General features: G+C 38.4%; 2 protein-coding genes across 3 annotated transcripts; both read right to left on the bottom strand.

The window, feature by feature from the left end:
* Positions 1-2,168: 2,168 nt before the first annotated feature.
* LOC137731620 (villin-4) lies at positions 2,169-15,403 on the bottom strand. Of its 2 annotated transcripts, XM_068470779.2 has the most exons (25): positions 15,262-15,403; positions 14,657-14,706; positions 13,299-13,436; positions 12,987-13,086; positions 12,619-12,687; positions 12,295-12,531; positions 11,991-12,168; positions 11,775-11,907; positions 11,321-11,483; positions 11,076-11,223; positions 10,840-10,940; positions 10,036-10,191; positions 9,639-9,707; positions 9,470-9,538; positions 9,197-9,334; positions 8,912-9,040; positions 8,416-8,563; positions 8,261-8,271; positions 5,090-5,230; positions 4,598-4,723; positions 4,449-4,514; positions 3,281-3,608; positions 2,981-3,183; positions 2,702-2,890; positions 2,169-2,603 (listed from the first exon to the last, which is right to left on the bottom strand). In XM_068470779.2, exons 3-24 carry the CDS (start codon positions 13,352-13,354, stop codon positions 2,777-2,779), a joined length of 2,883 nt encoding a protein of 960 aa, XP_068326880.1. In that variant the 5' UTR covers positions 13,355-13,436; positions 14,657-14,706; positions 15,262-15,403; the 3' UTR covers positions 2,169-2,603; positions 2,702-2,776. The 2 variants fall into 2 exon arrangements, with proteins under 2 accessions (XP_068326880.1, XP_088543411.1); XM_088687285.1 differs by lacking the exon at positions 15,262-15,403 and having other exon boundaries at positions 14,657-14,963.
* A 25,346-nt stretch (positions 15,404-40,749) lies between these two features.
* SHT (spermidine hydroxycinnamoyl transferase) lies at positions 40,750-42,395 on the bottom strand. Its single transcript, XM_068469682.2, has one exon. It carries the CDS (start codon positions 42,305-42,307, stop codon positions 40,940-40,942), a length of 1,368 nt encoding a protein of 455 aa, XP_068325783.1. The 5' UTR covers positions 42,308-42,395; the 3' UTR covers positions 40,750-40,939.
* Between the last annotated feature and the right edge of the window lie 17,651 nt (positions 42,396-60,046).

Genomic DNA, 60,046 nt, shown 5'->3' with positions numbered 1-60,046 from the left:
TCGGGTTGAACCTGACCCAAACCTAGTAAACCCAACCCATTTACAGGTCTAAACATAAGTACTAATGATAATTTTTTTGAGTGGATGGAATCCTTAAGTTCTAATGATAAAGATGGCCTTTCTGATCTTAGTAAAGTAATTCTGAACTGTTGGCAAATATGGATGGAAAGAAATAATTTGGTGTTCAGAAGTGTGCCCCCGGTCCTGACGCGTTGTGTTTTTATCGTCAGTAGTGTTGGTTTGGCTTTTTTCAAGGCTAATGGGAAGTGTGACTCCAATGAGGCTTTACCTATCTCTTCCCTTATTAAATGGCATCATCCTGATTGGTATGATGTGATTAAACTCAATTTTGATGGTTTAGTTTCAAATAATCGTGCTACTGCTGCCTTTGTGCTCCGTAACAATAATTCACAGGTGATTAGGGCAGGGGTTCTTAACCTTGATGGCGCTACTTTTTTGGTAGCAGAAGCGATGAGTTTGCGAGAATGTCTCCAGTATGCTAGGCGCAAGGGTTTCACCAAAGTGATTGTGGAGGGGGACTCTAAACTCATCATTGAAGTTGTGCAGGGTCACTGGGGGATTCCTTGTAGAGACAACTCTATAATCAATGATATTCATATCCTAGCTTTGTCTTTTAGTCATGTTGATTGGAAGTACATTTTCAAGAAGGCAAACTTTGTTGTCGATGCTTTAGCTCACCTCGGTCTCTCCTTCTCGAATCCTCATTATTGGGGTTTTTGTTTACTTGATGTTGCTCTTCCTGCCTTTAATTTTGATTGTATTGGAAACGGTTGTACTAGAGGTTTCGTGCTTTAATGAATTTCTTTGCATAAAAAAAATAAAAATAAAAAGACATTATTATTTAACATATAGGGTGAAGCAAAATATTGTACAAAATGTCAAATTGGCACATAAGCCATCAAATATCATTTTGATATTTAAAATTTGACACCTCCTTTGGTAAGTTGAGATTTTACCATGGGAAGTAGCTCAACTCTTAACAAGTCTTTGTAAGGTGGGACCTTTTTACTTTTATATCTTCAAATGCCTGCTCATGGGTGCAGGATTTTTTGTGACGTGGAGTACGTGTGAAAGGAGAAATCGTGCAAAAACTTATAAAAGGTAGGGCAACTCTACATATTGCTAATTGATTTTATAGTAGAAACTCAAATTTTTTTCATAGTATCAGAGCAGGTTGTCCCACGTGTGAAACTCAATAGCCCTCCATGTCACCTAATTCGTGTTGTCTATGTGTTTGGCTTGAAAATTCACCACATATGAGGGAGCGTGTGATGATGTGAAGGTAAAAGAATTTCACATCGGTGAAAAAAGAAACATTGCAAAGACTTATAAGATGTTGCTCTACTCTTATATTGCCAACTTTCTTCAATTGTAGCTATCTAAATGATTGAAATGTTAATTTGGCTAGCAACTTCAAACAATACTAGAGATTAAGTTAAAATACTTTAATATTAATTTTTCCTAAACTTAATAATCCAAGCCATTTTTCTTCTCTTGAAGCCCATCAACAATGCAATTTTATAATTTTTATTGTTTAGCAAGAATTTAACTCTCTTTTCCCCTGGCTAAATTTAGCTAATTAACATTCACAAAGTTAAGATAGCTAGTCATTTAGGTAAGCCTATTGAAGCTTGGTTTTTTTACATTTTTGTTGAAGTAACCAAAAGGCCTCATTTAGCTAAACTATTGGAGATGCTCTTAAACTGTTACATGATGTTACAATTTGTTCATAATTAATGCGCATATTTCTTAACCTGCGAGGTTTAAGGGGAGAAAGCTCCTCCTTGCTTCTCTCGAGAAACTGTCACTTTCCCCGTCGTCACTCACCACCGGCGACAACATGGCCGGCATGATCTCCCGAAGTCCACCCTCTCTCCCTTTGTTTTGTTTTTCCTGGTCACCATCTCCTCATATCGTCCACCCTCTCTCGGAGCCCTGATCTCAACCCACCAACGTGATTCTCCATCCCCAGCTTTCATCTCCCTTGCTTAGCATCTCAAAAATAAAATAAACAATGGGTTGAGTTTTGGAACCAAATCATTTTAAGGTCTCCCTCTTCAAGTTCATTATTTAAATGGATATGGAAGTCGAGAAAAAGAAAGATAAATGATAATTCATAAATGGGGAGGAGGGGAGGGAAGGAGAAGGGCAAAAATCACACTTTTATTGTCAAACTCAAAACAGGAGCGAATTGGTTTTTACACTCCGCTGTACACACTTTTCCCATCCTCTCATATCAAAACAACCTAAGTACGCATATGCAAGCCCCCTAATTTTCTCTACCAAAATCAATTCCGAACCCCGGTCAAACGAAAAAAAGATTTTCGATTTTTGAATAATAAATTGAAAACTGACTGACCAAATGCAAAGCTCACAACAAACCCGTCACCACAAAGAATACCAAGAACTAACTAACCAAAATGCAAACCTAGACATTCACACCAACTCAAAATGCCGACGAGGGGAAACACAGAAGAAAAAAAATCGTTTGTTTCTGTCCAATCATGAAAACTAGCTTCTTTGGAGCAGCTAAAAATGCACTGATGCTGTCCCTTTCCCTCCTGAGAAATTGTGTTCCCCCACTGTAGGAAGAAAGAAAGCAAAACGTTAATCAGAATGCTTCCTTGGTTAGAATTAAACGAAAATCAAACTGTAGTTTTTGTAAGGAAAGATTATGTACAGTTGGTGGGCAAGCATTCCGACTCATGCAACATAAACTGCAGCAAGCTGAAGAAAATGAAGAGTACGAAGATATTCAAAACAATTGAAGGGCCATTTTAAGCTTGTTCTGTTTCCACTTGGGAAACTTATGGAAAGCATCCTTTGCCATCCCGAAATGCTCCCTGAACTCCTCTGCTGACAAGTAAATCTGCTTGTGCCAAACACACATATATAAGGTTGGAATCGAATATGTATGCTTATGATGCTATAATCATTATATGGAATTCCAGTATGTTACCTCTCGCTTCGTCACATCAATATCTGTAACAGGATCTTGTGATGTTGTTTTAAGGCGTTCATATGGGTAAACTGGGAGGTTCTCATCTTCTGCTTCACCCTCCTTCACATCTTCCTCTATGGTGAGGGATTCTAGTTCACTGCTCACAGAATTCTCCTTGTTATTCGTTTCCTGTTGTTTTGGTTTGGGGGGCTCTGGGCTCACTGCAGCCATGGAAAAGAATGCTTCAAATTAAGTACCTCTTAAGGAACTGAGTGCTTCAATTTTTAGTGTGAAGGAGGGAGCTTAACCAATACTTACCTTTCGGTGATCTTGGTATATTAGATTCTCTTGCTGGTCCTGTTTTCTCGAAGCTAGCAGTGAGTGCTGCTATAGCTGATGATTTTGAAGCCAATTTTGATGAATCTGGAGTCACAGATTTGGGGTACAGCTTTCTGACCATTGGAGGTGGAGTTGAAAGGTTTCGTGCATTAGCATTCTCAAAAGTAGCAGCCAGTGCATTAAAAGCTGGAGATCTACCCCTCACACGAACTCGATCGGGGCTGAAAGACATGCTTCTGGAACGCTGTGATTTATCTGGTACACTAGACCTTCCACCATAAGATACTGGTGCTCTCCGTTTTGGTTTCTAGTTAAGCATCAGATAATTAATCAGGCAATAAATAATATACGTATTAATCTGAAAACAAGATGCGACAAGTTGCATGTGTACAGTCAAAATGTAGTAGTGCCACACTTGCATTAACCACAAAGATCTCAACAATGTGCGAGTATTGATGGTTGACTAATATTATGAACACTAATCTTTCTTTCCTATTTACTTCCTGTGCACTTGGATTACACCTGTTAAATACAACTTTTTACCTATAAAAAAGTAAATTGTGACTAAACTTGCATACAGAAATTTATAACACACAAACACCGTGGCTAGCAACTCCGGCATACACATTTGAGCGTCCTAACCCACCCTAAATAGAACCACCAAATGGGATGGCTCTTACGCAAATACGAGGAGATATGTGGTACTTAGTCAACTTAATTTGGCCTTTCAGGTTGCTCTGGAAAGGTGCTACAGCTATGTTTTGAAGGGATTTTATCAGATCAGATGTCAAGCGCACAAAACTTTACAGACACGGAGAACTTAATGTCCCAAGTTTTACACATTCTTTGAATTTGTGAGACAATCATGGGAGATCGTCAATATTTACTTAGAACTGAAGCCAAACAAAACACCAAAAACCAATACATATTGATATAATATTCTCCATGTAATATCTCACTACAAGATATGGGAGATCGTCCACTGAATTTGGGGTTGTAGTCAATATCTCATAGACTTAATGAAACTTTAAAAAAATTTCGATCAGGTATGCCATAGAAAATTCAAAATAAGTATAGAAGTGAACAAACTCATAAGATTACTCACGATCAACTTCTAATGCAATCAATACTACAAAAGACGGCTTACATCTAGAGTTGGAGTACCCCCATTTTTCAGTATAGTAAGCTTCCTTTGGAAAGAGTTCCCATGCATCTGTACCAAGAACATAAGGACAATCAGATTCTCGAAAAGATCTCCAATTGTGGTGACAACTTGATAATGATTATAGGACTCACAGCAGATATTGCAGAGTCCCAAATGAAGAAGCGTGTGAAGAAAGGTGGCTCACTTCCTTCCATGACAATAAATACTGAAGCTTCACGAGATAATTTTTCCATTAAAAAATCATGCTCAAGAAATTTCTGTCAAAAGTCAAAATTGCCAAGAAATAGTAACATTAGAAAGTCTTAAAGATAGTTCACATAATGACAATTGTTAGCCAATATGAGAAACATAACACTCAGATTAAGTTTCTACTGAAAGTCAATAAAATTTCAAAGTGAGTGACATGTATCTTAAAGGACGGTTGACACAGTTGTACTAATATTACAATCTCAAGTCAGATTACAAAATTATTCAGGTAAATAATCGTGTGGAGCAATATTAGAAGTTTCAGTATATAGATTTAAGAGTTTCTATTTCACGGTGGACAGTGCACATCAGACTGAAGGGAAAAAAGACATTTTGATTTGATATATAAATACTAGCATGTGAACAAAAAGTCGTACCTCCCCAATAGTTAAAGCCTGCATCCTATCCTTGGATTTGACCTGTTGGCCGACCCAAATGAAGATGTCTGAGTGACAATCCAAGATGAATATATCTTCAGTCATCAAATCATCCTGGGTGAAGTTGTATATCTCTACTACCTGCAACAATGACTTCAGTTTAAAGCTGTGTGCAAAGATAAATCCAAAGTAAGGTTCCATAACTTTGATCAGTTGATGCAAGAAATCTCAGTATTTCATGCAAGTTGAATATTTTAATCACCTCATTCTTGAGGTTCATAATCTGTTTAAGCTATGATTTACGGACATAGACAGAACTATCAACTATCATGTGTAGATAAAACCAGGTGTCAGACATGTCAACTCCCAGAAACCTAAACAAAGGGATGAACTGAATATTTTTTTTTTTTGGTTTTTGACTAATGTGTGCAATACACTAAATTCGATAGTATGCGAGCACGAAAGATCGAAAATTAACCATGTTGATTTATCATGCTAGAAATGCAAAACACAACCCTTTATAACTTTATTTTGTTTCGATTACAACCCTTTTTAACTTTTCTCAAGTAACTGAAGCAAAACTTTTTGAAAGTATTAGTATCCCAATGAATGTCTGAAACAGGGGCACAAGAATGTCATGTTCTTAGGTTTCTGAAAAGGCTGCTTTTTAAGAAGCAGTATCAAATCATAAGGTTACGACATAATACAAAAAAATACGTCCATGAAACAATAGCATAAAAAATCGTTCAAAAAATTCCTGTACTTCATAATACATATAACTGAAAAGATCATGCATCTTGCATAGTCTAACATTCATGTTGTGGATTGATGATTCACCTTTATACTATATATTTTACCCTAATCCTAGTATTAATTTATTGATTATTTTGGTGAGATTTTGATACTTTGAATTATATTTCTAATGTAGCACATTCGACTTCCTCTTGAGCATAAAGTAATCAAACGGACGAATTTTGTAGTGATTTCAATCGGAGATGTTCATGAGTCTTTCAAGTTGATTGTATCAAAGTTTCAAATTTTTCTACTCAGCATTTTGACCGTGGCAATGAAATAAAGGCCCAGTGCGCTGTTTTCCCAGATTGACGTTTTTGGATGTTTTGGGTATTTTGGAGGTCAAGATGGCATATTTTGAGGAAAATTCCTTCCAAGAATTTGTTGGGGGACGACTTAAGCTTTCAAAAGAGACCTTTTGGGGACCAATCGGAGTTGATTTGGTCGGTCAAAAGTCTGATTTTCTAAGAAGTCCGAATTTCAGTTCAAATAGGAAACCTTTTATTTGCTAGTTTATTATTTTATTATGTTTCCTAGTTTTATTCTAAGACCTTTTCTAGGTAGAGTTTTATTTTGCATTAGTATAAAGGTATTATATTAACACCCACAAATTGTTGAATAAACCCCACATACTTAATACACCCCATATTTGCTTTTTCAATTAAAAATTATCTTAATGCACCCCCCATATTTCCCCATAACACCCTCACACCTCACATTCTTAATATACACATTACATATTCTGCATGCCATATTTCCCCATAATACCCTCACACCCCACATTAGTATAAAGGTATTATATTAACACCCCATATTTTCTATACACCCCACATTTCTCAAATCTTATGAAGCTTTTAATTTGGACAAAAAATGCCAACTAAAATTTCGACAAAAGATGCTGCTTGGGATTTAAAGCATATGTGTGCTGTTTTCAATTCCACCATTAAAACCCTTGTCATTTGTTTCTAATATTTGATGGTAATTTTAGGAATTTAATTCTTCATGTAATCCCTAAAAGATGAATACGAACATAGAAGCTTGAATAACGCATCAAAAGCAAGATTAAATAATTATCGATGTCGTCAAAATCACTAAAACAATAAAAAATATGAAGTCTTACCTCATGTGAAGCTTCCGAAACATCGATTTCATGTTTCATTTTTCAAAAATAATTTTTCTCAATCAATATGTTTGTAGTTTCATTGGTTAGGGTTTTGTTCAACAATGGAGGATTAGAGGGGCTTTGATAGTTGAAAAAGATAAATAATACGTTAAAAGTGGTTTGGGGTGTATATAGAAATATTATTTTTTTTAACCGAATAAGGTCAAAATTGTCATTGCATAGTAGGGTAAATAATATTTAATATTAAATTTTAATGTGGGGTGCATTCAACATTTTGTGGGGTGCTAATATAAAAAGCCTAGTATAAATAAGGCTATTTAGCCATGACAGGGAAACACACACACTAATTGGGAGAAGTTGGCTAGGGTTTGATGATTTGTATTTTTCTTTCAAGGTGTTTTCTATCCTTTTTCTATTTCAATAAAATTCCTTTTGTTTTATGGTTGTTCGTAACTAATTTCCGTTTTCTAGGGCTAGGCCATGAGCCTTAGCATGAATAAGTAATCTTTATTTAATTGTTTATGACATTATGCATGCATAATTTGAATTATTAATCACTGTGTTTAAACTGTCTCTATGTCTTAATGCTTAGCTACCATTAGGATGTTTAGATAAGTAATCGGATGCTATTAGGTTGGAATATCACTGGCGAATTGAGTATTGCTTCTTGTGGTTAATAATTGCAATTTCAACTAAGGCGAATATCACCCTCTTAGGGGTTGCATGGTTTTTCAAAGGGTTTTCACAAAACTCAATGAGTCTTGCATGTTCATATTTGATCTGAATATCACAGATGGATTGCATGTTCGATACACGCTCTTGCTTAATATCACGAGGAGAATATGCATTAGGAAACCCTAACCTTCAAAGTTTCATTTGTAATTCATAAGTAATTGGTAAAGTTACATAGGAATGTTAGGGTGATGGTGAAACCCTAGGCTTTTACAAATTGATTTTCAAAACCGTTTACTATTGTTTTCTTTACTTTGTTGATTTATTTAACTGTTTTTAATTTTAAATTCGTTTTTAATATTTTAATCACAAAATCAACATTTTCCAAACTTTGTTTTGAATAATTAATTAAGAGTTGGTTTTAAATACAAATTATTCATTCAATCCTTGTGGAAAACGACTTTGCTTGAGTTCCTATACCATACTACGATAACTTTTTACTCTTGCACAAGTGTTTTTATCCCTACTTTTGCAGGTGGTAAAAATCTTATCATGGATTAGAAACGATAAACCGAATTATGTACCTTCAAATTTCCTGAAGTTCGATGTGCAGCGTGGTCATAGTCAGAACAACAGAAAGGGGAGAAAAAGGTCAAAAACTTCAAGGTTTAAACAAAACTGAAAATAGAAAAATACCAGATATGAAAATTTTATCATCTAGCTCAGATAAGTTTCATACCATTCGAGAAGGTGCAAGAAAATAGGTGAGGGTCACTTTCGGAAGATCGTATAATCTTTTGGCTGGGATACTCGGTCTTTCCTCCTAACAACTCCCAAAACTGTTCAGACTCGGAATTTTCCTTTTGCGTTTTCGACTGAAGATCCGGCTGTAGACAATTGAGACAATGTAAGAATGAGATTAATAAGTAGATGATCCCACTTAAAAAACATACATTATAAGGACCCCTTCACACACAAAACAGATGTTCAATAAAAGAATCGAAAGCACCCTCGTGAAATAAAATGTTAGAAGTTGAATCAGCCAAATCGACATTAGTGTAGTTCACCTGTGAGTAGGATGACAATATTTATACAAATGGTATACATGCAACGATGCATGTCACAAGAGGGGCCAGCCTTTCTACTGTTAGAGATATATACAAATAAATATCTCACCTAGAAAGGTCTATCTTCTATAGCACTTTCTATAGCTAAAAGAAAACATAGAGGATAACCTTTATTAAATCGAGCTGCCTCTCAACAAGTTCCTGATCATCTGAGTTTGTGAGGCTTCCAGACCAGGTAAAGACAGTTGAGCCACTATGTAATATATAACAGTATGAGGAATTCAAAGATGATGCAACCTGATGGAAGGGATTAAGAGGAAAAGGAAAGAAGGGATGATTGTTAACATAACTTCCAAATACATGACAGAAATATACAGGTCTACCTTCTATAGGTATCCTTCTGCTAACAGAACCAGGAGAGAAAAGAAAGAAAGAAAGAAAGAAGAGACTTACTGCGTCAACTTGTATTGCTTGCATATTATCAGGTCCAGATCCCTGAACACGAAATAATGCAACACCATCTTCTTGATATGTCTCATCTGGAACTTCTTTCTCCACAACATAACTTTTGTATCCATCACTGAGACCACCCTGATAGAATTCACATAGTCCATGTTGTGGTAATTTGAAAACATGCAATTATGATCTAATGATGATTACAATAACTTTCTTTCTTTTCTTTTACTTCAAAATAATTTCCCCCATGGTGGCATAGAATTCACAAACCTTCAAAACAATTATGCTTTGGAAGATTGAATAGAACTGAATTGGTTCATTTCCTTCATAGATACGAGCCTACAAATTAGGGACAAAATATCATCAGTAAGCAACAAAGAAATAAGGACATTCAATTACATCAGTGTATCAATGGCATCTTTAGTTGAAGGAAAACTACCTGGGCAGCAAGAAACTTCATTGACTCAACCATCTTGCTTGCTAGTGAAATAGCTGATGCTCTTTCTTCCTGTTTTGAGTATAAGATCTTATTTAGTACTCATATTTAGTAAGCCTTCGGCTAAACTCTACGAACAAATATACATCTCCCTAATCTCGGAAATATGTCACATTGCAAGTCCATGCCAGACCATCAATCACATTGCCAGAAAATACTAAAGTTTTGGAAGCAATCTGATTTAGGTTGAAAATGCCTGATCTCTGTACTAATTAAATTAAACAGAAGACATCTTTCAAGGTCCCTGGACTTTTTAAGGGAATTGTTGTAAAGCCTTTCAATAGTTTATGATATTCTGAGCACGGTGTCAAGATTAACAAGATGCTTGGTAAATTATTACCTCAACGCTTTGCTTTCCAAACCATGTTCCTATAAGATGTTCCTCTTTATCCTCTCCTGGATATGCATAATGGAAAATATAGCAATCTCCACTGTAAAATTTTGATTGATCAGAAGATTGAAGGCTAATCTTTTCCTGGCCATTCACACGCCAAACCTGCCAAAACATGATATTCCATTAGCAAGATTGCTGATTGCATAACAAAAAAGTGGACATGAGGTTTATTTTCACATATCTAGCTCAGTTCCTTCTGCGTGGGGTTAAGGTTTTACGATTCATCAAATATGCACTTCTCAAAACCTAAAAAGCATTTCTAAATAATGAATAAATATAGCAACAGTAATATGGAACTACAGGAAAAGCAAAACATAGAATTTCCAAATGAATGTTCATGTTTCCCTGAGACCTCATTTGTGATCAGTCAGAGATGGTTCTTGTAGAATGTTAAAACCCCTTAGTTTTATGGTTAGAATTCAAAACTAAATATTAGGTTAACCAAGTTAGTGGTATTTCCATACAATTTATGAATTGGTTCTGAAGCCTTCTTTTATAGCTTCCTCGTATACATAGACAACTTTTATATCTTCCTTTTTAACAATTTTGAAAAGAAAGACAAAAAGAGTGCAGTCAACCAGCTTTGTGGAGTTTGTGTTAACAAAAGAGGTTCTTGGTTCAAAGGAAACTTTTCCATAAAGAGTTGAACTAACAAACAAGTACTACCACTGCTACATAAGAATGGTTACCAAAGGAGCCAGAAAACTATGAGAAACATCAAAAAGTGCAATAGATACAGATATACAGCACCTGCAAGTTTCCTGTGCAATCAATGTATGGTTGAGGTTCTTCTTTTACAGGATCAGCTTTCAACAGACCCTTCACATTAACCCCTTGACGCTTTAAGAGTGCTGCAGAAAGAATGAGAAACAGCAGAAGTGAGATTTTTCTTGGTTATGATCATAAGAACAATATATGTTGCAAGCAAGAACAAGAAAAAGAAAAAGAAGAAGAAAAATCAGAAGCAAAACAGTTCAATGACTGACCTGCAACCTTGCCCCTACCATCTTCTGACACAGCTACATCAGCTGTTTGGGGCCATGAATCGAATTTAGACCTAAACATTACTGTCTCAAAGCCCTCAATTACACGAATTATGTGGGATTTCGATCGATCAGGACCATGAACTAACTCCTACATGGTGAAATTGACAGAAAACAAGGGTTACTGAGGACATACATCAAGATGCAATGTTGATGATAGATGGAAAAAGAAAAGGCAATGATAGTACTTCTGCAGCTCCACTGGCACTCCTTCTTTCATCAAGAGATGTATTTCTCCCCATCCAAACAAACACTTCCAACCCACAATCTAGAAGATAGCACTTATTTGTGTCTAGCAAATCCCTCGTTAAAGCATCACCCTCAACTGGTTCTGCCTGTCCCTTCTCAACACTTAAAAAGGAAAATATCTTTCTGTCAGAACTACAATATCGTTGGATCTCATAATTCATAATCACAAATGAAACTTCACTATACTAAACGAAGTTATCATTATTGCAGACAATGCTGCAAGTATCTGATTTCTGTTTTTGTCCAAAAGAAGCGAAAATGAATAGATTTTTCAAATGGTCAAAGAGTTGGAAAGAAAAGAAATGGATGACTACATGCACAAGTACACTTATGAATATGTATGACTATGAAGTAACATACCAAAGAAAGGGGTCAAATTAGATGGAAAATTACCAAAGAAGCTTCGTAGGATAAGAATCAAAACTTTTGTCCTCATCGGTGGCTGTTTTCCTTGGAAGTGGAGCAAAACCACCAAATAAACCCCAAAATTCTCCACTTTCAGCATCAGCCATCAACTTTCCATCCTCTACATAAGTAGATTGACTCAGTGAGACCGAATATGATGGTTAAATATCAACATTGAACTTTCCACTATATAATTTGACTTACCAATGGAAGCTATCTCACATTTCCCATCATGATATGTGTCTTTAATGTACTGGACAACTTCTAACGCCTTAGCTCTTTCTTGAATAGATGAGTTCGAACCATTAAATTGAAAAATTTTAGACTTTGTATCCAAAATAAAAATGTCATCATGGCTGAGTGAAGATCGAGCAAAAGCAACCTGTAATATGTATGCGTTAAATACGTACACAACTTGCACATATACATGTATGTATGTGACCATGCATGTGTTATGCAGATCAAGTCTTATTCATCATCAGCAGAGAACATATGCATATAGACTTGCCTCTTTGACATGGACAACATGTTTTCCTTTGCACACAAACAATCGTATCTTGTGTTCTTCAGCCACAGCATGTTTGAACCCAGATGCAACTCCACCCTCTTGAGGTATGATACATGGTTTGAAAAAAGATAGGAACTTGGCAGTTTCATGACCCTGTACTTCACGATACTGGACAGCACGTCCCCCAAGGGTTGCATCTAATTCAACTGTTTTGATGGCTGCAGCTCCAGCTTCATCCTGTTTTAACATATCCCCATGTCAGAAAGATATGCTGAGAATTCAAAATCAGATAATAACTTCGATAGCGTAAATTGTAGAGTTTACCTGAGAAGTATCCTTGCCAAGCCAATAATGGATTTCATGCCGCAAAGCACCACTTTTTGAGGCTGTTGTCTGAATAGGAAGTTAATCAACTCATAAGTTAGTCAAAGTCTGAAAACACACAAAACAGAAGCTTAACGCAAAATATAACAGACTGAATATCCAGAATACTAAAATCATTTGATTAACTCATATTTCACAAAAAAAACTTGTCATGTGGCTCACATCACAACAAAGACAAGGTATGGTTTTAAATGTTTAGGGAAACCAGCAATCACAAAGAAAGCTTCTGGAGGTTGCAGTATACAACTAAGAGTGATTAAAATATATTGGTACATGAGAAATGAGTTTGATTACATCTATTTACTTACTTTCAGGATCACATAAGAGTCCCCCATAAAAAACTTTCCATGAGAGGATTTTGGGACAGGAGCAGGACGAAAGTTTTCAATGCGCCATATTTCAAGTCCACTATACATTTTCAAGGAGATAACATAAAAAACATACAAATCCAAACTTAAAAGAGCAGAAATAGATCAGCAGCAACACTATGGTAACAGTTGCTGCCTTTATGTTTGGTTTCCTTCATAAATTGCAAACACTGCATTGATCAGAAACCTACATCAGAAAGACATATGTCAAAAATTGTAAAGAAGCTGAATATTTCATGAGATAAAGGATACGCCTTTTGTCCAGCTCCCTGGAAAGCTGGATCCAAATCTCTCATGGAAACAGCCATTATGTTCTTGCAGCTGTATCTATTAACTTATCCACAACTTGGCAAGAAGGTTGGCGTCAAAGCCGCCTCAAACAATTTAGCACTACAAAAGAGCATACAAATGAAATGATTGATTACCTAAAAATTCAGATACAATTCGGTACCCCTTGCGAATTATTCTAGTAGATAGGGACAATCCACATTTCAGAAATAATTGTCAGTTATTTGTTTGGTGAAGCACTGAACAAAGTTTATCCATACAAAGACAAAATGAACACATACTGATTACTACAACATGAAAGTTACCATAGAGTCAACAAAGATTGTCATCATATACATGTGGATGCAACATTATGGCTTGGTTTATTCAAACAGTTAGGAATGCACTGAAATTTTAGCAGGATTAGTACAGAATGCTCGCTACATAGGTACAGTCCTTAACGTCAAAGACTATAAAGCTTCACACAATGCAGCTCCAACCAAAATGCATAACATCCTACTGGAAGATTTTAGTCTAGTTATTCACAATTTTTTCTGTCCAATCCTACTAAAACTACTTCTGCAGGCCAAATGCACTAAATAAATACTTAATATAGCGAAAGGAGAAAGGTACATAGAAAATAAACGATATTTAACTGAACAAAGAGGACAATGGAAAATTCAAAAATGAAGCAAAACTGGTTATTGAAAACCCAGAAAGCATTTCGAATAACACAGACAAAAAGTGCAAGTGAACCATTAATGAAAATAGACAGAGGCAGAGAAGCAATTCCCATTTCCCACACAGGTCACATTTTAACACACACACACTCATGTGCGGCCTCACATGCACCCGCACGCATTCACATTCACAAGAGTCATGGCAGCGAAAACGAAAGGAGTGAAATAACTTCACTGATACTCAGAAACGAAAAAATTAAAATTCTAAGACCATGACGGAGATATACTACGAGTTCCAGGTTTCAAATTTCGGGACCACTAAATTAGAATATTTAGCTCTAAAAATCATGGAAAATATTATTTAAACAAGTGCAAAAATTAAAAATCTCAGCTGAAATTAAGCAACAAAACACGGTGATTTCTCTTGGATCAGTGACATTCAATCACAACACACCAATCCGATCAAACCCAGATCATCAGAACATAGAAAAATACTCAAAACCCATTTTTTTTTCTAGTAATTTTACGATTAACAAAACATGTTAAATGGGTTTATCGCATTTAATTCAGGAAAAAAAAAAAAAAAAACCCCAATGAGCAAAACATTGAAAAACTACAAAATGGTAAAAAACCCATAATCGAAAGCTTGGATTTTGAGCATACCTGGAGGTTTTTGGCGAGAAAATCCCAACTGGAGGAGACCCAGATCCAATCTAAAGACGATAAATTACAGAAAAAAAATCAAGTCATATGCATTTTCTGGAAAATTGATAAAGTGAGAAAGGGTGATGGAAAATAAAAAAAAACAAAAGCTGAGAGGAAAGAGAGTAGAGTGTGGGGGCCGCAGGAGACGAAGAAGAAAATGGAAAACTGTAGAGAGAGAAAGGAAAAGGTGATGAGAGAGAGAGGGAGGGAGGTTGGAGGGAATGATGAGCTGCCAGGCGTGCTTATCACTAACGGCGCAAAGCACAGATGAACTGTAAATTCCCCTATTGAATTATATATTTTAATTTTTTTAGAAACATTTATAGTAATTAATTATTGTGACTTCTGCCTAATTTATGCTTACTTTGCAATTTTCCCATTTTTTTTCAGGTGAAAATTTGTTGGGTTTTCAGTATTTTATTTAATCACTTGATCGAATCCGTTTAGCATTTGATGAAATGGGTCTGATGACAAGGCTAATGAAAGGGCAGTAGGACATATAATACGAATTTATGAATAGAAGGCTCATACGAAAACGATCAACCAAAAGAAACGCTAATTACCTATCAAATTTGGATCAATCAGTCATACATGTGGAGATTGTTGTTGTTGTTGTTGTAGCTTCTGCAGCAGCTTGGTATTATCTGCTGTGTTTTTATTGGCATTTTCTACGACTGTATCTTAAGTTGTATCAAATCCTTTCTGGGTTCGAATCACTTTTTCATTTGTTTTTTTTTCTGTATTTTTGTGTAATTTTAGTAAAATTATAAATTAATTTAAGAAAATGGAAGTAAAAGGGAAAAAATTGAAAGGAAAAAATTGAAAGGAAAAAAAGGACGGAAAGGATGGTCCGAGAAAGACTTGATGGCTGGTGGTGTGGGGAGCTGACTTCCGCTCTGGGAGGGTTGATTTGGAAAAAGAGAGAAAAACTGGGAAAGGGAAAAGGTCGAGCACCGCCCATCATTCCTACTTTTGCCCATAAACCCTAAGGCGGGGCTTCATGTTAGGGACTCCCCCCTCTCTCTCTCTCTCCCTCCCTCTCTCTCCCCACTCCCTTTCTTCTTACTCTCTTTTAGTAGCTCGGACTGTACTGATTATTCTTGAATAAACATTGATTATTTAATACTATGTTTAATACTTTACAGATAAATAGTACTGTTATTATTTTTTATAAAACTCAATTTCCATATTAGTTTTAAGAAAAAAAATTTGTTAATAAAATGAATAAAAAATGATAGAATAATCCTTAGAACAATCCACAAGGGAGGTCGTTTTGGTCTAAGGAATGGGATCCCCGCCTTGCTTGTTCATGAGCTGGGACCAAGATTGCATGCTCGCCGAAAAGAAATTGCGAATTAAAATACTCAAAAGTAGAAAACCCAGAAACCCAAAAGAAATCGAGATCTGATATCGCAGTTTTAGTATTGGGTTTTGGCTGTGCGGGCTTCCTCTCTTGTGGAGTCCTGCGTTTCGTCTACCCAGCTGGCTTTTCTTCCTTCTTGGGCTCCTCCGTCGTCGGAGCCTCTAGTAGCGGTTGGGAAGGAGGGAGAGACAGAAAGCGCAGCAATTCCTTGGTTGAGGAGTTCGCACAGGAGCAGAGAGTGGCGTGAATACGAAGGTATTACAGAGGATAATTAAGTGGGTATATGGTGCACTAAATTTGGAGTATCCGATTATTCAATCCGATAGCTATTTCACACGTAAAGCCCCAAACACATTTATTAAAACATAAATATCGATAAAAAAAATTAATATACAAATATATATTCATGAAAAATATTAATAAATATATCCATATCAATATTGTTATCATTATCAATTGCTTGAAATGATGAAAATTTGTATAAAAACGTGGAAATTCAAAATAAAACTTTACGAAATGCCATATCAAACAATAACACATTTATTAATCAGGAATTAATAATTAAATACTACAAAACTTGTCCATCTTTTACCCACATAAGACCCAATGAGTCCTTATCCCACTAATCTTTTTTCCTTTGTTGAATTTTTTTCTCATCTACAATTCAAATGATCTTCAAATAATACATAATATAATTCAAACGAGAAAAATCTTAAAAAAAAATCAATCCAACACATTTGATTAGGTGTTTATTTAAATTTATATTAATATAATAGGAGACAATGACTAATATATGAAATAAGTAAATAAAAATAGGGATAACTTGATATAGATCCAATTTTGTGAGCCATTAGTAGAATTAGTCCACTTCATTGAAATAGGTCCAATAATTGAGATTCCATGCATGTTTATTTGTGATTTGTACCATATTTGCCCTTTAGGCTTACGAATTGTAGTAAATACACAAAATTTCTTAATTATAAGATAATTTGTGGTTTAACTAATCCCTTAATTGTAGGATTAGTTATAGCCATATAATCACCTCAACCCCCAGTCCGTTTCATCCCTCCTTTTTTCCTTCTTCCAAACAATTCCCTTTATCAATCCTCCTCTTTTTTGTCTCTTCTTTTCATGGGTGATATTTTTGTGTTCTTCCCTCCAAATTCGTTCCTTTAATAGAGGTATATTATATCATATTTATATTTTTATATTCCGCCATGTAGGTTCCCAACATTTTTCTTCCAATACAATAGGTAGTTTATTTTTGTTTTGCAGGTAGATTATATCTGCTTTGTAGGTATAAAGCATTTTCTTCCTATACAATAGGTAGGTAGTTACTAGATTATATCGGTTTTGTTTTCTTCATAAATAGTAGGTAGTTACTAGATAATATTTTAGTTTGAGTATTTAAATATTCAAAATTTAAAAACTAAATAAATGATAAAAAAAATTAAAGAATTTAAATATTTTTATCTAAAGGGGCAAAATTGATATCAAAATATGTAATTGGATAACTGCACTTGTTCCCAAAACTACCTAAGTTTTTGGACCTAGATCCAAAAGCCCCATAAAAATATTAAAAGGTTTAAAATTTTAGGTCGGTAATATAGATACGTTCGGAATTTTGAGGGTGGTGAACAATGATACTTGCGGACAAACTTGGAGATGGAGAGATCAAGTTCCAATTATGGAAGGCTTTAATTTGGGGTGGATATGTCAACTTATTCAAATTTAGTCAAAATTAGAAAAATATTTGTAAAATAAAATTTTATAAGTTTGAAATCTGCAATGGATTCCACCTAAATTTTCGTAGTGAATCGATAAATATCGTCAATATTCATGAATTTTCCAATATCTCTCCGATAAAAGGGGAGAAGTTTGCATTATACCCTTTCTTTCTATATCAATCCTTGATTTTTCGGATATTTCGATTGGAAATATCGAAAATTTCGTCTATATTTTAAACAATGCAATAAATTTTAGATTATTTTAGGCTTAAGATAATTTTACCAACTAGTACTACAATATAATGATATTGTTCTTCACTTGTAAATGAGAGTTCTCAAGTTTGACTCACTTGGATGATGACGACGTATTATAATATTTTGAGTTCGGTACCTAATTAGTGGCTAACTCATTGCGTGGCTTAGCCCAATCCTCTCTTTCCTAAGATTAGAATATCCCTTTCTCTCTTGGAGTAGATTGTTGTATAAAGATAAAAAGTTTGAGGTGATTTTTAAATTGGACCATGAGATTCCATTTTCTCACATTATTATATGAAATTGCATCAATTTATGTTTAAATTTGTTTGAAACGTGATTGATACAATTCAATACCTTATAGTGTAATATAGGAAGGGTTTTTATCATTAATGGTCCTTGGAATTGACCAAAACCATCAATGTCACATCTCGGTCCGGGTCCCCACCACATCTCTGGCTCAACTCCACCGTAGCACAATATTGTCCGTTTTGGGCCCTGACCATGCCCTCATGCCTTTATTTCTGGGAACTTGCACAAGAACTTCCCAGTGGGTCCTGGCTAACTCCGGTGGAGTCGAGTTCGGGATGTGGTGGGAGCCTGGGCCAAGATGTGACAAGCAAGATTCAAGATGGTCCAAGAAATTGAAAATCGATCAATTTAGTATTTGAAAATAGGTGTCACAAATCAAAGTGGACCTTCCATCATTGTGAAAAAAAAAAAAAAAATCCTCTATTATTTGATGATGTGGTAAATAAATGGGCGCCACAAGATTTAAAGGTTTGATCACAAGTAGTCCCTAAAATTGACTCACACCGTCAAGATAGTCCTTGAAATTGAAAATCGATCAAGGTAGTCCCGAAACATAGGTTTTGCAAATCAATGTGGTCATTCCGTCACAATTACATAAAGAATTTTGTATATGTAGATGTGAGGTTAATAATTTAACAATTAATTTTAAAAGTTATCAAAATACCTTTATGTACAGTGAGATTATCTCAAGGCAGAACTTGTCGTTCTCCGCGTCACCAAGATTACTCGGGAGTGCCCAACAAGCTCTCCAAAATGAAGGTTATGAGGCTGTCTACTGATAACTTGTATATTTCATACATTTATACCATCCATTCCTAGTCCCTTTGTCATATTTTTGAGTTAAACTAGTTGCATTTTACCCTCTTTTGTGTTAGTGTGCAGCTAATTGTATTTTGGAGCTCAGTTGAGGACAAATAAGGCAAAATGGTGCTAAAAGTGGAGAATTGAATAAGGATGCTGATGTAGACAAAGAATTAAAAGTGGAAACTGAATATGGTGATGAATATGACTCTTTATAAGACCCATAAGAGCAAAAAAAAAAAAAACGTGGGAATTAAATGCCCAATTACTGGGATGTATTGGCAATATGTAACAGCCTCTTTAATCTTACAAAACTGAGAGTTTCAGCCACTTTTACATAAGCTTCCCCTTGGGGTCACCCATAGCTCTCTCTCTTCTCTTTCTTTGGTCTTTCTTCCAGAAACAAAACCCTATTTCCCTTCACCATCCGTTGCCATTGAAAAAACCACGCAGTCACGCTGTTCTTGAAGGATTTCAGCATCAAAATTGCTTCAAGGCGGTTTCTTCTATGAACTTTAGTTTCACTCATGTTGTTCTTGATATTTATATATTCTGTATTCATGTTGTGTAATTAAGTTCATAGCTGGGGATTTGAATGTAGCCTTGCAAACCTATTCTATGTTATTAAGTTGAAGTATTCAAATTACCAATATGTTTTCTTGTTTCATTCACTGATTTTATAGTATAATTTGTTTGTTAATCTTAATGTTTGACCACCATTAGGATTGTTTATGAATTATTTGATCAAGGTTATAGTACACATCATGCTTAATCTTGGTAGACATGTGAATGAATGAAGAAACTGCTATGCATACATCCTGCCATGTGATTTCTTTGGTTCTTTGAAGTTTTCTTATTCTTAATGGATTCTTATTTGGTAATCTAAGTTGAACATCACAACTAGGTTGCATATTAGGAGTACTTGATCACAATCACACATCAAATGGATGATCATAAATGAGTAAAATGAACCCTAGTTGCAGATTGGAGAGTTGAATGTGTTTTGACTTAATTTTCATGGAATTGGCTTGTAATGGTGAAATCGGTATCCCTAGTTCCGTTCCCATCGTTTCTGAATCAATCTATCATTCATATTTATCTTGTATTGCATTTTAAGTTAGTTTAGATTCCAAAACAAAAATCTAAATTCAGTTTTCATTTTCATTTTGACAGCTCGTTCCGAAATAATTTACCGATAGCGTGGGAATGACATTTTTGCCCTTACTCGTTAGTGGTTGTGTGTATGTGAATGGGCTACGTTTTGGATCAATTAGATTTCTTCCCACATATTTGGACCCAATGAGAGTTTGGGTTGGCTTTGGTGGTAGGTTAAAACATACACACACACATCCACACATGCACATGTGCACCATTTTCTTCATTTCCTGGTTCTCTCTCTCATCCTTCTCGACACTTCTTCCATTTTCACCATATTTGTGCGGACAACATCACACTTCACGATTTTGGCACGGATCGAGGTTCCAAATACCCTCTTTGTGTTACTTGTGACCTAACCAACACGCTTATACCCTTGGTTTGGCTTGGAACCCTCGAAAACCCTATGAATCCGTGGACTCCGTCGATGGTATTGTTCACATGCTCGTGATTGTGGAGGTTTTATCGAGTTTTAAGATCACAGGGAGTCTTAAAACTTTCTCACGAAGCTCGGAGAGTAAGTTTGAAGGATTTTGGACGTCAAGATAGCAAGTTCTAAAGTTGGCCAAATTTTGTGAGATTTCTCCGGCGTGATTCCGGCATTTTTGGTGCTTCAAAGTGGTATAAACTCCTTTCCCATGTCCTAAGCTTCATTTTAACATAAATTTTGTGAAGTTTGGTTGAGATTTGAGTGAGAAAAGTGAGTTTGAAGTTTTTCCAAAATCCAGCAGCGCAGCGGCGGCTGGTGTCGGATTCCGATGACTTGAGGTAGGAGACAACAAAATATTCCTAATGGAGACTAACGGCGTCAGGTTAAAGTTAACGGAATATTTTGGTAATTGACAGAATATTCCCTAACGGCGTTAGGGATTCTGTCCGTGCGCCATGCACGTACCTGCGCGTGGGAGACGCGTGTAGCTGTGCCTTGGCTAGTGCATAGGGGCGCGTGAGGCTTCAGAAATTTTTTCTAAAAATATAGGGGTGTTCGTGGGACTGAGTAAAGCATGTTGGTATATTCAAACACCCCAATTGAGCAATGTATGAGAAGTTATTACTTAAGGTTGGTTATGTGCGTTAAATTGACAGTTTTATAGTTGATTCACATATAGATGAGGACTGCCCTGAGGACGAGCGCAGCCACGCGAGGCTCGGGGCTTACGACCCTTCTACGTATCAGTGAATGGGCTTTTGTTTTCAGTATATATATATTATGATTGGTATTTTCCCAGAAATTACGTTTTAATGGTTTTATAATCGAAATGGTTTATAATTGAAATGCCATGTCAAATATCGTCGATATTATTATTATTGTGATTGTATTGGTTATGCTTTGGTACTGCGGACGCTCAGGTAAGTTAGGTGAGTATCTTTGTTAGTGATAGATGTGGTGTTGACGAGATTGAGTTATAACTTATATTCCTGCACTTCGGTGTTTGTGCTCCGCCAGAGTAGGGCCTAACCTTCACGTGATCGTTCACCTCCCGCACCGTACGCTCACCTTGGATCCAAGGCAAGTGCCAGCCATTCGTATAAACCACTATAGGTGGTTCCGACTTGTAGGTGACTTGCGATACATCGCACAGCCTTCACGTAATCTTAGCATTGAGCGTATTTATATACACCAACATGTCGTACAAACCACTATAGGTGGTTCCGACTCATGTGCATGATAGTATTGAGGAGCTATAGTTTCAGCCGTACAGGTCACTTTAGGTGACCCCGGCTGACGTATTGATATTACCGGCATATTACGATTTGTTTTATCTCACCTGCTTGATGCTTATACCGTTTAATTAGATATTCTGACATGGTATATTTTCTAGCATGGCATATTTGAGCTTTATCGTTTTTAGCATGATTTGATATACGAGTACGTATAGTATTTTTTGGGAAATTATACTGGTTTTACAGTAAGGGGTTATTACTTGATATTGAAATGGTTTGAAAAGCAAACTTTGTTTTTGCCCACTCATGTTTTCTGTTTTGCGCCCCTCCAGGTTTTAGGTAATGGTGACGTTGGTGGCGAACGAGGCATCGGGGCAGTTCTGACAGAGCACCCTCCATGTAGGATTTTTTAGTTATCGCTTGTGTAATACTTGTTTATTCTGGACTGCACCTAGGATATTTGAACTTCTACTTTACATTTTTTTTTTCTTTCCGTTTTCGTCACTATCACTCACTGGTCTTTTTATTGTAAATTATCTTGTTTGACTTTATTTCCTCGTATTTTCAATCTAGTACTTCCGCACTGCGCACTTGGCTACGTCACCCTCACGTGACGACCAACACGCCCCGATATTTGGTTCGGGGTGTGTCATTCATTGTTAGTGAGGGTTTAGATAAGGCTAGTAATTTGTAGAATTTTAATCAGTCTCTGTGGTTTGACACCCTTACTTGTGCCATTACACTATCCTTATATTTGCACTTGAAAGGAACACAACATCTACCGCCTAAATGTTGACTGTAATGTCGTATATGTCATCCCTAATCCCTTGGCGACACCAAAGATGGTCTCGATCCTAGTCCAATTCAGTGAAAGATGTCGAAGGGTATAAAGATGGGTGTCTTGAACTTTTTTTTTTTTTTTTTTAATTTATTATTATTTTTTTTTACAGAAGAGACGATGAAGGCTACCATAAATGGTGGTACAGGAGTGTGGGTTGGGATCAGAGGTGACTGCAGCACTGGGTTTCTAGGTTGACAACTTTTTAAATTAATTATTAAATTAGTAAACCTCTTTCTAAATTATTTTTAATTTAAATAGACTTGTGGGATCCATTTATGTGCCACATTAATACGTAACAAAATTTTTGATAGATTGTGACAGAATGACCATATTAATTTGTGACCCATTTTCAAAGACTACATTGATCGATTTATAATTTCAGCGATCATCTTAATAGTATGGGTTAAATTCAGAGACCATTGTGACAAAAATCCAAATAAAAAATTTAAAATTCGTAGCCTTTTATAAAAGTCACTCTAAACCTAAAAGATTTGAAATGTAGTTAGCCATTTTGTTTGTGCTTACTTTCTCATTTTTATCATGGATGGTCATATATGGCAAACACCAACATCTTTTATCATTTTGCTCCTATTTCAACTTTGTAGTGATGCCTCCTCTTGTACAATGGAATATTCTCTAAATCGTTTTGAAGAAAATATTGGGTTCTGTGTATGAAAACCTAAATACTAGTAGTTAAAGTATGTATAAATGTATAGAGGGGGCTGTTATTGACCAAACTTTTATGACATACCAAACTCATGTTTAATGCAATGAAGAAACTTCCATCCTTACTAAGCAAGAAATCTTAACGATAATCGAAAAATAATAAAGTAAAGACAAATAAACATAATATTATTTTTTATTAGTAAATAAACATAATAGTCTGACATGTTTTAAGGGAAGGGTTATTTTATCAACACCTCACATATTGTTGAATGCATCCACAAACTTAATACACCCCCACATTTGCTTTTTTAATTAAATTTTATCTTAATATACCCCACTTACTTTTCCATAATACTCTCACCCCACACCTCAACATACACGCCACATTTTCTACGTACACCCCACACTCTTCATATCTTAAAAAAGAAAAAAAATTAGCCCTCCCCCTTCTCCAGCAAGAACCAGCCACAATTATTATTCTTCTTCTTCCACGCCATGCCAAATGTTGATTAAAGAGTAACATTGCTTTGATTAAAAACTTGAGGTCACAACATTTAAAGGAAAGGCCAGTGCTTCAGTTCCTCCATTTCTTTTTGTTCGGACTTCAACCCAGGATAAGCAGGACAATGTTGCGAAACCTAAAGGATGTGTACGCAAAAGAAAGGGACAACCTTTCTGAGCTCTCCTAAAAAATATGTGGAAACCATGTATCCTTAAAACAAGACTTGCAAATGAGGACCTTTGTATTGCTTCTCTGAGCCGAATAGCCAACTAATAAGACTAATTAAGGGGTTACTTGATTAGGTATGGAAGATTGATTTGATTGAAGGAATCAGGTTCAGAAAGATGGAAACTGCCCAAGTAGGAATATGAAAATGGGGACAAAAGTTGGGATTAATTGATTGAATATCAATTATCAATGTGAAGTGTATTTGGTTTTGGATTAAGATTCTCTTATGAATAATTTTTTCAGTCAACGTCTTTGTAGTTTATTGATTAGAGTTTTGTTCTACGTACAATGGAGAGTGAATGGTTTTGAGAGTTAAGGTCGAAATAGTCATTGCATATTAAGGCATACAAGTCATTTAACATTAAATTTTAATGTGAACATTATGTGGGATGCTAATAAAAAATATACAGTTTTAAAAGATTAATGTTTAGAATAAAATTAATGTCCAGTTGTAAGTGAGAGATCTAAATAAACGGTAATTTTTTTTCCCGAAAACATATATATGATGTTATCTATTTTAAGGATGGGGTGGGAGAGTGGGCTAAACTTCACGATGGACTAATCATAATAATTTGGAGAGAATACATATGTGGTGAGTATTGAATCTAAGACCTCTCACTTACAAGTGAAAATAAATATCACTAAACCGTAAATCAATAAATGAATTACTTATTAAGGAAACCATCTATTACAATCACCACGAAAAATGATAAGATTAAATGTGACAAGTTTATTTTATTGATAGTTTATTTATTTATGTATTCATGTTTTTTTAGAGAGGCCCCCTATTTGTAGTCGTGGATAAAATTTGAACGCTCGATTGGCTTGCACAGAGGATCCTCACCCTTAACTCAGGAGAGGATCTGATCCCTCCCCCACTCAACCTTAGCCGCAATCCTTCATCCAGCAACACCTACATCTCCCTCCCCGCCGCCGCCGAGTCATCATCAATCTGCCCAGCCGTCTTTCCTTTGGATGTGGTGGAGGAGGACGAAACCTGCGAACCAAGCTTGTCCAGACCCACCCAACCTCATCCCCTACTTCGAACCCGTCGTCACCAAATCCAAACAAAAAAAGGGAAATTAAAAATGGAGTTCCCAGAAAACTTGAGATTTTGTCATATTTTCCCATGTCCAGTCCTACCTATTGCCCAAATGAAAATTCCATCGCTGTACCAAAAATAAGTTGCAAACAAATTCCTCCAATTCAAGAAATTCTTCATAACATCAAACACATAATACACATACCATCTACTTAGATCCTCCTAATCAATCAAGCAATTAGATTCTCAAAAATATTCTCATCAAGAAAATATTAGTATCCGGAGGCAGTGGGGTTTCAGACAAATTGGGTCAAAACCCGCGGAATCGCCGGGTCGAACTCAACGGTGAATTAATATCCAACAAAACACTTTTTTGGGGTTCATATTTTGCAGCGGCAACGAGTGGTTCGAGTTGTGGAGCCACCCTGAGTTATTGTCAATGGAATCGGAGTGAAAGTGAAGATGAAGACCCCGAATTTGATTTGAGTGAGTGGTGAGGTGGCGACGACTTGGTCTCACCTCTTCTGGCTGGCTGTAGGTTGAGGTGAAGAGAGGGCGGTAAGCTTGGATTTGCTGTGACGGTGGTTGCCATGGCAGAAAGAAAGAGGGCAAGGTGGGGCTCCAGTAGGAGTCGAAGAGAGAGGCAGAGGATTTTTCAAAATTTAAATACATTATTAAATAATTAAACATTTTATTTAATTCATTTTTGACGCATGACCATAGGGTAGATGATCTTGTCAGCAAATATATGGGACGTGTAATTTGTCACATTATTATTTAACAGTCAAATTGATAGTTTGATTAACGGATGTATGTAATCATAACTAAATATAAGTTTGTGTATGAGATTAAAATGTTTTAAAGATGTATGAAGTTGTAGTCACACCTAAACCTGAGAGGGTAAATTGTAATTTACCCCAAAAAAATTAGGATTTAAGCTCCTGTGGTGAAATCTGTTAGGATTTAGGCTACAAATTGAAAATTCGGTAAACTCTCCGTTAATTATTAGCATGTGAGCCACACATATGAGGTTAAAACTGAACCTTCGTTAATTGTTAGCACGTGAGGCTTACATGCGAGACTACTTTATATTTTTAGCCTCATATGTGAGTCTCATGTGCTAGCAATTAACGGATAATTGATGAAATTTTCAATTTTAAGTTTAAATACTAACAGACTTCATCACATGAGCTTAAATCGTAATTTTCTTTATCACATGGGGTAGCTTCTGACTACCCTATCGCCATGAAAACTATTAATCCACTTAAACCTTAAAAATAGCAAAAAGACAGTCAATCATGTGGTGTTACCAAGTCAACCATGAGAACAAGGGTTTCTTTAGCCAACAAGCTTGGGGTATGAATTTGCTTTAAAAAAATGCCAAGGATCTTAAACTGATTAGTTCTTTTCTTGAATACAGTAGTATAGTTGAATTAAAGAGTAAAATAGTTGGGCTAAATTAATAACAGGCCGACAATAAAAGTTTGGTTTCGAAATCGATATTCAAATTCCAACGAAATGAGAATTTTTTTATTTTTTATTTGTTTATATCCGATTTTCATGTCTGGACACTCTCACTTTAATTTTAAAGTTTCTTTGGACACCCCATTGAAATTTATAGTATTTCAAATTTGACTCTAAATTAAAGTTCACTTATTAAATGAATAATAAATCAACAAAAAGGGGCAATGCAGCATCCCAGAGGGAAACCTAACAAGCCTCCCGTCCAAATTCTTTGTTCTTTGTGGAAATTTTCAGGTCGACGGGCCGAGGGCCCACTCCAACAACACCGATACTGTCCCCACTTAACCACCTGCACAATCCTCAGGTGTGGGGTTTTATCACAAAAGGCCTCGGTGTTAATTAGAGAGGGGTATTTCTATTTAAAGCACTCTTCTCTTCTCCCTCTGTCCGATGTGGGACTGGGGGTTCCAACACTCCCCCGCACGTGAGACCCCACTTATGGGTCACACGTGAATTTCCACACATCGGCAACCACGTGGAGCCATGTCGGGACTCACCCAATCACGCGGGGCCAATAGGGACCCACCCAAACACGTGGCATCTTTGGCCTACGTGGACAATCACGCGGGGCCAATGGGGACCCACCCAATCACGTGGCAGTACGGGCTCGTCCCCTGGCTCTGATACCATGTGGAAATTTTCAGGTCGACGGGCCGAGGGCCCACTCCAACAACACCGATACTGTCCCCACTTAACCACCTGCACAATCCTCAGGTGTGGGGTTTTATCACAAAAGGCCTCAGTGTTAATTAGAGAGGGGTATTTCTATTTAAAGCACTCTTCTCTTCTCCCTTTGTCCGATGTGGGACTGGGGGTTCCAACAGTAGCCAAAACTCCTCAAGCTAAGCTTGGGACAAAACCCTAAGTCAGCTCAAATCCTAACCATCCATTGGCTTTGAATCAGGATCATAGGTTATTGTTTGTGGTCTTAGTTTTCAAGTAATATGTCATATTTTAACAAAAAAGATAATCATCTTAGGGCATCAACTGAATGAACGAGTGTGATTTTTGTATTTTCTGGGTTGGTGGAGAAATTAGGCCAAAAAACCACCACAGGGTGGTTCAGTGGTTGGGGACAAATTCTAGGTCCGTATTCAATACGGCACGTCTTGGGTCAATTTCTGGCATTGGTGAATCACATGATGATGGTTAGGGGGAGGCTGGAATGCATTTGTGAGTTTTTCCGGCCTCCAGAAAAATGGATCGCTGGAGCGAAGCCACTAGCTGGTCCCTATTTAAAAAAAAAAAAAAAACGTTAAAAAAAAGAGAAATTAGGCCAAAAATAAAAGTTTACTAATACAAAGTCAAATATAACTAAGGACCATCACCTCCACTAGGCGTTAGTTTGGTTAATTTTGATTAAAATTAAACGACCCATTATTCTTTTGAAGCATATATATATATATATATATATATATATATATATATATCTGTAAGTCCTCCCATTTAGTTTACTTGCCAAACCATCAATTTTTTTAAACCCATTTTCTCTGTCTTTCTTCTTTTTCTTCTTCATTGGCACGTAGAAATTATGAAGCCATTGTTGTGGGTGCTCCCTGCTTCGTTGTTGGTTTCAAACTTGCATTATTCTTGTTTTGTTGATGGGGCACCACAAGTTCCATGTTACTTCATATTTGGAGACTCATTATCCGACAGTGGAAACAACAATGGCCTTTTAACGTTGGCTAAAGCGAATTATAAACCCTACGACATTGATTTTCCTAGAGGTCCAACCGGAAGGTTTTCAACGGACGTAATTTGGTTGATGTTATTGGTCAGTCGTTTGATCTTTTTGCACAAAATTTAGTGACATTTCTTCACGTTAAAAACTCAATAATTACCGCTCAGTATTACGGTCTGGTCGTATTTTTCTTCACTTATAAGTGGGAGGTCTTAGGTCGATTGTCGACAAAGGCGAATTTGAACCACATTATTGTTAGTCCATTATGAGGCTAAACTCACCATTTCCTTTTAGTGTAGATAATATCATTTGTCCAATATCTAATCTAATTAACCATAAGGATCAGATACATTTATTCTTAATTTCATACTTAAGTTTTCTATTTGGCTTATGAGATTCATGTGTTTTATTTTGTTAACAATTTTGGTTATTTTTGGATAATTTATAAATGGAGATTGGTACATTTAATTGGTGCATTTTTTTGTATTTGATATACATAAAAGGGAAAATGCGAGGGGAAAATGGAAGAGATATGATACACTTTTGGTACATAGATAGGTAACTTATAAGATTATTTGGTACATCTTTTGGCATAGCAAGCGGTGGATATGACGTTTTTTTTTTTTTTTTTTTTTTTCGATCTATTATCTCGAGTTCAAATTGATAGGACCCATTCCGTAGGAATGGAGAAGGAAAGGAAAATGCAACTAAAGTAAGAAATAAAATAACAATTCTTTTTATTCATGCCTTTCCTAAATGGTGAAAGGAGGCTTTTATACAACCCTAGATGAGGGGTGCCTTGATTGGAACACATCTCCACCCTCACTACCGTTCAATGAAATGAACCACTACTAGGATAAGACAAAATACCATAAAGATATCAACCCAATAACTAGGATCCTAACATTCCCTCCCCCTTAAAATAAGGCATGTCCTCATGCCATCAAGTGTAGAGGCTTGTGCTGCTTGTGCTCCTAAGCTTTGGGGTTCCAAAAGGAAAAAATTAGCATGATAAATGCTTTCAAAACCAGTGCAGTGGGACTCGCCAAATAGACCACAAGTCCAGCAAGCATGTAATATAGCCAATTTTTGCCAAATAATAAACCCAAAGAACCAAAAGACCTGGAAGAATTGGAGAAGATGGCAGGCCATTGGTGGAATACATAAAAGTTGACACTATGATGCCATATCAGAAAGTGCCTTGTTGCAGCCATAATCCATGATAGTTTTGATACATAATCAGTGAAAAGTGATAGTGGATTTGTGCCGCACGTCTCAACTGTCATATTGTGCTCCAATTGCTGAGATTCATGTAACAAAGTAAACATGAGAGAATTCAGAGGTCCAAAACCAAAGAATGCTGGACAAGAAACTGAGTGTGACTCGTTGGATGCAACTGCTAGTTCCATTGGAATCTTCAAAACTATGAAATTGGAGGCATCAAGAAAAGTGATTGATATCCCCAAAGTTGTATGGTAAATGTCGGCTGGGAAAAGTATGTGGTCTCTGAGTGCACGCCTTAATTGGTCAGCTTCCACAAACTGTGGATAACCCCGTGAGTTGATATAGAAGAGGTGAGGAACTAACAGCTCTATCGGGACAATCTTTCCCAGTAAAACACCTATCCACACAATTAATGAGACGAACACGTTACGATTCCACACTCGATTATCATCGAAAGAAACTTTTGGGGTGAACCAATAGCTCATGCAAGTGATATAAGTAGCAACAAAGGAAAGAATATTGCTAACAATAATAGTTTCCAACTTATACATAAAGTCACACACGCGAGCACCACATGTGTGTAGTCATTCCAATACTGCAGAATCGCATCAGTGATCCAGTTCACATGCTTAGTGAACATTAATAATCCAGAATAGCGTTGTGTAAATATCCCATAGGCTATGGTGGCTGATGTAAGATGGATACAAAGCAGAAACTGTTACCGTTGTGGCTAATCTGACCATTGGTGTAAGGTTTGCAAAGCCCCGATGCAAGTACTGAAATAATACCACACCAAGAGGCAGGCTAGGGAGGCCAATTTTGCTTAAGAGTCAAGTTTCATCCAAGTCGAGAATCATGGTGATACGATGTTGGAGATTTCTAATTTTCAAGAGGATGTTGCACCTGTTGAAGATTATATTTTTAGACATGGGGCCCTATGTTGGCCGAAATTTGCTAGTATTTTGGTCTAAGTTTGCAAACAATTTTATGATTGCGGATTTCTAGGTTTGGTGTTTCTATTTCAGTTTATTATTAAATTGGATACTGTTATGGATTTTTAGTATTATTTAATTGAATTTAAATTTTCTTTATAAATGTGACCGATTCAATTAAATTTGACTAAGGTATGTCTTGTGTGGAAGTTAGTTGTATGGTTGATAGTGTTACGACACATACCATCTTGCGTGATCGTAAGTACTTCACTAACTTCATACCTAAAACCTTGTCTCTGATAACTCTCTCAGGCCCATCTAACCTAATCGAGGGGCAGTGAAAAACTTGTCTAATATTGTCCAATGGTACACTGTTTACCTTAAAGGCGTTGTATTCTCCACATTCTGGAAAAACGTTGTTGAGCTTCAAGGATATTTGATCAAGTGGATTTCATGTAGAAACATTTGTTGGAAAAGGAAAAGAATACATGTTGGAGTATACCCTAAAAGCAATTGATGTGGCAACACATAGTTAGTTATTTATGGCAACACATAGTTAGTTATTTGTGGCAACCCAATGTCGAGTCATTGACGACAAGGGCAAGTGAGAACATCTGTCAATAGAACAACGTACTAGCATATTAGGAAAGTTTGTTATTGATTACGATGAGTAAGAGGAATACCATAAGTTGTAGGGATGAGACTACAAAGAAGTTCCAATCCTAAGATATGTGCCCTACAAATCTTAAGTCCTAAATTATGTTCTTAGGCATAAAATGATAGAATGGACTATCTAACATCCGCGAAGGCCAATTTATGTTGTATTCAGTAGTAAGTCTAAGACTAAGCATGTAGTGGCATGGAATAGATATAAATGTGCTCATCTATGAATTAAGTTCATTGAACATTGACTAACATAGAGTGTATGAATGTAAAGATTACCTACTTGTCAATCACACCACATTTTTGAGTATGGATCCAAGTAGTTCTTACCTGAGGCATTATTGGTCATCTTTCGCCTCACCTCGAAGCTCTCAAATGATAGTGGAGCTTTACACTATGAGGTTCAAGATGATGTGTGTTAATATGGAGATATGTGAATGCACGACAAGGAATCTGTCACCTTTTAGGTAATTATTAAGGTAGATATTCCTATAACCTTTTGATTTTCTATCTTCAAAAGTCTTTGGCCAAAGAAACATACAGGAGATACATCAGGGTGATAGTGGGACCAAGATTTTTCAGTGCTAGAGTAAGGTAGTTCAGAATATGCATACCTCAAAAGTCCAGTCTTGGACTCAACAACCTCCGTTACGGAGCTAAATAAACAAAACAACTATGCCACTATCATCCTGTTTTTGGATTAGTGGGTGAAGTTTGATGACTTTGTTGAGATTGACCATGCTTGTTCTACAAGTTACTGAAACCAATCCAGCAATAAATCGATAGGTTTCCTATAATCTTGGTGTCCTTACAATCTAAGGATTGACGTGCACTGCAAGTAATTACACTTCTAAGAGGTTGCAATATCTATCGCTAGATATCTTCTAGGACTCCCAGTTTATTAAGGATTCTACTATCCTAAAATGTCCTCTCCTTGATTGGTATAAATACACCATTCTAAGATTCATCTTTGGTAATGTAATTCTTGCGTACTTATTCTCTTACCAACTGCTTAAGTCTTATTTTGCTTACTAACTTGAATGTTATAGAGCCTTTGACCATCACACCGCCTTCCCCCTCCCGGTCTTTGGCTTGGTTACAGTTGTTTGTTCTTTTACAGGTACTTGGATTTATGCATCTCCACAATCAACGACGGTGCTTGAATGTGGTTCCAATAGTGATTGTATTTATATATACAATTTGACAATGGTTCCCTGCTCTAAAGTATATGATTGGAATATAGTAGACAGATGAACCGAATTGCATTATAATCATAACTAAGGTTCTAAATATGTGTTGTATGAATTCAAACATACTTTCACTAATTTGGGTAGCAGAAATCCATTACTAGATGTTACTATTCGATGTGTGGATATTTCTATAATGTTGAAATAAAATGGTTTCTAATTATGTAAAATTAGATTATTTTGATTAATTAAGTTATCCTATCACGCCCCAGACCTAGGGTCAATGGAAAAATATGACCTAAGCCTGGTGTGCGAATAAAAATAAATGAAAAACAAACATATCCTATTCCAATATTTTGAAAAACCTTACAAGTGTAAAGAAATAAATCAAATCCTTAAATCACTCATCCAACACAATCTCGGCTGGTCTAGCCCCCCCTGTCTTGTCAAATAACTCATCTGTAAAATAAAAGGGTGAGGGGTGATCAACAACCATTGTTGCCTAATGAGTAGAATATGTAATATACCAGACAAGCGTGTAGTTGACTCACACTATAACATAGTATAATTATATCAAAGTTTTATCATATATCATGTCATATCACATCATCCCTTCACGTGTTGGTTGTCTTTCTTAATATGCAGTTCACCAAGTGACCCCTAAATTGGCCATTTTGCCCTAATTCCCCATGTGCCATACATTTATCCCTCGGATATCCAACACTAAATTTCTCATGCTCCATGAACAATCTCAATAATCCACATAGAATGTATATATATACTCATCAAAATGATACATCAAATTAAACATGCTTGACTTGAAAAAAGATAGAGATTTGGAAACAAAGAAAACCTACAATAGTTCTACTTTTCACATTTATAACAAAATAAGAAGTTTTGTAGCACATTACATAAACTACTCACCTTATGTCACGTTGGAAAATAAAAAGGTACTACCCTATTTATAGTCGAAAGGGCCGGCTCCCAATAATAGTAAGAGATATTGTATGTATGGATAGATTCCTAGGTGTCAAATGCAAGGATTATGTATACAACACATATAGGTTATAGTTGCATACAATCAACACAATAGAGTGCACAATAAGCGCTTGCAATGATTGCTAAAGTGATGAGAATGAGGAAATGGTAGGTGCCGCTGATAGTTTGCATGGAGTGAGAAGAGGTGTTGCATTCGTAGGAATGCTTGAGGTACATTGATAGGGATTTGGATCCTTTCCTGAGCAGAGGGTCCGAATCCTGTTGACCAAAGAATGCGGACCGTTGGATCAAAATCCAACGGCTACAAACAGGAGGGCTCTTTAAAAGTTATAATAATTGTAACCGTTGGATTTTGATCCAGCGGTTCGTGTTCCTTGGTCAGCAGGATTCGGGCCCTCTGCTCAGGAGAGGATCCAAATCCCATTGATAGGTGGTCTAGTAAAAAAATGAATGGATTGGGATATAGTGAGTCTAATGAGTCAAAATAAAAACAACACCTATAACAAAAACCCACTAATATAATATTAATTTTCTAATAAAAATAATTATAGTAAATATGCAGTTTTAAAAATATGGGTCCTCACATATCCACTACAAGGTCATACACAATAGAATGATATCAGAGAATAAAATTAGTGAAGATTGAACTTCATATAAACTGTTTATTTAATATTTGATTAATTGGTTGGGCTTTATATTTATTGTTAGTTATTTGAACTAAAATAAATAATGAAGTCCAGTTGTAAAGGAAAAACCAGATTACAACAACAACAACAACAACAAAGCCTTATCTTACTAAGTGGGGTTGGTAGGTCTTTGTTTCACATGCCAAACCATCTTAACCGATTATCTCATCTTATCTTCAATTGCGGGTCATCCATACTTTACATTGGATATCCTTGTTCTTAATTTTTTTTCCTTTCTCGTGTGCCCACACTTCCAATGAAGCATTTTCAGATTCCCTGCACTCATTTTTTGCACGAGTTGATGCTAGACTTCCCACATTTTGTGCCATAAAAGCATTTTTGGCCTTATTGTTGTCCTATAAGATTTTCCCTTGAGCTTTAGTGACAATACGGTGGTCGCACGACACATCCAATGCATTCTTCCACTTTATCCATCCAACTTGTATTTTATGGTTGAGATCTTCATCCAATTCTTCGTTCTTTTGCAAGATAGATCCAAGATAACAAAATCGTTCACTCTTTGGTACTTCTTAATCTCCAATCCTCACCTCTATCTCATTTGGACCCTCACCACTGAACTTGCACTCCATATACTCTGTCTTTGACCTACTTAGGCGAAGATCTTTAGATTCCAACACTTCCCCCCAAAGGTTAAGCTTTACATTTACTCCCTCTTGTGTTTCATATATCAACACTAATAAATAAAATAGGAGAGAATGGGGCCAAAGAATAGTTGCAAAGGAAAGGCGTGCAACGTGGCAAATGAAAGGCTTTTTAGAGCTTGCGGCACAAATGTGGTGGTGGAGGATTAATTAGTAATCCTATTAGCTATTGGAATTGTTTTTATATAAGTCCAAGGGGTTTGTAGACCTAGTGTGAGAAATCACAAGTCGCACACATATTAGAGAGACGGAAACTAGGTTTTCCGATTTAGAGAAATTGAAAAACAAAACACCACACCAAAACCTTTTCACCCCTGCACCACTTGTAAGAAAATGTCTTAGCAGATCATTGTCTTCCTGCTTCACCAACCGAAGATTCATTCGTGTGGATACTGACATAGAGCTAACACTTGGGAGTCTCAACAACATTGAATTTGTTCACATATGAAATCTAAAGGTATTTATCTGACCTGCATAGGGCAAGGTTCCATTGTTGGTGGAACTGCAATATCATGGAGTTTTATTAAGCAGACTTTAGTTGCTACGTCTTTGAACCATGCTGAGATTCTTGCCATCTATGAGGCTCATGTACATGGCTTAGTGTCATTATCGAGCATATTCGAAGAACTTGTGGATTTCGTCTGTCATTGACGTCCCCACAATGATGTTTGAGGATAATTTCGCATATAAGACTAGATTCGGAAGGGATACGCCAAGAGAGACCATACCAAGAACATTGCATTGAAGTTCTCTTCTCTCATCAGCAATATGAGAATCAAAAGATCAAAATCAAGTGAATTCGTTCCCATGACAACCTCGCCGATCTCTTTACCAAGTCATTGTCGAAGTCCAGTTTTTTGAAGCTTACCCGAGGAATTGGAATGCATCAATTGTCCGATTACTTTGCTTGCTATCTAAATAAGGAGTTTTGTCAAACTTAGGGGAAAATTCTGGTGGATACCTAGTTGACCTTAATGTACTCGTTTTACCTTAGTTTATGAGCATTTTTCCCATTGGGTTTTGCTAACATAACAAGGTTTAAATATGGCACCTATCCTAGCTAGGTTGGTCATATCCTGATGTGAGATTAATCATCACTTGTTTTTTCAAGCTTCGACTTTGCACTCATTTTTTTCTACAATACTTAGGATTTTGTTCTGCTTTGGGTTTTACCATTGTCAGGTTTTTGTGAGTTTATACTTCCTTAATGCAACCTTAATTTAGGTTTCACACATGTAATTGCCTATGCCGCTTGAAGACTTCAACAATCATCCGATAAGACCTGATGCGACTACTTCTTAAGGTTTACACACTCAAGGGGAGTGTTGTAATTAATCTTACTTAGGAATGTGGTTGTGTAAAGATAAATGTAGGATTCCAATAGGATTTGGGAATCAAATCCCCTTATAACTTGTGTTACTTGTAGAGCAAGTAAAACCCATTTGATTAGTATAAATATAGGTACAAGACAGCTAGGGAAAAGCAAGCAATTACAAACCAATTGATCTCCCATTCTCTTTCTCTTGCCATCCCTCTCCTGCCGATCTCTAAATTTTTCTTCAACGTTAACCTATTTGTAAGATAAGTATTAAGATTCTTTTTAATTTTTACTTGAGTTCAAGATTACTTTTCTATTTGTTCAAAAAAAAAAAAAAATTTACTTTTCTATTTATTTAGAATCAGGTCTTCAAAAATATACCTCTTGTAACTCCATTAATTAACTGTAACGTAGTATTTTTCTCCTTTTGTTCTTTTGTTCTTTTTTTTTTTTTTTTTTTTTTTTTTTGAATGACATAAGATCTGAATTTGCAATCGATTATTCTTTCTTTTGTTCTTCCTTGGATTTGTTAACTCCATTTTCAAAGTTGTCTTCTCAGGCTGACACCAACCCAATATTCACGAACACATACCCCATAAGAATCCACCATTTAAAATTAAGAAAACTAATGAAAATGGCTTGAAAAGTTTTAGTTTTAATAAAAACCATGTTATAAGTTTTTTTTAATGATTAGTACAAGACCCATATTAAAGTGGAATGATTAGTACAATGCCCATATTAAAGTAGTCTAACTAAAAATGGTCCAACTATAATAAATTATGATTTGTCGATTTTATCCTTAACGCTTTTAGGTTGAGTTCCAGATTTTCGTCTTTAACGGAGTTCATCGTTGTTTTGCAGACCCTCTTCTTTTTCTTTGAAACAAAAATATAGATCCTTATGCTATTTAATTTATATTTTGTATTATTTAGTTAAAATGTGATCGTCGTTATTATTCATAGTGTATTTGAGGTACTTTTTTTTCAATTTTTCATCGTTAGTGGAGTTCATCGTTTGTTTCTCCAAAAAATAAATTTGAAATCTGCATGTTATTCAATAATAATGATGGGTCACTGTTTCTAGAATGTAAAAATAAACTGTTTCTGAATTTTAAGTAACACTGTTTTTGGAATCTAAGTTGCTGTTTCTGGATCCAAATGAAATAGACACATTGTTTCTTAAATGTAAGTTAGAAAAGAAATAGTGAAATTCACTATATTTGGATTGAAAGCAAAATAAGCACCATGTTTCTTAAATATAATCAACTGATGTATGAAAGAAAAGAAAGCCTTTGACTATTTCTGGAACTAAGTCACTGTTTTTGGAATATAAGTCACTGTTTCTAGAATTTGAATCACTATTTCTGGAATTTAAGTCACTGTTTCTGGATTTTAGTTCTTTTCTTTCCAAATATAGTGTGTGTTTGTGCGACACTATATCTAATATTTTTTTTCCAGAAATAATGTTATGTTTTGGGTTATCCAGAAACAGTTTTATGTTTTGGTTTTTTTTTTCTTTTTTTTTTCCATACACTTTTTCGCTGGTTTCTACCAGTAAACTTCTTTGAACTTGTTCGGCGGCTTTGTTTCGATGAATGCTTCATTTTTCAACTTTGATTTGGTTGTTTTTGAAATGGGGGAATTCAATTTGATAGGATTATTGACACACCCCGACCGAGATCAGAGCGTGCTGGCCATCACACGAAGGTGGCGTAGCCATGTGCACGTGCGGAAGCTAATGAGATAGTAATGTAAAAGTACGAATAATTGAAAAACTAGCATACAAAGTACTAAGACAAATGCTAGCGTAAGTGAAACGCTAAGTTCAGAGCAAGACTACAACAGTCCAAAGAAAATGATACGACAATAGTACACCCGAAGGTGACCCTACAATGGTGAGTGTGTCAGAAATGCCGGGACGCCCTCTGGGAAAACCACCGAAACTGCTAAGCAACTAGAACCTGGAGGGGCACAAAAACAAAAGCGTGAGTGGGCAAAAACAAAGCTCTTGAAAACCATTTAGCAAAATACATTCTAACCCCTCGCCGTAGAGCCTGTATACTTCCCAGAAAATAAACATATATACGTATGTATAAATATGGCAAACATGCTCAAGGGTATACCAATCATGCTCAAGAATGTGCCATGTCAAAGCCTCATAATGATATGTAAGTGCTCAGGTATAAATCACATCAATAGCATAACATCTGGCAGCCGGAGTCACCTAACGTGACCTGTACGGCTGCATATAGAGCTCAAATCTCAAACTCAACAACTGAACAACTGAACCTGCCCACGAGTCGGAACCACCTAAAGTGGTCTGTACGACAGGACTGGGTGTGACGTATATATACGCTTTAGTGCTACGATCACGTGAAGGCTGTGCGAATAATCGCGGGTCACCTACGAGTCGGAACCACCTAATGTGGTCTGTACGACAGGCCTGTGCACCTAGCTTGGATCCAAGCTGAGCATATGGTGCGGGAGGTGAATATCACGTGAAGGACTGTGCCCTGCTCAGGGCGGGAGCACTAACACCGGGGGTGCAGGTTATGAGCTCTCTAAGCATATCAAACTACTGCTGAATGTAAATATGAATAACATTTACCTGGCACTTACCTGTGCTTCCACAGCACCCAGCACGCATATATATATATGTATGCCACTACTAATGCATGCGATGATGCATAAACGACAATCATAAGGTGCATGGCATAAAACAAATAACCCTTTTTATTTAATTTCTGGGAATATAAATGTATATAGGTATATACGGAAAACCAAAAGCCCACTCACTGATAAGTGGAAGGGTCGTAGCCCCCCTGCCTCGAGTGACCACGCTCGTCCTCGGGATACGTATCACCTATACGCGAAACAACTACAAAAACGTTAATTTAAAAGCACATAACCAACTTCTCGTAATAACTTCTCATACATTGCTCAAAATGGACAATTGAATATACCAACGTGCTCTACACAACCTCAGGATCACAACCATATTTTTAGAATAATTTTCCTTCGCCGCACGCGCCCCCACGCGCCGGCCAAGGCACGGCCACACGCAGGCATGTGCGGTGCACACTGACGGCATCAACTGACGCCGTTAGGAATATTCCGTCAGTTTTGACAGATTCCGTTAACGGCGTCAGGAATATTCCGTCAGATTTGACGGAATATTCCGTCACCTTTTCCGGCGAGACTTCGGCGCCGTCGTCGGCGCCGGAAAACTGGAAAAACTTCAAACTTAGTTTTCTAACTCGTTTCTCAACCAATTTTCATGATTTTTGAACCAAAATGAAGCTTAGGACTAGTAGAATCACGATATACCACTTTTAAAAGCTAAAAACCACGCGATCATACCTGTCTTCAAACTCAAAACTTGGCCAACTTTGAACCAAGCTTTCCCGACGTCCAAATTTGTCCAACGAAGCACTCCGAGGCTCCTTGGGACCTCACTAAGACATCTACGAGCTTAAAAATCCCAAAAAACAAGCTAGATTAAGTTTGCATGAATAGTACTCAAATCGGCCAATGTCGAATCGACGTGAAAACGTAGGATTTCTCACCTGAAAATGGTATGGTTGCACTCGTACGAGCTTCACGAGTTCGAAGGTGTCCTTAGTTTCCTCGGAGAGTGATGGTTTGGGTGAGTTTGGTGCTTGTCCGTGCGTTGAAGGAAGAAGAAGAATGATAGAGGACTCGGGGAGAGAGAGAGAGAGAAAAGAGACAGAGGGAGAGGGAAACACGGGAGAGAGACAGGGTGTGTGAGTGTGTGTGTGGTCCTACAATACCACACAACACAAAACAACACTAAACGTAAATGTAACGAACTAGGGGTAAAAAGGTAAATTCACACGTACGTTTCGTTAGTTTCGGGACGGGATGTCACAATTATGGTGGTTTCATGCTGGTTGAAGTTGGTGAAGAGTCAAGACAATATCAAATCATTTAGGGATATTTACTGAAGTGTAGATTTGTAGTAGGTTGGGCTTGTAAGTTTGACTTGTGAACAAATAGCTTTGGATGATTTTTTATTAAATTTTGAGCCCTTTTGGTTAAATAACATTTTAGGGATGGTTTTTGGTTAAATATTTGTTGACCCAAATCTTTTTCTTTAAAATTCAAGAACGTTGCTTTCACAATTTCCCCTTTTTTATGATCTACTATCTCCTTCCTTACGATCTTTTTCCATAAAAAAACTCGAACTCCTGATTTTTCTTTAGTTTCGTCAAAGTTACCAAAGAAACCATGACATCACAAAACTGACTGAGATACATTGCTCACACACTTCCTTTACATATAAATTGCTCTATTTATTAATTTGCATAGCTAAATTTGGCTGCCTTACCATTTGAAGGGTACGGTTGAAAAAATAAATGACGACGTAAAATTAATCAGAGGAAGAGAGGACCAGCCCTAACATAAAGGACAAATGTCACGTAATGTATCAAGTTTTATATTCAGTGGTTAAATATGTTCCAGAAGTTATTTGCAACAGCAGAATGGGATGAAGTAGTTAATTAACTTGCACAAAGTATATATCTTGAATGTTCTGTAGTAATATCTACTTGAAATCCACATATGAAATAATTACAAACAAAGAATTCTTACTACAGAACAACTTTTAGGAGAAATGATAGTTGATTTATTGATTAAGAAATTAGTGAAAATTTTCCAGTACATCATCAAGGATAAGTCCGCATATCTTTCCCGATCAGTTCCTTATTTCTTGATTTATTGATTAAGAAATGATAGTTAAACTATGCCCTTGCATAATATAATGATCAATTTCACGGTCATAATACAAGTTATTCATATAATATCTTCATAGAAGTGCTTCTTAAAAGCATCCATATGGGCAACTTGTAGACACAAGGCCACAGTCGCAGAACCATTTCCATCAGGACTTGGAAGGATCAGAGAGTCCCCATCAAAATCATGCGTTCCGGGACCCATATAAATCTCCTTTCCCCATCCAAAATCAAGACCATATAGAGGCAGTGTCAACCAGCTCACTACCCCAAGATTAGGGTTTCCATAAAAAGGTCCCTGGTCACTCCCTAGAGCATGAAGATCTTGGAACCTAGTCAAGTCCGGTTGGTTCCTCAAGTTATCAATTGCTGACAGCACATAATCGTTCGTCACTTTCTCGATCGCCTCCCTTATTCTACTTGATGCGTACCCTAAGGGCTTGGTCACCAAGTCACCAGCAAGACTCGTAGCAATTACATCAAACGTTGCGTTCCCAAAGTATCCTTGTGGCAGTGGGGGTTGCATGCGATTCCGCGAGTCAACACAAACCCCCATAGCTGTAGGCTGTTCATTTTTGTGATCTCTAGCTTTGGAAGCACATCTCCAGATGTGTCCAGCCACGGACTCATACCGCGTGTAAGCTCGCTTAGTGTCAGAGTTGTTGCAATTTGTACCCTCATTCGCCATCCGCTTAAGCTTCTCAACTTGATCTTTAGTGAGACTCAACATGGCGACAGTGGTCTTCTTCTTCCTCTCCTCAATATTATCTGCTTGCCCAAGTAAAAAGGGAGGATGGTTGAACTCTGAATGGTCAAGCCCTAGAGTAGCACTTCCAGCTGGGATGTTTAAAGCTTGAAAGACTTTTCGATCAAGAAATGGCATCACCTCAATTGGCTCACCCCTTGCAAGCCTAGCCCACTCAGAAATAAAATGCAATGCACTTTGCCCATCAACAACAGCATGTGATATTGTCAAGCTAAGACTAACACCACCACATTTGAACGTAGTCAATTGCACAAGCAATATCGGAAGTTCATGAATTGGGAGGGTGTAGTCCAGAGTTGGGATAAGATAGTGATATTCTGGAGAAGGAGAGAAGTCACCAAAGTCGTCGAGTTTTGAACTAGACTCAGCTTCAATGAATCGAACCCCCACAGCATTGCAATCAAGCTCAAGGCGGCCTCCGCCAATCCAATGCAAACGACCTGCTAGTGGATAGAACGTCACCAGTGCACGACTTAATGAGTCTTTGAGGGTGTTTGCGATGGTGTCAGATGATGTGACAAAGTTATGGTCTGGTTTATAGAAGTAGATTGTGGGAACATGAGTTATGAGGCCGACTTGATCCCATTCCGACAGAGTTAGGCAACCTTGCCATGTTGGCTGAGAGGGTTTCACTGCACAGCAGTCTTTGAATTTCACCACCATTGTTTCGAGTTTTTTAAAGTTTGAGTGAGATGTAGATAAACGGGGTACTGGTTTTTATAAGCTTGATTGTTATGGTTGTGATGAGTTCACTCTCTCTGGATAGTAACCAGAGGAGATTGTTATAAATAAAAAAAGGCAACACAATTTGGTTTTCCGAAAATTCTGTGAAATTGTTGAGAATAAATTTCACATGAGTCCGGTAGTTCCTTCAAAGTCGCATTTTCAGTTGGTTTCCCACTGCATGCTCTTTGGGTTTGTTATGATTTTCCGTCAGTGCGCCAAAAAGAATTCTCATTGTTACATCTTGCTAGAAGTCACATGATATACAAATGCAAAAATACTATTCTTACTAGGGTTGTTTTATTAACACCCTACATTTTGTTGATCACACCCCACGTAATGAAAACACCCCACATTTACTTTTTAAATTAAAAATTATCTTAATCTACCCCACGTAATTTCCTACACTACCCTTACACCCCACAAGGAAATAATAAAGGTCGTTGCTGCCTTGTTGGGAGATTTATCCAGTGTTAGAAAGAATTGCTTATGTTTGTTGAATTCCAGGAAATAAAATGCGCCTAGCTTCTCGTGTGTTTAAACATGATAACTATATCCTATTGGTTAGACATACAGTTAAACACATAAAAACCCATTAAGCGTAGAAGAATCATGTCAACCAAGTAGGACTAGCTTGATATTGGTCATCCTCACTAGTTTGCCTACTCTTCTTAATTTTAGTTCCAATAAACCTAATTGATTGGTCATCCTCTTAGATTTATCTAATTATCTAGAAACAAGTTCACAATGATGGCCAGTCACAAGAACATTTGAAACCAGAATAAATTAGACACAAAGATTAAGAATTAAACATGGCATGTAATCGAATAATAATCAACAAGATACTTCGGAAATAATCATGTCATGGTTTCATCATAAACCTCAAAAAAGTAGTTTAGTTACACATAGTCATAATAAATATCACAAAAGAAGTCATGGAAGAAGATAAAACTCAGAAAAGAATGGTAAAACGCACGCTAAGCTTCCCTCCTTCCTTTTGGACGAATTTTTTGTATTTTTTTCCTAGTCTTCAGAGAGCTTAGGGTAATCTATTTAGTCTAGGAAAACCCTGGTAGAAACTCTCCTAAATTAATAAACAAACTAGGAAAGAATCCTTCTTGGCTTGGGAAACACGTCATCTGTCTTGGACGCCAAATTTGGGGTCGATATATTTTCTGGAAAATTCTATAAAAATATGGGAAGCGTAATAACTCTTATCTTTCCAAGCATATGTCGTACGCCACTAAGAAAAATTGCCTACTAACGGGATTGCAACTTCTACGGGATTGATTTGCTAAACTGGAACATTTGGCTCCATGAAAAATTATAAAATTCAAATACAACGAGCTTCAGCCTCTTAGCTTCCTTCTCCAATTGGCCTTGCATCAAAATTTTTCCGGAAAGTAAAATTATCACCAAAAATGTCCTGCGTGCGCATATTGGTTGAAACTGAGAAAATGAAAGTAATAAGGTTCTTTTAAGACCAATTTGTTAACAAAACATCAGGATAAATGAAATGAAATAATAACAAATAATGCACTTATCATCACTCAGCCTCAGGAGTTGTATATACAATAGTAAAGTTTTCTCTACAGATCTTTAAACTTGTCAAATTAAACCTAGGAATGACAACCATAGGAAAGTTACCAAACAAGACACAAGGATGGTCATATAATTGTGGATGCAAATTTTCGCCTTCTCCTTCTTGGACAAAATTGCACCTACAAAAAAAATCACACCTTTGGTCAAGGCAAGCCTCACACGCCCATGATGAATTGTGGTGGGGGGGGGGGTGCTTTGGCCGAAGAACCTCCAATGCCAAAGTTAGAATTTTGAAGGAAAAGTGTTTGGAGAATTTTCTAGGGTTTTGCAAGAGACTTGGAAGTAGTTTTTTGAGAGCATGGAGAACTATTTATAGCAATATGGCCAGCCGTATTAGGAGAATAGGGACCGGCCATTTGTGGTATTTTTTGGGTGTAATTTGTAGTTAATTAGCCATTAATAGATTAATTAGGTAATAAATCCATTAATTGACTAATTAACATAATTTAAAAGAAATGTTTTAAGCGTTATGAAATTATTACCTTGTGGAGAATTGTTGACCCTAAAAATTACAAAGCCTACGTGGTGCGCAGGCTGAGTAACTAATGAGCTATCTACGTCCTTCGGTTGATGCCGGGCGTGCCAACTCGTCGGCCACGCCTGGCCGAGGAGTACAATTTGTTGATGCTGCGTTGAGCGCCTTGCTAACTTCTTGATCTTGCGACTGCGGCTAAGGAAGGAACAAGTCTCGGCCTTTGGATTCTCGAGCTTGAAGAAAAGGCTGCTAATTTTGCAAAGTTCACGAATTGTCGACGCCGGATTCGGTCACAATGATTATATTCGTGAGAGTTTAAGCACGTCGAATCAACACCAGATTATATGGACACAAGTACTCAAAGGTGATGTATGTCTTGATGGTAAATGTGGTTCGGCCGTCAGAATGCCGAACTCTGAAACTTACTTATGAGTATCCAATCATAAAATCACTTGGCGTTCAATGTGCCGAATGTTGTAACTCGTAACACCTTACTTTGCCAAGAAGGCTAATAAGATAACCTCTGCCAATAAGGATTCGGAAACCCTTCTCGACCAAGACTTGGATAAATAACCAGTCGGCCTCGACGCAGTGCTGTTTATCCAAATTGAAGATGTTCGCCGGTTGCCTTCACAGTGCTGTTTATCCAAACTGAAGATGTGTTGGCGGAAACAGAAAATAAAAATTCTCAAGATGTTTGAGAGGTTTGCGCAGGGTAATTGAGTGTTGAATTGGAGGGGGCTTGAATGATACATTTTCTCTCTATTTATAACAACAAATCATCCTCAAGATCGAGTTGAAACCACATTTGGATTAGGACTTTATATTATGATCCAACTTTGTCTCGATCAATCTTACTCTTACTACGACTTTGAACTCACCCCGTTTTCAGGTCGTATTCATTGCCGGTCGAAATTCTATATTGCCTTAGGACCCCTTATGGCATTGGGACTTCTTCGACCCATCCGCTATCCAAACTACTCCTTCTTGTAATAGGACTCGACCACCTTTATTGAACAGCCCAAGACCACCAGGCAGCCCATAATATATTTGGACAAACTTTGGACCGAACCTAAGCTTGGCCCAAAATATTATTTTGGGCCCAAACATTGCCCTCTCGCTTCTGAGGCCTTCGGCCTAGAACCCTTTAGCCGATTTCTGGTCTTGAAGAAGCGATCCCCAGAAGATAACTGTGGGATAATGAAAAGCCTCACACATCCCAACCGTCGAGCGCATTTATGACACACGATCACACGACCCGAATTCCCCCGCACGTCTTGCCGCGTGTCAACCCTTTGGTTAACCTAGCAGCCCTTAATCATGACCCTCGAAAACGTGTGCCATCCGAAACGTCTCTTCCTCATTAAAGCATTAAATCCGCCGCAATACGCAATCGTGCGTTCTCAAACCATGAACACCTCGATCCTTCCCCTGAGATTCCCAAGATATCTATAATGATTAGGTATTTCCCGGTCGATTTCGCCTTAAAATTTGAAAATCAAACACTTTTGAAGATCAATCATTTGATCATCCTTTCAAGATGCCTATAAATACCTGAGTTTCCCTCGTTTGCCTTTTACACTTTCAGAAACCTAAAATCTTCTCTCGCCATTTCTGCTTTTAGAATCCCAAAAAATCTCAAGCTCTTATTCTAGAAATCCTCTTAAGCTCTCCACAATGGCTTCCAACACCTTTATTTCCAAGCTCACTGATGAATGCAACAAATGCAAAGGCTTCATCGATCGGAGCGCCATCAAAACTCTGAGCTTCAAGAGTGATCTGAGCACCACTTATCAAATCTTGGGGCCGCTCTTCAAGGATGCAGTACCATCATCTATCACCACACTCTTCAAGGCTCATTGCCTGACACCTTTGCTGCAAGGGTTCGATTGGTCAAAATAGGACCTGACAAAACCCCAAGGAGCCTGGCCTATGACGAACGCCAACTGGGTAGCCTGGGTCGCCCGAATGGAAAATTTCTTTGGTCAAGAATGGAAGGCTCTTGGCATCTATGATGCCATTAGACTCTCGACTATGGAGTTGGTCATGGACAAGGAATTTCTTGTGGCAACGCTAAGTCTCTGATGCTCGACCACTAACACCATGACCATTCCCTTTGGCCTTCAAGGCCCTACCATCCTTGACATCTCAGCTATTCTTCGGATTTCTCTTTCTGGCATCCCGATAGATGCCGCTTTCTTTGGATGCCTATCGAACCTCGACCTTAAGGCGCTTTTCGACGAACGAGTCGTTGAGACGCTAAGTCGAGGCGGTCAAGAGCCTTTGAATGAAGAGGTTCAAAAACTACACAAGAACTTCTTCAACTATAACACCCTCATCCTCCAATTCGCTGGCCGATGAGAGGCGAGTCTATGGAGGGGAGAACACGAAGCCCTGGTCAGATAAATGTCTGATTGAAAATATGCCAGTGGCCAAAGCCCTGGTTAGTGGTCATACTTTGGCGTTCAGCTCGGTCTTTCTCGCCAATCTTCTTCACTCCCTGGCCGAGGCGATTATTGGAAAAATTGACCTAAACCAGAATGGTCATCTCTGGGTCTTCTAACTCTGGCTACAGGTTTAATTCGCCACACTTTGGCTAGATACCTTCAACTTCTAACCCACGACCTCGTTCGGCCTTCAGTTGGCATGTCGGCCAGTGCCTCCTCACAGGCCGAAGAAGTTTTCAAATATTTCTTCGGTCTAGATATCCTATTTGGCGATGAGTTTTTAGTGTGTTGTCGTCAAGAATACCCCTGCTCCATCAGGCTTCCAACATCAGCATGGAGTAAAAGCGACGATGCTACCCTTCATCAGAATTAGGGATCAATCGTGTTAACATGCGACTTTCCCCTTGGTTGTGACTCTCGCTTAACAAGTTGAGAGGTTTACCACCCCCAGTTCACTGCTCGACAGCTCGGCTACCTCCAAGGTTGTCTGGTACCTCTACTTATTTCCCGCTCCCTCCTAAGCCGAGAACGCCTTTCTGGTTCTTCGGAGAGGGAGTGTAGAGATTCCAAGAAAGAGTTTCACGAGTGATGCAAAACATTCCACCTCCAACCAACTCTTCCTGAATCTCTTGGCACTGACACTTTCGACGACTGTTAGGAAAAGTATACTCAAGCCTTTTTTGGGGTTTCAGTTGAAGACGTCGTCAATAAAATTTTCGACGATCGATCCAGAAAAACCTTTACCCCCCAATCCAAAGAACCGACCCGAGGTATATGGCTACCCTTCCCTCTATTTCTCTTTTTTGTTGTCACTAAACCTTACTAATTTAATCTCGTTTTCTTAGATGGTTGAGCGTCGAAGAAAGCGGACGTGATTATCGTGGCTGCGACCAAGAATAAATCTGCCTTCTCCAAGAAAAACAAACTCGCCGTACAGCCTCCACAAAATAAACATCTTCGTCCGGAAGCCGAGACGGTTGGCGAAGCTCCCCGACCCTCAAAACGCGTCAAGAAATTGGCGAAGAAGGGGGAACGGGAGATTCACGTGATCTCCAGCCACACTATTGGAACAACCGCTCCTAGCGACTTTCCCTCTGCCCCGGTCGTCTAAGCCCCAGCGGAAAAACGGTCGACATCACTCTGCCACGTAGCCCGACCTGTCCCTGGGGCCGTGGCTGATCCAAAGACTGCTCTGCTGGTCGAGGAACTTGCAGTTCCGGGGTCGACGGTTGCGCCCGTCCTGGAAGAAATGGCCCTATCCATCGGGACAACTTTTTCGAGAAAACAATCGACAATCATCTTGGAAGAGGTATGATTACATCGTTGGTAACTCCCTTCTCTTATTAATCTCGAAAGTATTAACCATTTTTTTTTTTAGGATGACGAAAGCGAAGAGGGGCGATGAGATTCCACTGGCGAGTTGCCCTCGACCAACCAAACTTCTTTTCACCAATCTTCCCTCCGTGGTCGAGGTGACTGACCAGGTCGATTCCCCTACAGCCGTTCGTGGGAAAATGCCTCGTGTTGAGCCCGAAGCAACGACAAAAATGCCTGTTCACCCATAGGATTAGGATCTCGGTATTCCCTACCAAGAAGTCACTTCGACTTTTGTAAGACTCGATCCCTTCCTCTATTTAATTTTACTGCAACAAATCTGAACGTAGAAAATATTAAATGTCAGGTGCCCGACTATTCATTTCATCGACAGTTCTACGCGCCGAAGGGTGTTATTTATATTTCCTGGCCATCTCAGTGGCCATCAAACGTGGATAACCTCTATCGGTCGCGTGAATTGAGGAGCAATCTTAAATATTGAGCTCGACTGTTGAGCTCTCTGGGTTCGAGCAATGAACTAGAGGACATGGTCGAAGTCTCATCTCGACAGGTTTAAAATAAATTCTTTTATGCATTCCTTATAATTTTTCTTCTGCTTAAAATTCTTTCCTGTGCAGCCTTCGTGGGAAGTCGAGCTTGACGCTCTTCTTTAGAGCACCACTGGCACGGCTAGTTTTTCTACTGATTCGATCGAGCCTACGGAGATCGTGGCCGAGTCCCAAGCTCTTATCAAGCTGCAAGAACTTCTATCCCTTTCCGCCTCTTAGGTCCTTCAGTCCAAGGGCCTCGACTTTGTAGAGGAGTGCCTGAACGACTTTGCAAACGGTGGTTTCTTAAGCACGGAGAATGTCGCCTATTTGTCTGATCTTCTGGAGCAGACCCGGCAACATTTTATCACTTTTGAACAAGCTCTCCAAGCCGAGGACGACCTGAAGACGACAAAGATTGCTTATGAAGCCAGCTGCTCAGAGGTTGAGGCAATAAAAACGAAGAAGGCGCAGCTGACCCGTTTTGATCGCCAAATTTTTAAGCTTCAGCGTCAAATTGCAAAGCTTCGACAACAAAGGTCAGTTGTTGCTTCAGAGCTTGAGAGGGATTTCGAGATGAATAAGGCTCGACTGACGTCTTTTGCAGCTAGCATAAAGCTGATCCAGCAGCTCCAACTTAATAAGAAGACGAGGTAGGCCGAAGTCATACTGAGCAAAGTAAGGTGGTTAGAGTTAAAGGCCATTCTTGAAACCTTTCTTCCCTCGACCCCTTAGAATTTTAGAACCCTTTTATATATGTACCTGTACATCCTTATATAAATTTAATACAATGATCTTTATTCTCGCATTTTCCATGTGACTGGATAATATTTCTTTAAAAATTTTCCATTGATTGGCAACTTGTGAATCGGTCTTTAAGGTGGTATGCCCCCTTGCCGAAAACTTTGTGGACGATGGACGGTCCTTCCCAATTCGACGACCATTTGCTGAACCTGGGGTCTTTAATTCCCATAGGCAACATAGTTTGCCAAACCAATTTTCCCTCACCGAACGATTTTGGTTTGATGCGCTGATTATAAGCTCGCTAAGTAACTTTCTTCTGTGCTACTAATAAATTACAAGCGTCAAGCTGAATTTCTTCCAAGTTTTCTAACTCTTGTCTCATGGCTTGACTGTATTCGGCACTGAACAAACTACTTTGCTCGACCACTCGTAATGAGTTTACATTTAGCTCGACCGGTAACATATTGTCGTGTCCGTAAGTTAACGCATAAGGAGTTGTTTCGATGGCTGATCGGGGTGAAGTTCGATAGGCCCATAATGTTTCATTTAGCTTTAAATGCCACATCCCAAGTCTCTATCTTACCGTTTTTTCAAGAATGCCGATCAATACCTTATTGCTTGCTTCGGCCTGCCCATTCGCCTGTGGGTAGTACGGTGTAGACTGCTTAAGTCAAATATTCAGATTCACCGTGTATTCTTTAAACCTGTTGGTTGTGAAGATTGTGCCATTATCGGTTATGATCATTTTTGGCACGCCGAATGTGGTCACAATATTTTCCTCTACAAAATTGTAAACTTCTTTAGTTGTTAATTCGGCGTATGATTTTGCTTTGACCCACTTAGTGAAGTAATCGGTTGCCATTAATATCCACGCGCGTTTTGCTGCTCCAGAAGACGGCGTGATTTTGTCGATTACGTTCATTGCCCATCCTCTAAACGGCCATGGTTTGGTAACCGAGTGGAGTAATTTGGCCGGGACTCTCTGTATAGGTCCATGAATCTGACACTGTATGCATCCCCGTGTGTATTCGATGCAATCCTTCAATATACTCGGCTAGAAGTAGCCGTGTCGTCGAAGTAACCAACGCATTTTACGTCCGAATTGGTGAGCTCCACAAATCCGTTCATGTACTTCGGCTATTGCTTGGGCAGCTTCCTGTGGGTCGAGGCACAATAACAATAACCCATCCTCACCTTTTCGATATAACTCATTCTGGTATGACACGTAATTCGTGGCATGAACTCTTGTCCTCCGGTCGTGTTTGTCTCTAGGGTTATCGAGATACTGTATAATCGTCATTCTCCAATCGTTTGGCAGCGTCTCAACTGCATATACTTCTACGGGGTCTTCTAGCTGTAGTAATGATGGTAAAGACAGCACTCATGTACGTATCATGTGATTGCGGTAGAGAACTTGCTGATTAACCAAGGCTGGGTAAGATCATCGTTATGTGGGTGTTGCCCGGCCTAACTCGCCTCCCGGGAATTATGCTCCGGAGGTTATTTGGGCGAGTTCGTCGGCGGTAGTGTTTCGAACGCGCGAAATGTGCTTAAATGTAATCCTTTCAAACGACTAGGCCGAATAGGTGGCAACCATGTGATAGGGCGCCAAAGTACAACTCATGCAACGAAAAATACCGTTTAGTTGGTTAATCACCAGTTCGGAATCACCAAGGACGATAACACGAGCTGCTCAGAAGTCGTGGAGGACGTGAAGGCTGATGATGAGAGCTTTATATTCGGCCTAATTATTCGTACAACTGAAGTCTAACATGAGAGAGAAATACCAATGGTAGTGGTCGAGAGATTGAATGACGATGCCAACACCGACCGAGGTTGAGGTGCTAGAACCATCAAAATGCATCGTCCAGTAGTTGTCTCGTGTTTCAACTAAATCGATGTCGACTTTGCTGCCCAAAACCATAAGGAGAGGGGTGTTGGGCCAAAAAATCGACGAGAGCTTGTCCTTTGACGGCTTTTTGGGGTACGTATTGCAAACTAAACTCGGATAAGGCCATTGTCCATTTCCCAATTTGGCCTTTGACGATAGGCTGAGTAAGCATGTGACGAATAACATCTGTCTGGGCAATGACCTGTGTAACTGATGGGAGCATGTAATGTCGAAATTTTGACGCGGTGAAAAACAAAGCCATGCAAAGTTTCTCGACGGGTGAATAATTGATCTCAGGCGAATTCAGATTCCGGTTGAGATAAAAGATAGCTTGTTCATGCTCAGCATCGTTATCTTACACGAGGAGGCAACTGATGGACTCGTCGGCCGCCGAAATGTACAGCTTGAGAAGCCTACCACGTCGAGGCGGTATGAGTACTGGCGGCGTTGTAAGGGAAACCTTGATTTGCGTGAAAGCCGCATGATGTTCTTTTCGCCACTCAAACATGTCTGAGTCCTTAAGTTTCAAGACCATAGAAAATATTTTCAGTTTCCCTGCCGAATTAGCTATAAATCGGCGGAGAAAATTTATCTTCCTAAGTAACGACCGGAGTTGCTTCTTAATCGTCGGCGGTGGGGCACTGATGATCGCGCGAGTTTTATTTTTGTCTACTTCAATGCCTCGATGGTGCACAAGAAAACCCAAGAAGTTACCAGCTAATACACCAAAGGCGCATTTGGCCGGGTTCATTTTGAGATTATGCTGGCGCATATGAAGGAACGCTTGCCGAAGATCATCTAAATGTGTTTGGCGGCTCTTCGATTTCACTACCACATCGTCTATGTATACTGTTGGAAATGTGCCCTAAAACCAATCATATGATGATACTTTACGGACATTTCATAAAGTTAAACTAATGTAGTTTAAATGTAAAGGGCAAAGATTATTGTTTGAGCCGTCTCATATAAATGTTATATGCTTAAACGATAAGTCCAAGGAATATGTGATTGGAAGAATGCGATCTAAAGAAGTTAGATTCATGAGACCATTCTTTCGTTGACACATCCTAAACGTTCCTGATCATAGGATTGTCAATTGGGCATTGACAGTCCGTTAAGATCAGTACGTGCTATGTCTTCTCTCAGGGAGAGTGACTAGTCTCGAGTCATTGGTGTGTGTGACATCAAGACAAGTACGTAGGTGCTCAATAGAGAATGAGTTCACTGAACACGATCAACGAAGAGTTCTCATATTCATGTCACATGAGAACTCATGGTTGGGATAATGCAAATTAGTCTTTTGACCTAAGGCATCACAGTTGTCTTGTGGTTAGGTCCTTAATCTTTGATTATGTCAAAGTCACTCCATCAGGAGGGTGTCCACGGCATCGTTGGGGTTAAGCCACTTAGCCATGAAGGCAAGTGAATGCGCAACAAGGGATCTCTAACCTTCAAACTGTTTGAGGGAGAATACTCTATGATATGATTAAGAATCTTTGGCCAAAGTATGAATGAGATTTAGGAATGTGTTCCAAATCACATTCAAGGTAATCATATAAGCACAAGACTCACATTGGATAATAGACATGAATAAACTATCAAACCAAACAATGTGGTCAAGAGTATTGTATTAGAGAAAGACCGTATTGCATTTGTAATCCTAAAACTAATAGGTTCTCCACCTCTTCTGATTAGCTTGGGTAACCATGACATGCTGCTAGGCGTCAACCATGGTTTGTGGAAGCCCTAAAAGTGTATTATCACTAACGGGAGAATTGAAAGTAAGTTTCAATTCACAATCGATTAGAAAGAGTTTTAATCGCCCACTGCCTCGCTAAAAGGAACCTAATGGATCGTTCACCGAGTAAGGTAGAGTTTGAAGAAACAACGGAGATGAGTAAGAATAATTAAATGGTTTAATTATTTATCTAAGGCTAGGATTAATTAATATGTTAATTAATCAAATGAATAAGTTCGTTAAAGACCTCGGGTTAGTTTTGGGCCGCAAGGCCCAATGGGATTTGAATGTCAAGCCCATTAACTCAAGTTGTATGACAACTTGAATAAACAAAGGGCTTGAAAGCCCAATAAACCCTATAGGCCGGCCATGTTAGAAGAATAGGGCTTTTGGTCCATTAGGTCACTTATTTGAAGGGACTATATAAAGGACTTTATAGCCTAAAATTCATTAAGGGTTGTTTTTGGGGAAAGGATGAGAACACAAGCTCTCCTTTCTCTCTAAAATTTCGGCCACCTTGGAGGGATCATCTAGCAATCAAACTCCTCCAAGGTCACTCATTTCTTCTTCATTATGCCTTGGTGATGAATCATTAGAGCTTCTCAATTTTGGGAACTTTGGAGAAACCTTTTTCATCCATCCAAATCCATAGATCTAAGATGCAAGGAATGAAGGCCCTCTCTTTGGGTGATTAGCCTTTGTTTAAATACAAAGAGGAATCTACAAAGGTATATATTTCAACTCACTTTGTTTTGAGTTGATTATTGGTTCACCATTTTACTAGGCTTTGAACATTCATGGGTAATGTTTTGTTTTTAAGTGCATGCTAGCATGATTCCGCCTTTAATTTGTTAATTGCATGCTAATGATGTTGCTTAAATGAACATGTCATCTTCCAAAATAATCCTTGATATACCTATATGACTGTACCGATCAAATCATGAAATATGGTATACATAACTCATTGGTATATGGCACTGACATTCTTGAGGCCGAATGGCATAACGACCCATTCATACGTGCCGAGTGCCCCTGGGCAACGAAAAGCCGTTTTGTGAACATCAGATTTAGCTATGAAAATCTAGTTATAGCTAGCATTGTTGTCTATGAAGGACAACATTTCGTGATTGGCTGCAGCATCAATTAATAAATCTGAGATCGGCATCAGGTATTCATCCTTGGGAGTTGCTAGATTAAAATTACGGAAATCGATAGAGATGCGTAGAGCGCCGTTTTTCTTCAGCACCGGGACAATATTAGCCAACCACTTGACGTATCGAGCGGTCTGAATAAACCTAGCTTTTAAAAGCCGAACTAATTCGTCTTTTATGCCGAGTTGCACTTCGGTTGAGAATCGGCGATGGGGTTGTCGGAAAGGCTTATAACCAACTTTGATTCTTAATTCATGTTTAACGAGGTTTCGGTCAAGGCCCGGCATCTCATGATAATTCCACGTGAAACAATCTTTAAACTCGTTAAGTAATTTACTAAGTTCGACCTTCATGGGGTGAGGCAATAACACACTAATAAATAACGGTCGAGGCTCATCCGATGTGCCAACATTTATCTCTTCTAATAGGTCTTTGACTTGGGGACGATTGTCTTTGAGTTCGGCCGGTGCGGCCTGAACTTTGTCTAGCGATAAAACGAGGCCGTTATCTCCCTCGGCCAAAAAATTATTATGTTTATGCCTGAGTGTGGTTGCTTGGAAATAGCATACCAATGAGCCAGCAGACGTTCCATGGTGGATGAAACCGTGGCCAGACGTCTTTCTTGTTTGGTGGCGTCAGTCATCGATGTTGGTGATTAGGTTTGCCAAGTCGAGTCTCATCGAATCCTGGTGTACAGTCTTGGCGCCTACCTCAATGGCTTTCGGGACTGAGATCCGAGTTGGCCGTTTGTCCTCATTAAAACCATGTAGGGTAATGTAGTCGATGTGATCGTCATAATAACGAGCCTGAATTATGTTAGTCTCAAACGGCTGATTATCGGCTAGATGGACTACCACCGATTTGCCATCCCAAAAGATAAGAACTTGGGATAGCGATGAAGGAATGAAACTCGTTTGATGGATCCAGTCGTGGTCAAGCAATGCATTATATTCGGTCTTTGAGTTAATTATAAAGAATGTAGTCATGTGGTTGTGACCTATGACACTTACTTCTAACGGGAGCACTCCTTTGGTTTGGGACTTGTCGTCGATGAAGCTACTCATTGTTATTCCTGACGGTATGAGCTCGTCATTGGAGCAACATAATGCCTTAATGGAAATCAGCATGATGTTGACTGTGGCTCCACAATCGACAAATACCTTGGAACTAGGGTATCATTGAATATGAGCCGTAACGTATAACAACTTTAGATGTTGGAGATTAACAGAAGGAGAGCGGGGAAATAATTCGACCAAGGCTGCTTTAAGTTTATTGCCTTTATTGATTTCCATATCCTCTTCGGTAGTGATGAAATCAACTTGTGTCGCTTCTTCAGCAACCACATCCAAGAAATTTGACTGGTGGGGGGTTGATTGAAATTCAGCCGGCAAGACATGGACCATGCTGATTTCCATGTGCTCGAGGACTGAACCCATTGGGTCTTGGTTGTCATCTTCCAAGTTAGCGAGTGTGGTATCAGTTTTTGGAGTGTCCTCAACCGGATCATCTGTTGCCCCGTTATGTACCTGTTCTTGTGGCGTGTTGGTCGAACTTATTTCATTCTAGTCGTCGTCTTCGAACTTGTTTGTTGCTGAAGAATGATTTTGTTGTTGTGGTGCTTTACGAGTTTGTTCTTCGTAGGCAATTCGGGTGTTCCTTGTGTCCAAATATGCATCTAAATGTGCCACACGATCCTTCTCATCGGCCATAAGGCAAAAAAGGGACATGGCCGAGAAGACTTCGAAATGATATCGCAAGTGCTGAAGGTCTTTAAGGGAAAAAGGGAGCTCGGCAGTGTCTATATCTGTGTATAGGTCAACCTCAAAGACGAGGACTCGAACTTCACGTATTTGCTAGAACCTAGCTTTTATTGCTGGATCAGTGGTTTTCTGGATAATCTGTTCAGCATCAGGACAAGTTAGTGCTAGGTCAAGGGCTTCCTGACATACCTTGGGCAGTTCGTACAAGTTATTGGCGGAATATTTCTTATGAAATTCTCATATGTATTCCAAGGATTCGCCGAGAAATGAAGGGTGTAAATTTGGCCGGACTTTTATTAACGGTTTTTGCGGGGGTAAGGGGGGAAGCTTGCTTTCGGCTTCTTGTTTGAAATGTTCGAAATGTTCGAAATAAGGCTTCATCTCTCCAGGTCGAAGGAGTTTGATACGTTTTCTTTCAATGGTGGTTTCAAAGTCATGATCAACTGCCTTTTCTTCTTGAAGTAATTCAGCCATAATGGTCAGGATAGGCCGGTCGTCGTCGCTTCCTGCTACCTTTTTTGGCTGCCACCAAGTAGTCGAATGAGCTTGTGCTTCTTGTCGTCGGGCCATGCAGTCTATTCACTGGCGAAGACGTTTTTGAGACTTTGACAATGTCGTGTACATATTAATAGGAGAATTGTAACTATACTAACATTGGTCGGGTGGCTTAGGTAGCTTGAAGGTTTTTTGACCCACCGATGAACTCGAACTGCTGGAGTTACGTGAATAATAATCCTCATTATAGAATGGCGCGTCAAAGTCAAGACGTCGTCTAACTGGGTCTGGATCTTTTGTTCGTACCTGTGAGCCGAGTTTCTCGAACACTTGCCGGCGTTGGCAGGCACCGAGTTCCCTTAGAGGTTTTGCTGCGTCTGTGGATGGTTAGCATAAAGTTAAGGCTTGAGGTGTTCTTTTTTCAGGTTCGATTAGGACAACTCGTGTTTAATAGCGGCCGCAAAAAACCATTGGTTTATCAGTTTCTTCAAAACTAGAACCTAACATAGGTTTGACTATGGTCGGTCTCGAAGACTCCGTGGGTGGTTCATTTGAAAATAAATCAATCTTGAGTCTCGGCTGAGAGTTCTGCTTACGGATATGTTGTACTGAGATGAATTCGGCCTTCCCTTTTCCTTTGTTTTTAGGTAGATGAGCATCCACCATGCCAATTATTGTTAAGGGAAAGGGATTGACGTCAACCGCCATCTGTTTCCCAAGAAATTTTAACTTACCTTTATCAATCCAACTTTGAATCGCATCACGGAACACGATGCAATTATTAGTGGTATGCTTGCTTGAATTATGATATTTGCAATATGTTTTTCCTTTCAACTTTTCGGCCTTAGGGATGTTGTGTCCTGGCCGAAGTTTTATGATCTTTGCTAACAACAACTAATCGAAAATTGCACCAGCCTTGGTGATATCAAAAGTGTAGACTTTTGATGTTTTAATTGTCTCTTCAAAGGCCGAGTGGGTTTTGGCATCCTTGGAATTGATTTGAGCTAATGCCTTGCAAACATACGATTTATCTATAACTATTTCAGCTTCGTTTATATTGACGTATTGGGGATCCTCGCTTTCGGCCAATGCGTAACTAACTGTGGGATTCTTGTATATCATTCCCCGAGGATTTCCTCTCGAAACAAATAATCATACTGCTCAATGTGCTGAGCCTGTTCGTACATATCTCGGATATTTGCCCTTAGCAATTTCTTTTTGTATTCATATCCAGGTCATTTAGAGTGATTCTGACGAATTCAACTTCAGGGAGAGGTACTCGACACCAATTCCTGGCCTACTTATACCTTGTCAAGTATTCCATTGGTGACTCGTTTGAGGCTTGAGCCATCCTAGCTAATGATGAGACTGAAATTTCCATCCCCGGTTGATAGAATTATTCATGGAATTTTTCAACCAGTTTCTCCCAACTTTAGACGGAGTTAGGTATGAGGTTGATGTACTAAGCAAATGCTAATCCTGTTAATGAGAAGTTGAATAATGGCAGTTTATGGAAGTCGCTATTAACGTCTCCACATTATGCAGTGAACTGAGCTACATGTTCCAGCGAGGATAAAGACAATTCTCCAGCAAAAAGACTGAAGTCCGAGATCTTAAAGCCTTTAGGATATTCGAATTTCTCCACATAAACCAGGTACGGATGGATGAACTTTGGGAACTTCGGCCCCTTTTTTAAGGCCGAATCGATCATCTTTTAGACCTCGGTCATATTGACAGATGCTGTTTCCACTCCCTGGTCAGGTTCGTCTGATCTATTGCTTGATCCTCCTCTTTTTTCTAAGCTAATCGGTTGAAGCCGAGCGGATCTTATCTCGACTTGTAGTGGAACATTCTTACTTGGAAGTTGCTGAGGTTGGCCGATGTGGCCATCTTCGAAGGCTTTACTGACCAATAGTTCAAGTAATCTGGTATGTGTATCACTATTGCTTTGTATTGCTTCGAGCAAATTATTCATTTTTTAGCCAATCGACTGCTCGACTTGTCGAGATTGTTCATCAAGTCGTTGTCGAAGAAACGACCTAGTTGAGGGATCAGAACCTTCCCCATCATCTTCGTCGCAATCTTCCACTATTCCTTTGATGAAAATGCATGCAGTTTGGTTGGGAATTTCTGGGTTGCGAGGCTGTCCGCTGAGACAAACTTCATTCTCTCGGTGTGTCACACTTGTAGCCTCGGGTGGCACAACAATCAGGGGATTTTGTACCTGAGACAAATCTTGTCCAGGGCCCTGTACTGGCAGGTCGATTGTTGACTTTCCCATGATTGTTTCTTTTTTACGGACCGTGTCTCAATGGTCATGAACTCCGAAGGTTTAGCACTGTGTCCTACTGGACATGCTAAAATGTTGACCCTAAAAATTACAAAGCATACGTGGCGCGTAGGCCGAGTAACTAATGAGCTATCTACGTCCTTCGGTTGATGGGGGTGTGCCAACTCGTCGGTCATGCCTGGCCGAGAAGTACAATTTGTTGATGCTGCGTTGAGTGCATTGCTGAATTCTTGATTTTGCTACTGTGGCCGAGGAAGGAACAAGTCTCAGCCTTTGGATTCTCGAGCTTGAAGACAAGGCTACTAATTTTGCGAAGTTCACGAATCGTCGGCTCCAAATTCGGTCATAGTGATTATATTTGAAGACAAGGCTACTAATTTTGCGAAGTTCACGAATCGACACCAGACTATATGAACACAAGTACTCAAATGTGATGTATGTCTTGATGGTAAATGTGCTTCGACCGTCAGAATTCCGAACTCTGAAACTTACTTATGAGTATCCAATCATACAATCTCTCGGCATTCAATGTGCTAAATGTCGTAACTCGTAACACCTTACTTTGTCGAGAAGGCTAATAAGATGACCTCTGCCAATAAGGATTCGGAAACCCTTCTCGATCGAGACTTGGATAGATAACCAGTCGGCCTCGACGCAGTGCTATTTATCCAAACTGAAGGTGCTTCTCGGTCGGCTGATTCTATTGCAACAGTGTTGTTTATCCAAACTGAAGATGTTCGCCGATTGCCTTCACAGTGCTGTTTATCCAAATTGAAGATGTGTGGCGGAAAAAGAAAATAAAAATTCTCAAGATTTTTGAGAGGTTTGTGCAGAGCAATTGTGTGTTGAATTAAAGGGGGCTTGAATGATACACTCTTCTCTCTATTTATAGCAACAAATCCTCTTCAAGATTGAGTTGAAACCACATTCGGATTAGGACTTCTTATTCTTATCCAACTTTGTCTCGATCAATCCTACTCTTACTAGGACTTTGAACTTACCCCCTTTTCAGGCCGTATTCATTGCCGGTCGGAAATCCATATTGCCCTAGGACCCCTTATTACATTGGGACTTCTTCGACCCATTCACTCATCTAAACTACTCCTGCTTGTAATAGGACTCGATCACCTTTACTGAATAGCTTCGGACCATTAGGCAGCCCATGATATATTTGGAAAAGCTTTGGACTGAACCTAAGCTTGGCCCAAAATATTATTTTGAGCC

Source organism: Pyrus communis, chromosome 16 (genome assembly GCF_041283825.1).
Source record: "Pyrus communis isolate YQ-2024b chromosome 16, ASM4128382v1, whole genome shotgun sequence".
Taxonomy (NCBI): Eukaryota; Viridiplantae; Streptophyta; class Magnoliopsida; order Rosales; family Rosaceae; genus Pyrus; species Pyrus communis.
This window is presented reverse-complemented; position numbering and strand designations above follow the sequence as displayed.

Excerpts from the sequence above, each read along its gene's own strand:
- LOC137731620 (XM_068470779.2), bottom strand. The coding sequence starts at position 13,354 with ATGGCTGTTTCCATGAGAGATTTGGATCCAGCTTTCCAGGGAGCTGGA. Across the intron at positions 10,192-10,839 it reads ATTGCACAGGAAACTTGCAG|GTTTGGCGTGTGAATGGCCA; the intron begins GTGCTGTATATC and ends ATGTTTTGGCAG. Across the intron at positions 9,539-9,638 it reads TGAAGTTTCTTGCTGCCCAG|GCTCGTATCTATGAAGGAAA; the intron begins GTAGTTTTCCTT and ends CCTAATTTGTAG.
- SHT (XM_068469682.2), bottom strand. The coding sequence starts at position 42,307 with ATGGTGGTGAAATTCAAAGACTGCTGTGCAGTGAAACCCTCTCAGCCA.